The 72,089-nt window shown below is 37.5% G+C and overlaps 1 protein-coding gene across 1 annotated transcript; it reads right to left on the reverse strand.

The window, feature by feature from the left end:
* Positions 1-213: 213 nt before the first annotated feature.
* Positions 214-58,258, reverse strand: LOC100374319 (guanylate cyclase 32E-like). Its single transcript, XM_078010059.2, has 19 exons — positions 57,899-58,258; positions 14,533-14,842; positions 14,210-14,356; positions 13,584-13,756; positions 12,507-12,642; positions 11,416-11,558; positions 11,102-11,286; positions 10,055-10,157; positions 9,665-9,826; positions 9,165-9,269; positions 8,071-8,142; positions 7,320-7,491; positions 6,978-7,127; positions 6,367-6,556; positions 4,170-4,310; positions 3,393-3,516; positions 2,497-2,740; positions 2,287-2,385; positions 214-2,005 (listed from the first exon to the last, which is right to left on the reverse strand). Exons 1-19 carry the CDS (start codon positions 58,256-58,258, stop codon positions 1,227-1,229), a joined length of 3,795 nt encoding a protein of 1,264 aa, XP_077866185.2. The 3' UTR covers positions 214-1,226.
* Between the last annotated feature and the right edge of the window lie 13,831 nt (positions 58,259-72,089).

Here is a 72,089-nt window from a genome sequence, read left to right on the forward strand (position 1 = left end):
TCTCTAAATATATGTGCCTGGAGAACGGGTGGGAAGGTGATTGAAAGAAAATAAAATGTAGTATCTGAAGAAGATGAAAGGTACGGTAATTGAAAGTGGCTCATGCATTAGTATGTGAGGTAATTAAAACGAATCCGACATTATTTTCCAATAGCTTTTGCAATTTCTTTGAAGATAGGTGTTGAATTGCTTGAATAAACACAAACATTGATATGTGTTGGTACGTGTTTATTTATTAGAATATAAATCAGGTGAATGAAGCACACAAAACAAGGACTGCCTTATTTTTAACATCTAATTTATACGGAAAATATGCCATATGACTAAAAGCTTATATTTACATTGGTACTATCGGGTATTCCATGTTTATGTGACAAATTATTATATCTATATACCATTTTCTAATATGACAAATATTAATGAATGAACTTGCAGATGTGCACTGTAATATAAGTAAGTATGTTATACCACAGTTTACAACATTTTAGTTGAGCCATGATAGGCATATACCGATTTTCATTTTCGGAAAACCCCATAATCAGACTGCGATACTGACATTAGAGATTATGTTGGTGTCAACATTACCGATTTTTACTGTTAGACAACCAGTACTAGTTAAGCACCAAATTTGTGTGCCGCACAAAAAACATCACTATAGTGTAATTTTATCCAAGTTTCCTGGAAATCGGTCATTGCGGAAAGGAACAAGTGGCAGAAACAAACAAACAAAAATACAAAAACGAGGCAGGTATAAGGGCTAATTTTGTTTTGACCAATTAATTCAAATTACAACAGCAATATTTACATCTTGTTCGCATCTGCATGCAAAACACGTATCACAATTACGTCATAGATATATTGAAAGAACTGTAAAATGCGTATAATTAGCGCGAAATTTATATGTCTGGTCTCCCTAAGCGTGACAGTTAAAACTATGTGCGCCACATCGGAGTTTTAGAAAAATAAAAAAATAAATTAAAAAAGTGATTGACATACAAATATTTTAGCGTTGTGAAAATTAAAAAAAAACAATTTGTATATAATTCTAATAGTTGCTATGTGTCAGTATTGGTATAAATGATCACATAACAAGGCTTGCCTATATAAAACAGAAATAGTTAAATAATGATACATGTTCAATAAATAAATAACACTGTTCTGTGTTGGGTTTCCGCTCATGCGATCTATTACGATAATACATTGCAGAACCATATCATCTTCATCCGTTATGTGAAAAGGTGGCTTTCTCTGTTGTTTTCATATGAATTCGCGTCAAAACCTGAATCGGTCAAACTCTCGCGTTTCGGCGTGCTCCCCGTGCAAATGCTTTGTGTACTCCTCTTGCGTGATTTTTCGTTCTCTGCTAAAGGCTTTAACGTTTCCGACGTGGATGTGATGGACGGTGTGTGTGAGACATGTTCGTGCGGTACTGCCGTGACAGAATCTTTGATAAATGTCCGTAATGTAACGTCTTCCACGCTATCTACCATCAAAGGTGTGGTGCAGCCTGAACTTCCCGTTGATGTACTTCGCTGAATTTCAAAACGGTTCGATACGTTTTTCGGTGTATCTTTCATTTGCCGGTTAAATTTATCTGTCAATTCACAATCAGTACTTCCAACCGACAGGGATTCCTTGGTATCAGTCCATCCGATAGGAATACGGGTAAGGCGCTCGTTGGTGTTACTCGTACTACTTTGAACACTGCTGATATCAGGAGATGTGAGTGGCTTTGGTGGTAGAGGCGAATTCGTTCCTGTGGTCCAGCTCGTTCTCTTCCCCATTCCTGATCTTTCATCTTCCATGTGACCGTCTAGTGAGCGTTGGTCATTCGGTGAATCGCAATGACTTTTAAACATTCTGTAGTTTGGGTCTTGGTCTTCTAGCCAATACGTGAGGATCTCACCTTTCCCCTTCATTGAGATTAGTCCCCTTTCCACAGTTGTGTATCCACCAATCTTGTCGAGAATAGTTTTACAAGATGGACTGCAATGAATCTTTAACGCTGTAAATAAAAAAGAAAGCTCCTTAAACCCAATGCGCACATTTTGCACTCAACACAGTAGGTAGCGCGCCTGCCTGCCTAAGGTGTTACTCTGCGATTGCCGAGATCGTGAGTTCGAACCCTGGGCTCTGTGTTGTAATATGTCTGTATATTTGCATGTACAGTTTGCAATACACCAGTAATACAATGATCGACATCGCATTCAATAATTGATGTTATTATTATATCTGCAATAATTATTTTACTCTAGGAGTATGTGTGTTCATATTGCGACTACTTACGAAGACCGTTCGATTCCATTCTTGACGCCGTATTGACAGTGTCACCGAATAAACAGTACCTGGGCATTGTGAGGCCAACTACACCAGAACAAACAGGTCCTGTCAAAATAAATAAAACATGATTTTATGACCATCAAAGTTCACATAATTCAAAAAAGGATATCATTCACTTGAATCTGTATTTTGGATTGTCCTAACGTGTGGACCTACCTGAATGAATCCCAATCCGAAGTTTCAGTTGTTCCCCAGGCCTATGTCTGATTTGAAAGTGACCTATTTCATCCAGCAAATGGAGAGCGGAAGATGCAATTTCAGCAGCGTGTCTGTCACCATTACGAATTGGAAGACCCGACACCAGCATGTAGGCATCGCCGATCGTTTCCACTTTGTAAGCGTCGTAGTTCTTTATGGTAGAGTCGAACACCGTATACAGATCGTTGAGTAGATCGATCACCTACGGGGACAAAATATGATTGGTCGAAACGATCGTAATGGTCATTTTTAAAGTTTCAACTGTGTTCCCAGTACAAAAGAAATCAAATGTTTGTGTCGTGCAGGCATGGCTGAAAAACTGTGTATAATTTGATTACTTTCTAACAACAAAAGAGCACCATATCCCGTTTGGTGCAGTATTAGACACGAGGATGTATTTGCAATCCGATTTCAAAACAATCAGAAAAATTATCAATTCCCTTATTTTATATTTTTATAAAAATAGTTTTTAAAAACGTGCAATGCAAAACACGAAATGGCTCGATTCATCGAATATATGGTTCTCTGATCTATTCTCCATGAAGTAGTACATGAGATACGTGTGCGGGAGAGTTTATGTCAACTCAATTTAAAAAAAAATATTACCTCATGCTTTTCATTTGTGCACAAAAGATTGCAGCTTACGCTATTTCAAAATGCCTTTGCTGTATGGCGATATTTTATGCGATGCCGCTTAAAAATTTAATTGTGGAAAAGATGGATGTGTGTGAACAGAGAATGTTCATCAATTGTTAATTCTGCACAACGTATAACTACTCAATAGTAATTAATAAACAATAAGACAAGCGGTCTGCCTCAGTCTTTCTATTACGTTTCAGCTTATAACCTCGTACCTGATAAGGAGTACTTGCTGATGACAATGCTGTGAATCCAACGATATCACTGAAAAATATTGTCACACACTCGAATGATTCTGGTTCGACGGGTCGACCTTTCTTTAGCGAGTTTGCCACTGATCTGAAAAAAAGACCGTGTTTATATATATGTGTGTGTTTTCAGCATGATTCTGAGTAGTTTCCACATTATTGGGACACCCTAATACTCTGAAAAGCAGATGGCGATTTTTACTGGTGAATATTTAAAACTACATCGATTATTACACTGTAGTGAGAAATACATGCTCTGTGAGATTGTCAGTAGAGAAGTGCCAGACTTGTACTTTTTCACGCAGTAGTTCGTTGGTTATGTGTCGCGCTCGTCCTTGTCTGTGCGTCACGTAGCAGTATGTGCGAGTTTGAACTGTATTGAACTGTTTCTCATCACTGATTTCAAGTAGTAGTCATTATAGCCAATGTAACCGAATTCCGTATATTTCCGCCATTATGTCTTAATGGAAACAGTGCCATTATTGCTATCATTAAAACCAATTTCTCCATTGTTTGGGGTCGCATTTATCTTTAAAAACTATCAAGCACAATGTTCCGACACAAAAGATAATGTTAGCCATGCCAATGTTTTTTTTCTTGTCAACATTTACTACTCAAAACATGCGTTGATCTCCCCCACTAAACATTAACATTGTTGTTTGTGAAGTGTGCATTTCTCTAAACCTTTTAGACATTGCACTCGGTAAACAAGAGAGCAATGAAGCTCAATGCATCGCCACTTACTTTGGCAACATGCTGTGTAGCAAGTTGTCTGTTTTCTTCTTCTCTTCAATCAACTGCTGTGTTCTATCATCAACGATTGACTCTAAATTATTGGCGTATTTTTCCATGATGGCAATCATGTTGTCAAAGATGTTTGCTTTCCTGTGGAGAAATAACATACACTTGTTATTGTGAAAAACAAAACAGTTCTACAACACAGAACTAAAAAAAACCGTGACTTGTGTATTTGATGCTTTATAAACAATCATAGCAGCATCGGATCAGTGGTATTTTTAGGGATCAGTTTCAATGTCATAATACTTGATCATACAATCAAAGTAAAGTTGTATACATTTGGTGTTATCAGTGTCAACCTTTTCGCCTTTATTTGCATTTATTTCATTTAAGGGCTAGGTAGAGCTCTCCAAAAAAAGTTCACCAAAATAAAATCTCCAGAATTCTCTGTTTTATTAACCATTCTCATTTTAATTAACCAATAAAAATTGTAATAACATTGTTTGTAATGTTTTTTTGATATAAAAGTCGACACTGAAATTGACATATTTACGTAACCACGCAGTATGTTTGTTAACGCTTTTCTTGTGTTCAGAAATCATACATTCACATAGACCAATGTTGTTTTGCTGTACTACGTGAAATACTTATTTTTTACCAAACCTTTTCTTTGCAATCTTTTATTTTATTTATTTGTAGTTTGCATTACCGGTCAAATGAAGTACAATGTCACACACTAACGGGTGATATTTCTATTGGCGGTTGTTCGGTAGCTTGTAAGGAAAATAAGTCTTGGGAAAAAGTATGCGAATATTTGACGCAACCACAAGCCCGTACTTTAATAATAATGTAATAATAAATAGAGGCATATCCGCTGCTCCCATGGCGTATCTTACTAATATGTGAACACTAGAAGAAACATGCCCCCGCTTAAACAAAATGTGTTTTCAGTCTTTCATTCGAAGTTATAATTCCACGTGTTGAAATGCACCATGGGAATGGCACTGTGCGTTGAAAGAGTAGGGTTATTTTTAGATCTAGGTATAATACCCTTTCAGCTAGGACAGACTATTCAAGTATTCACTTCTTCCTCAGGTAATATATCATAATTGAGCAGCGACGATCTGTATAGTCATGAAGCTGACTAATTGTTGTCTCGATGACATCTCTAACAGATGTGATATAATGATTCCATTACAGTGGGTATCTACAATGCGTTGAGGATTTCCCCGAGATCGTTGCGATGAGTTTTGACAACGCTTTGACACGAAGTATGTATTGTGGTCATTGCTCAGTTATATTATTACAAAAATAACACAATTTATCGATATCTTCACTCGTATTTCACGGGTATACTTGACTTTAGTGTGATAGAGGTAGAGGAAATAGAAAAATTGTCATTGTAGTTTAGTTTATTGAGTTGCAGGCAGTGATCTTGTCTAGCAGAAGAGAGTAACCCCATTCCTACATTCACCGCACTTTATGTACACGTAATTTATTGAAATTCAAGATAATACCAAATCAGCGATATCGCTACCTGTGATTACTACCGTCGTGCTTGGTGCCTCTCGAAATGAATCACATTATCTATGCAAGATAGAATCACCAATCACCCCCTGGGACAGGCTTAAATCTATGCAATGATTGGAAATGTCTTTTTCGTGAGAGAATCATTTTTGATGCAATACATAAGAAATATAAATTCTCCCATTAAGGGAAAATTGTCTATTAAAACAACTCGGCAAGCTTAAACGACAAATGTTTGGGTGTTAAAAAACGGAATAACTAGATTCGCGAAAACCTTTTGGAAGCACGATCTCGTAACTAGAATTAATTATTCTGTCTACCGAAGGGAGTCGTGATTGATGGTTCCTCTACAGGGTCGGTGGCCCCATTACTCTGTAGTCATTTACCGAGGCTTAAATACTAATTCTATGCTGTACTCATAATATTCACCATTTCTGTAGCTCCTCCCCATCAGGTCCATTTCCACACACAAATGTGCTGAGAAGGACTGATAGTTGAAAGACAGTGAGTATCTATACAGATAGACTGATAGTTCAAAGACAGTATCTGTGCAGATAGACTGTTCATATACAGTATCTTTAAGATGACTTACTGTCAAAGACAGTAGCTGTCTAAGTAGGCTAGTGGGTCCAAGTTAGTCGATTATTAAAAATACATTACATAAATCATTACTTACATTCCCTTTTGAATAGGTTTTAATTTGATTCTTATAGTTTTCAGATCTGGTCTATTTTCTGGTATCTCGTGCCAACATTCTTGTATCGTATCTACGACGTAGTCTGGTGCGTCTATTTCAAGTAGATCCATAATATTTGGTCGAAATGGCCGAACGGGATCTAACGGTGTTTTCACACGTTCTATGATCTCTGTAATTTAAAAGATCGAAGTAAATTAAGAAACTTGGCTGAGATAGCTCTGCTGTTAGCAATGCACATTTCAGTTAGATGGGAATATCATCATGAAATGAACAAATCTGAAACTGCAGGTTTCATCCGAGTTACCTATATGTATACTATCAAAGCAATCGAACTTTTGCTTTTCAACAAGAAGACAAAAATATCACTTTTTACCAAACACGACAAAAATATTCTTCAAAATTAGAAATTTGAACAAATTAGAGAAAAGTATATCCAAGCTACATACACACTATCAAAAAGTATCAAAGTATCAAAACAATCAGACGAAGAAGTCAAAAAAGTAATGGTTGCCCGACGACGGACGACAGACAATCAGGATTATGATTAGCTACGCGCGACGAAGTTGACAGCAGAGCTGAAGAGTCCTTACCTTTAGGAGAAAGTTCAGAGTTTCCATAGGGACCAGCGCGTAGGAAAATTTCGTACATAATAATAGCAAAGGAGTAAATATCTCCTTTCTGGGAGCCCTCTCCTGGTGGGTTGGACATGCGCAAAAACTCGGGCGCCCTCCATAACAGATCTGAAACAAAATAAACACAATAAACTACGTCTCAAACAACGACATGAATATGTGATGTTCAACCAATAAAAACAAGACACGTCACCAAACGTTTCCGGTAGAGAATAAACCACAAGACAAAGTGCTGAGGAAATGCGCTGATTCCACGAAATATTTGCAACATCAATGTAATGCACAGACGAGAAAACTCACTTCTGTAAAGTGCGAATTCACCGGCTTCTTCCAAATCTCGATCGGCACCAGCCTTGAACTCATGGAGACCGAAGTCCGTGATCTTCACAACCCATCTTGAGTCCACTACGCAATTCGAAGATTTCAAGTTACCGTGCGATTTCAATTCGCTGTTGTGAATATATACCATTCCCTATAACGTAATGAGAAAAAGCATATTTAACTACAGTAACTATTTTATAATCGTTCACCAGATATATTACATCTCATGCAATTCATGTTACATGCCAGATATAGTATAGTATAGCTCCAATCATCATATGATCCGCAAATATTTGCAAATTATACAGACATTACTCATGTTTTCATCATTATTTTTTTTATTTTCCCTATTATAACATTTACTGTGTAATTATGCATATAGAGAAACTCCTTTTAGCGTCGTATGGGTCCCACATGATATCACTGATTGCATGGTATTCATCGCTTCGTTCATAAAAATGCATTGCAACAAATAGATAACTACCAAGAAAAGTTTGTTTAAAGCGGGGGATCGTCACCTGCGCACGCGCGGGAATTGAGTCCCAAGCGACGATAACAACACACGCTAAAAAGAGGCTCATGGGTAGACGCTTGTTTGTAAACAATGTCACCCCATCTGACGCATGCGCGGGTGACGACTCCCCCGCTTTAAATTGTATATCCAACTGCAAACGTGTTATTTAAATTAGATGTTCTTGTAAAATATAATTATAAATCAGATTATGATTACCTTGATAATATCACTAACCATGGATGCTACGATCATATTATCTAACTTAATCTCGTCGTTCTCCAAGATATCCTAATATACGATATACATAAATAATCAGATATTCATAGACGTGTTATGTACATGCATATAGCAGACAGTCCATAGAAGTCTCTAGCGACTAAGCATTTCGGGAACGTAAATGATAGACCACTTTTCCGGAAGTAGCAAGACTGAGGTGAGAAAGACACCTGATGTTGTCAAGGCGGCAAATACAAACATGTCAATATGTTGATATTCAGAAAAAGGGGATTTAATTTTCGCGACGTCGGTTGGTACATTCAAAAGCATAATATCACACGTGCATATTTACGTTACACCTTATTTGCGGTATGCGGCCATGCGAAACATAAAAGAACGCTAACAGCTAACGCTAAAAGAACACTGTTAATAGTGTCGACATTGTTTTATCTGGGGGTCGTCAGTAAGTTAAAAAGCCGTATATAGGCATTAATTTCAGGGACTACACAGATTGTCTATTTGAGCGACTTTTCTCAAAACTATTGACGCCATTGTTGTCGTCATGGCCGCTTGAGGGCGCGACTCAATAGAAAAGTGTATGACTGAGTATACTAGTATATGTTATTCTTACGATAGCGATTAGTGTGCACGTGTTGATGCATCGATGAAATAACATACTTAGTGCGTTCGAATTGTTAAGCCAAACACGTTTCGATTATTAGGCAGATCTTTACGCGTTAAAGCTTAAATAATTGACGCTCGATGGTCTTAAATCGGCATTGATGAAGTACGACATTATCGTAATTTGCTTTGTATTAACTTATTGGCGGGCTTAGTAGATTATGTTATGAAATCAGTGAGGCGGGAAACCAATATAAGTGAATTGTTTGATTCGGCAAGAAGAGAAACGAATGTAAGTGAATCATTTGATTCGGCGAGGGGGGGGGGGTTGAATGTTACTGAATCCTTTGAATCGGCGAGGACGGAAATGAATACTCGTGAATCAGTGGTCTAAATTATCCGTAGTACCCAGTGAAATACAGCATTCTGTACATAGCCGGCAAGAAAAGAACTTGTTAGGAATGTATAGCTACCTGTAAACTGCCTCTGGCACAATACTCGGTGATGATGCATATAAGTGAGTATTCTACGCATGCGCCGATGAAAGGATTGATGTGATCATTACGTAAATCCCGTACCTGTGAAAATAAACTAAATTCATGTTACTATGAGGCATGTTGCAAAAACTAAGCTTCATACAGGGCGCTCTCCAGTGACGAGGCGCGCTTCGTTGACAACTTTTCATGGGTGTAAGCGGTGTCATTCGAAGCATAGAATCTGGTCGTCCTTCAATAAAAAGATGTTTGTTTTTTTAGATATCTCTTATTTCAAAATAACGCACGATCTCACAACTGCCTGTTGCCTATATTGAACGATATTACTAATCCTCATCTACGTCATTTTGACGTCACTGACGCGCCTCGTTGCGAGAGGGCGTTTAGTCTAGTGTGTTCCCCCACACTTATGTAGCTATGAGGCACGCCAGTATTCAACGCAGTGACGTTGTTTGAATAATCCTGAAGTAAGCACTTACAACTTTGAGTTCCTTACGAACTTTTCTTGTGAGATCGATATTTTTCTTATTAATATGCTTGATTGCGACAACGTTTCCCTTGAACGTCCCTATTTTGGTGAATATTTGCTGGTTATGGGCATCAGTCGTTGACTGCAGGGACTCCATGCTACGGAGACTCATCTACGGAAACAGAAACAGACATGATGAACAATGAAGCAGTACATATATATGCCCAATATTAGGTAAATGACTAATTTTATTGAAATATCATCCACACATAATATATCATGTAAATGAACAAAAAATGCGAAGTAGAAACAATAAATCTCATATTCAGTCAATTTTCAGCACCACAATTATGATTTATTTAAAAAAAATGAAGGTTTGACAGGAACTCAAATATCACACCTTGCTACTGGAACGATACAAAGCATTATCACTTTTGATGCAAATATCTCGGTAGTCAATCTTCCACAGCAGACTTGCCAGAGCTTGCTCGTATTTCCAATTTCTATAGTAACAAGGGAAATATAAGATCATTGTCAATCCGACTGTTAAAGTTATTATATCTTAACTGCGTGTAAATTTGTAAAGTTTGTGTTTTATGTACAGTCAAAGTATTTTCGTACGTTTTCTTGAATACGTTATATTTTTAAATAACATCTTATTATAATACATCTTGCATCGAAAACAATATAATTTGCCGCTCGGGGAATCCTGTATGAGAACTCGTTCCAAAACGTATTAGCACGTTCGAATTCTCCCTTATTTTAGGTAAACTACGTTACCAGCATGCACCACTTTCCTGGAAGTAGCAAAACTGGGGTGCAAAAATATTCCTGCTTTGTCATGGCAGAAAATACAAACAAGTCAGTTTGCTGATAGTCGATGGAAGGAAATTTTATTTTGGTGATGTTGGTTGGTACACCCAGAAGCACAATATAACGCATGCAACTTTATGTTAAACCCCAAAATGACATGCGCGCGCATGCAAAACGCGGTATTTTCGACTTCTGGGAAAGTCGTCTCTAGACGCGTAATAGGTTATTGACGTCACATAAGTACACTTCCTACCATTGAAGAAACGCTATAGCGAATTATTAATACAAGCAGGAAAAATGTGCATAATAAAAAGGTTATCGCGAGAATACCGCAAAGTATGCACTCAGGCAGTAGGGGGACGCGTCGACCACCGCCACTCGCTGGTCGATATAATCAGCGTACCGCCTTTGTGCGGTATTCTTGTAAAAACCTCATGATATTGATGCTCGATTATTTCCTCTCAATAGTCATGATATTAAAATTTGGATCCACCATGCACGATAACGATGGAGTCGCCAAACACGGTACTAACAGTGAAATCGCCATGTCTACGCCTGAATGTGCCTGGCTGCTCTCATTACGATGTGCGTAACTAAAGCGCGTGTATGCGACATTGCGGCAATAGTGCCCTACCTGTACGCCACAGCAAGCACTATTACCAGTACCAATAGTATCCCACCGATAGTGCCACCGACTATCTCTGGTGTGTAATCCTGTATTACGGGACAGTATTCACCGTGGAATCCACACTGAGGCTCGTCTGAAGGTTTTATGCCAGATACCCAATCGATGGTGACTCCGGCTTTTGACACGTAAACCTATTATGCAAAATTAATATTAAATCTGTTGATAAGCAAAACGTGATCTCATATAATTGATGTAGAATTGTCCACGTGTAAGTACAATAATAATTATGTAACGTTTAGTATCGGCACATATCGACCTACCACTTCATTATTGATCATCTGAAACAATCCGACTGGTAACATCCCGTAGCCAGGAGTGATATTCATCGGTTGCCTAGCAATCACTGTAAAATTAGATTCAGCGTCACCATTATTGTCGATGAAGGCGAGCGTTCCGGTGATACCTTGGGGAAAGTCAGGAGTAATCATTGTTATAACAAACTGACATTAACCTATTTTACAAAATAACACCCGTGTCGTGGAACTGGGAGGGGGGGGGGTATATTATGCATCTTAATCGTGTATATGAAATCCGCGAAATAACATGTTTATATTCGAAATCAACATTGGCAAAAGATGATAAAATAATCATCGTTATTTTCAATCGATAAAATCATATTTATATGCATGTATGTATGTAGGCAAACTTGAGTCTGGTACTGAATTAACTATCAGTCAAATATGATATTGAATCAGGCTAATATGCTTATTATTGAAAATACCCATAATTCATTAGTGGAAATATAGTACAAAATACCTAAAAAAACATAATCACGTGATTTAAGATAAAATCTCAGCAATCACTTAATGGGTGGCACATTCTTCATTTATACAATGTTTCAACAAGTTTTTACCCAAGGGAAAGCGAGTAAATAGTACGAACCACAGCAACTATTAAAATTATGTATTCCCATGATGCGTTGCACGAAACTTTCAAGTTGGGATGTAGATCGTGATCACATCAGGTCAATCACAGTTATTTTGCAACGCATTCGCTTACGTCATCGTATTACCACGATAGCGCGATTTAATCAACTGTCCATTGCGGCGAATTGCGTGATTGCGCCACCTCATCCACGATCATACTTTATATTTTGCGTCATCTTATGACCTAGTTCCTCGTTTCATGAATTTATAGATGTTATGGCTGGGGACACCGGACTTGAAGTTATTCACGCAAAGCGTCGGGGTACACCTTTTTAAATCCTATAATGTAACGCGTTGTACATTCCGCGATAAAATGACGTCACATTATGCTAATGCTAATGTTCCAGTAGCCATATGCGCAACAAATATGACATACAATGTAATGTAATGTAATGTAATGTAATGTAACCAACGAATGCACTCACTTTCGTATGACCTGTTTTTAATTTTTTCTATAATAGCGGTCCCATTTTGAGGTTCGTCGCCATCTTGTATAACTTCTGTCATGGCCTTTGCAAACAACATTACGGCATCGTACAAGTATGCAGCTTCAATAGGAATCTGCAAGAACATAGTTATAGTAGAGAATCACTGGGTACAAATAAATATTATAACCGATATATGGCCTCTCTCTTTATTAACCTATACTCACATATCCTCGGGGGCGGAGCTACGTCACAGACGTTCCACGTTGCTAAGACGCGCACCACTGTACCATGCATTTCTATGGGCTCTGTGCGCGCTGCTGTGGAACGCCGGTCGAGCCGGTGAAAATTCGAGAAAACAACACAAACTCAACTTTGAAGTAATTCCGAACAACCAAATGTATATATGTTACACACGTAGGGCTAATCTTGTTGCACTGTTCAGAGGAGTCTCAACAATCATCCCAAAGTACCGTTTTCTGCGAGTTTTGGCCTTTGTTTTCACCGCCGCGGGTTGCCAGGCGGTGAAAATGCCCGGATGTCCGCCCCGAGGATACAAACATATGGCATTCATCAACCATATCTCTCAGAACAAAGATTAGGATCTTCAACACAATCATTAAAGTTAACCGGTACTTCTGTATGGGGTCGAAACATGGAGAACCACCGAAATCATCACCAGAAGAATCCCGACATTTATAAACTCTTGCTTACGAAGAATATTAAGAATATAGTATCCAGATGTGATCAACAACCAGGAGTTATGGAAAAGAACAATTCAGCATCCCATAGAACAGGAAATACTACAGAGACGCTGGCGATGGCTAGGACACACCCTTCGAAAAACAACCCAAAACATCACAAGGTCGGCACTCAGCTGGGACCCATAGGGCAAAAGGAAACTGGCCGTCCAAGAAATACCTGGCGACGGAACCTAGAGGCTGATGTCCGGAGGTTGGGCTATACCTGGAGGGAAGTGGAGCGTCTGGCACAGGACCGGCCTGGTTGAAGAAATCTTGTTGGTGGCCTATGTCCCAGGAGGGACGATAGGCATAAATCAAATAATAAAATACTCACATTTCTACGGCGATTTCCCATTGCCGGATAATTAAATGGTGGCAGCGACAGGTAATCATCAACAGTTATGGTAAAATGTTCGTATGTATCAGAGATCGGCGGTGTTGCTATAAGAATCAACAGAGACTGATAGGCGGACATCAACTCTGGTGTATACCAAATTTCATATGGATCTGCAAATCATTATAGAAAGGAGATAACTTTTGTCTGTAAATATATAACTCTGTTTAAAGCGGAGGAGTCGTCACCTGCGCATGCGTCATATGGCCAGAGCGTGTCATTGTTTACAAACAAGCGTCTATCCATGAGCCTTTGCGTTTTAGCGTGTGTTGACGGTTATCGACGCTTGGGACTCAATTCCCGCTTTAATTTCTAGGTTAATTTTTAGGGGGCTTCATTGAAATTTAACTAACTGGACGTTGGTCCTCGCACGGCGCCGTGCTCGATATCATGGGACCCACCATGAGACGTGCACAAAGCCGTATGAAATTCGTATAATGCGAACGGTCGCTGCTGGACATCCGTCTTTAAGTGACGTTATTTCAGCTTACGTCCTCGGTAACAACCATGTGTAAACCATATTTTAACGGAGAATATCTCCATGGTATCAATATTAGAATAATTACCTTGTAGATATCCAGCAGCGTTACCAGGATGGTATTGAGTTGTATCTATGGTGATTATTGTATATTCGCCGTTAGTCAAGAGGCCTTTCTTTTGAAGTACTCGCATGAATTCTGGTCTGATAAAATACTCCCCAAGGAAAATGTAAACTGAAACGGAAAAATAACATTTACACAAAACAGTTCCCTTATTCTGAAGCACAAACTTATAGACGCTGTTTGCGTGTTTTCATTTACAATAGGAAAAACAGCAAAGTTCGTTATAATACAGATCTGTAAAAGTTTGTTTTTTTTTTGTAAAATGAATCACACTTTAATCCACTTACTCCTAGTTTCCTGATAGGTTTCTTCAATAATCGGTGGGAAAGGATCGGGAAAACTATTAAATCCGGGAAAATATGGATGGGGATAATACTGAACACTCTGGATAGTGACGTTGGAAGCGGCAAGGTCGTTTTCCAGACTGTGGCTAACAGCCATCCATTGCGTATCTTCCGACGTGACAAGGGTAACATGGTCCCAGTCAAAGTATTTCAACAGCGCCACCACTGATTTGGAGATTTGAGAATCGGGGGGATACGTCCGGGCGAAAGTTGGATATATTTCCTTGTCACTCACTTCATACTCGGCACATCTCTGAAAAGGAGGACACGATATGAATGTCTAATTAGAGTATATTGATGATAGCTAAATGAGAGAAATCAGCTGACACACGATCCAGGCACACACTCCGCTGAACCGCATAACTGTGACTTGGAAAATTTGCGTGCGTCATACTAGCATATAATACACTGCGCATCTCACCAAAACGTATATTTCGACGCAAATATGTTTATATCATAATCGTAATTTCTATTTTGTTCCGATACCAATATAATGAACTCCACATTTAGTATTCACTTAGGTCTCTGAATTCACAGGCATCTTATATAAATCATGCACCAAACAACGTGAACAAGGGATATTATCTCACACGCGGCATTGTAAGCTACACATTGATACAGTATGTCCATTTCTCTCTCAATAGTTGTTTATCGACACAATGCGCCTAGAACCCACTTTCAGAAAAAAATACATTTATTTAACATCACTAGGTTGGAGCTACGAATGCAATCCCCATTAAACCACGCGTGATTGACACTGTCCATCTCAATTTCACACGATGGACGGCATCCATGTGAACCATACTTGATAAGTAATGGCCATATGAACCATACATATGTGTAACCGTTCAATAAGGAACCAGAAGCAAGCAATCTGAATTCCACATGACGGGTACCATCTATATTTCTATGCATCTATGTGTGGTTTCTATGGCTATTCCACATATGAACCACACATGAGATGAGCTCATAAGATTAGTACCATCCATACGAATCCCACATGGTGGGTATCATCCACCGGGTCTCGCCTGATATGTACCAGACCATGAAAATCCCCCACATGATGGGCACGGTGCATCTATACCAAGATATGAACACAATAAGACGAGTACCGCGCAAAAGAATCCCACACAATGGTTTCATACATCTCGTGTGATGGGTACCCAGTCAGGAGTAATGGGCGCCACTCATTTGAAGGGCGCAATCTTTCTCATTGTGGCACGTTAGATACCGTTCATTTGAACGTGGTGGGAACTAACCATCCGAAACTTACAAGACCATATTATTTTTGGATATTTACACAATGCGTATATCAGCTGGAGATGAAAACTAGGTCGTACTAATTCTAGACGTACACTCACGTCATTCCAGATGCACCTTACATATTCATACACACATTGACTGGAAATAAGAAAATCGATTTTCGCTCTCAGCATATGCCTGAAATTTGTACCGTTAATTACTCATTATGAGTGGTAGCGTGTATTGTGGGTCAAAATAGGCGCCGATGACGTGCTCCTTGGGACCTACAGCAACATGCAGATTATTAAGCTCAGGCTGCAGGCCGTTTAATTAATGCCAACAAACCGGTGGTCCATTCACGTTGATATGATTGAAGTGGTGTTCTTTTGTTGAATCCAACTAATACACGATTTTACTCTCGCGGCATCAATACCTTTTTTAATACATAGCGTATTTGCAGAGCGGCTGTGAACGAATACTTCAATTGAAAGTCGGACACTCTGTCAGAGCCACACACTATAAACGTACCATTCAAAAAAAGGAAAAGTATAGCCCTTGGTAATCGAGAGGAGATAAAATTCATATGAATACAACATTGAAAAAACAACGTTTCTTCAAAATGTGAAACCAACATCCCGTGGCGACACATGTCGGAAATTCTTTCCAGTAGGCCTTACCGTGAATACAGCAACATCACAGTACACGGCATCACGCTGTAGGGTATTTATTTGAACAGACATTACAACGGAAATACCACGTGGACACGACCCACGTGTCACACAAGACACCACAGATACCTTCAGACTATATTACAACTCGTAGTACAAATATTACAGCAACAATGGCTACCATTATTCTGCCGGAAGTTAATTAAACTGCATACGTATATACGCAACAAAGGACACTGGCTTCGACATTAATATTTCTAGAATTATCACACATTGTTGTCTATATGTCAGAGAATTCTTCCCAACTGTAACCATGACAACATACAAGGAAGGTAGAGAGAGTATCGCAATGTTTTAATATCAATGAAATATACATTTACTGATGATCTTACGCGTATCTTGGAAACGTGATTAAATCCATAAACATACAGATCACGATAAGTGAGACATGCTCAAGTCTTCGGTAGTTTCGTGCTCGCTGGTATTACTACAAACATTTAAAATAGCTTGTTTGTACATCACAGCAATCTATTCACTCCGAAGTAGCAAGTCTTTGATCAATTTACTGCTTTGATCAACAAGTATTTATTCAGTCTAATTGGAGATAGATTATGTCGGTTTGTTTGAAGCGGCATCTTCTTACGATACACGTGGATTTAGTGTACGAGGTCGTTTCGTGAAATATAGAATATGTTTTAAAGTGCTGCTTCTATTCAGACTGGGGACTCATCGCATGACGCGAACAATAAAATAATGTATGTGTCGTGTATGACTTATATGTTTGTAACTTCATTGTGCGCGTGAATTGTTTTTTTTTTTTATATTTAAAAAACAAACACAGAAGGACGTAAGGAGTATGTTAGGTGTTGCTAGTTGTTAAGACGAACACACACGCATTTCAACGAATTTCAAGGCAAAAGCAAAGTAGAGATGGTGTCATCTCACGGAAACGTGTTGAGTCGTGGATGTAACGCTAATAATGGGTGCACCAGTAACCGACTGCGCATGCGTTTAAACTAGTCGTTGGATTTGTTTCCAGTGAGGTGACACACTTTATAATATACTGAACGACCCCCTTCTCTTCGACGCCACCATCGAAGTTAATTCTGTTATTCTCGTCGTAAACCATTTTCTCGCGATTACAATATATCACAAAATACTTCCATATATTGGCAATTAGTGTAAAATGTTTGCCGTGTTCGTAGTTGATATGTCTCGCAGGTATGATTTTTAAAATATGGGCAAACACGTGCCTTTAAAATATTTACCATATTGACTACTGGGCACATTGAATATAATGACTCAGATTAATTCCCCCAGATGCTAGGCACGGAATGTTCCTGTGTGTTTTTTTCTATTTGTATCTAATTATCTTGCGGAGGTTCATTATTATTGTATTGTTATAAACATGTGAAAGCTTTCTTTAATTTGAAATTATTTCTATTTATATACTGCCAAAGTATGTTCGAAATTGATTTCTTGGATATACGTATACTCGTGATTGATTGTCCCTTCTGTTCCCTTCTTAATTTTTGATCAAAACCGACATTGTCTATATCGTCCAAAAAGCAGAATATGTACACCTCTCCAGGGTTGTTCATTTCATTACGGATTGAACGTTCAGAAGTGGCGCGTGAAATGTTCTCCATAGCATTAAGACTCAAAAACTATGGTGTGTCTACAGCACTGTGTGTGTGTGTTAAATTAATGTATCATTCTCTTCCGTCAACGAGCACGCTGTTCCCTCTGATCGATCTATCCTCGGGGGCGGAGCTACGTCACAAGACGTTCCACGTTGCTAAGACGCGCACTGGGCTTTGCGCGAGCTGCAGTGGCACACTGGCAGTCAGCTGGCGCACACGTGATAATAAATAATTACTATATGGGGGCCGCCATCTTGAATGCAGCGTAAAACTAAATAAGAGACAAGTTGTGAAACGCGTTTTTCAGATTCCTACAAATCTGGACAAAAATACCAATCTTTTACAAAAATACGATCCGTTGGGGTTGTATTAGGCCAACCGATAACAAAAATCGGCCGAATTCGGCGTTTGTGTGTGGACAAATCTTTTGCATACGAACACCTAATTACGCGAAGAACCTAGAACACTTTCCTGGGGTATTTGAAATCGAAATTGTCACCTGACTGTAAGGCCGTCGCTGATTGGCTGCTGAGCTGGAATGACAATTTTTGGTTTCAAATACCCCAGGAAAGTGTTCTAGAATAACTGTTACACAACAACTTCAAATATTAAAATTTAGGTTAAGGTAAAATTAACATTTGCATTTTCTGCACACATTGATTTAATATTTAATGAATACCATTACTCTATTTTAACTGCGTTTCGTAATTTAATGAGCAGTATTACCTCGTTATCTTAAATCATCACTATAAATGTTTTCATTTCAATTCTATATTGCGATGAGAATATATTATTTATTTTTATTATTGTGAAAGGTCATAATCGAAATACAATATTTTTGTTTCCTTTATCTCATCACCAGAGAAGAATCCATAAATTCTATGTAAGTGTAGGAATCACCATTGTACTAAGGGGTATTGTGAGGTTTCCTTTATTTCATCACCAAGGCAGCACTGTTAATTTCCAGAGAAGAATCCATAAATTCTATGTAAGTGTAGGAATCACCATTGTACTGAGGGGTATTGTGAGGTTTCCTTTATTTCATCACCAAGGCAGCACTGTTAATTTCCAGAGAAGAATCCATAAATTCTATGTAAGTGTAGGAATCACTACTGTACTGAGGGATATTGTGAGGTTTCCTTTATTTCATCACCAAGGCAGCACTGTTAATTTCCAGAGAAGAATCCATAAATTCTATGTAAGTGTAGGAATCACCACTGTACTGAGGGGTATTGTGAGGTTTCCTTTATTTCATCACCAAGGTAGCACTGTTAATTTCCAGAGAAGAATCCATAAATTCTATGTAAGAGTAGGAATCACCACTGTACTGAGGGGTATCGTGAGGTTTCCTTTATTTCATCACCAAGGTGGCACTTATAATTTCCAGAGAAGAAACCATAAATTCTATGTAAGTGTAGGAATCATCACTAGACTGAGAGGTACTGTGAGGGCGTAGCCCAAAATAACTCACCGATGTCCCCCTGGTACGGTGTTAGCTACTTACACATCGGCTACTTTAATTTAATATGAATTACTAGGCAACATAATATCTCCACCAACAAATCATTCTCTAATTTCCACTATCTGCTGACACTGACCACTCACTGAAGTCAGGACCACACTTGCTTTATGACTTCTCTGCCTAAAATACCCCAACAACACTGGCACACTGAATGTGTCAGGCCAGCTTTTTCATGGCCAATCACAGTTGGCGTGTTTCTCAAGAATGCATTAAATTATCAGCTGTAATGCTGTTGCTGATTGGCTACGCGCGCTGTCAATCAATTGGCCGGTATAATATATTGAAATTCTCGTTTCGGACAATTATTTTTCTGTGTTGAATGATATAAATCACAGTTTGATATCTCAATTACGTCACCATTCTCATATTTTATGGGACTGTTCATTCTTATTCAGTTATTGTACATAGTGGTATCTGTGCAGGGTATATATTCTGTATTGTAATGTTTATTTCGTACCAAGCAATTATGAAAGCATATTGTGAATTAATTTTCATTGTTGATCTGATGTCCGTGTATAAGCTGGTATAAAATTACGTGAGTAAACAAATAAACCATGTCTTGGAGTATGATATATGGATAATGCCTTCACTACAACTGACTAAATCGTTTGGCTTGACTGTCACAGATAAGGAAGTGTGCCAAACGGGATATGTATTCTGCATAACTTGCATAGGACTGCGAGTGCATTGAATGAGTAATAGCTTCTTCCCAATTAGCATGGGCCCGAGTGTGCCGAATGGGTTATGCCTTCAGCCCGACGGGACTACGTGATGGAGCGTACCGAATTTGTAAATCGTTCTGCTTGTCTGTCATAGATCTAGGAATGTACATACTGGGTACACCCTTCTCTCTGACTTATATAGGGTTGGGAATGTTACACAGAGGATTATGCCTCCAACCCAACTGGCATAGACCCTACATTTGGCATAGATCTGGCAGTGTACAGAATGAGTAATGTTTTCCATCTGGGTCGTATGTCTGTGAAGGCCAGGCTAAACATGGGTCAATATTTGGTTGTTTCTGTTTTATATATTTTAATATAACATGTAAACAGGAGACAAGTACATACTTAGTTTATTGTAAGTCGAATTAATGTATCAATCTGTAACATCGCAATAACCGCATTTGATTTTATTGAATAAACTCCGCTTTGGTTTTAAAGTCACAGTGCTGTACGCATACGTTGGAGGTATTACATTATGTGAGACCTCACCAGAACAATAATTAACCTTAATGGCACTTATGAATGTAAGCAGGTGATATCATGTTGAGATCGTTCAGTCAGTGTCACTCGTGCAACAACAGCGAAATGCTTTTAACAGCTCTGGGAAGTATTGCAGCTAGTAATCTTTCAAATCGGTCATTTTCTGTTCACTGCGAGATCTCGCGTAATGCGTGAAAAGCGCAGATCGAACGTCTGCCACATAAACCGAACGATTTGATTTTTAACGTGAACTTTATATATATATAGTTCAACTTGATCGTAATTGACCCACATCAAATGTGTGTAGTACATTATTGGGCGTGGAAATACCCAGAACATTTGTCGAATCCCCTCACTAGTAAGCCGTACCAAATTTCAAATCACTATCATTCTCCCAAAAACCTTTTACCATTTACCTGACTTGAGTATAGACAACTATTACGATGATTGCAGAACTGGTATATGTACGGGTCATCTTGACATAACTGTAACATGTAACTGATCACGCTATACAGTTGTGCTTACCGTGACTACATTGTTTGAGAGCAAATCAGTAAATACGAACCGAGAAGATTTGGTAATTCTAAACTACGTTTCATTAACAATTGAATCTCGAGCTTTAAGTTTGAAATAAATTGCAAATACTAAGTGCGAGAGATAATTAACCCCATTGCAAATTACCTTGAACTTGGGAATGGTGCAGATGGTGACACTCGTAAACACCCGAACATCCATGAAATACATTGTTTACTGGAAGTTAACCTTGTAAGAAACCTCGGGGGTCGTGTTGAAATGGACACCTCACAATGAAATCAATAACGCATATAATCCAAAAGTAATCTGAGTTGTTATATCTTAAAATAATCCTTCCTGGTCACTGGAGATGAGTGTAAGTCGATTAAACATTCGAAAAGAACAACATTTTGATATGGTTAGAGTGAAAGCTGTATTATTATTAATTATTTAATTTATTTTAATCAGCTAAATAGTTCATGGCCAAGTTCAGTTTTTCTGCAGTCTATGCTATTGCACGTAACGGTGGATGCATCAACCCAGATTCGGGGCGTGTTATAAGAGAAGTAATTGGAAAACAACATCGTTTATTAGGTCAACAGCTAGAAGCGAATAAGTAGCGTGATATTCGCTAGGTTCAAATCCGTAACCAAAATGTGGCAACTACGTACAGAACTAATCCTTTGTAATTTTCAAAGAGCTCATTAAAAGTTAGAACGAGTCGAATATGTACTGAGATGCGCTGCTATACAAGATTTGTCCAGTTTCCACCATGAAATATTCACAATAAGGTAGAAGCCTACTCATAATTTTGCGAAAGTTTGTCATGAATCACATGACAATATTCTTTGTTTTTTTGTATAAAATCGTGAAGCCATTGTCTCATGGCACCTTAAAATAACATTCTTGTGTGTGTTACAGTGAGAAATTTGTCCTGATATTCTTCAAAAATCGCTATTTATAGGGCAATTCCATAAAGCTCAATGTTTTGTTTGTTTTTTTTGGAAAAAGGGAATTCTAGGTATTTGAAATCATGAGAAGGCTTCTACCTTAATGCCACAGTGTTTTATTTTTGTTTATAGAAGTTCAGTTCCGTATTACCGGCTAACCCAGTCAATAAATTAATTCATGTACGGACACATTATTCTGCATTATAATTCACCGCAGATTCGTAGAATTGTCCGTTCGTATTTACAGTATTTATTTTGATAAATTGACGAGATATCGCACGTTTTTCCAATTACGGGTATATGATAACTGATAACGTTCAAGATTAATAATAAACGGTGTTCCATCTATCGACAACGTTTAGGCTTAGATATATCACAGATATGTGTATTGGTTAGTGTTCACTAGTATATACGTGACTGCATAACGCTCTGCCCGCAAAGGTACCATGATTTACATAGTGTGTACTATTGTCCCCGAGTAGGGATTTCTCGACCAATCACATACTAATGGTGACAATACAACTCGGGGTTAAGTCGTCAGTTTGTTGCATATGTTCGCCGCGTATATAACCATTGTTTAATCTAGGCAAATGCAATTCCATTTCACGAGACGCCGGCATTGAGACATGTCCGTTAGGCATAACGTCCGTGCACAGGATAAAAGCCGTGGGATTATATAATATTTGTGAAGTCGACAGTGAAATTCCTAATCGGCGTCGCAATTGTGAATGCCAGAACAGATTTAAATGCGCACCGTGTAAGCAATAATCAACCCACGTATCCGGTAATAATCGGATTTTTGAAATGATTTATTTCTAATATCTTGACAACAAAATTGGCATGAGATGCATATTGACATAGGACAGGATGTCATGTCTTATTGAAGCTGGATTAGTTCGTAATTTTTTGTGTCTGCGCTAGATATATTAACAAAGCAGAACAGTGTCATGTAGGTTTTGTATAAGATACCTTTCAAGGGGCCCTGTATCCATTCTGTAATGTATGCGTTTTTACTATCAAAACAGTCCCGGCGGTTGTTTATGATCCGTGAAAGCAGCGATGGATATTTCGTGCTGTGATGTTGTGATTATTCATCCAATGGAAAGAACTAGGTTTACATATTATTGAACGACTTCACTATATATATAACCACACTTAAAGCGAGAGGGTCGTCACCTGCGCACGCGCGGGAATTGAGTCCCATGCGACGATAACAACATACGCTAAAACACAAAGGCTCATGGGTAAATGCTTGTTTGTAAACATCTGACGCATGCGCAGGTGACGACTCCCCGCTTTAAATGATATACAATATAATTGTTTATATTAAATGATTGCCATTATTTTGTCTTTGAATGACATAGGAGTGCCTCGTGTCTGGTAACATGAATGGTTAAATGTTAAACCAATATTACCGAAGTGGTGGTCAATATTCAGTTTTAATGACCCGAAGAGGAAATTGCGCATTTCCTTTGAGGGCCATTAAAGCTGACAATTGACCCATACTATATGTTTTATTATACTGAATGAATTAATACAACATAAATCGAACGGTAGAGTTCAAGTCGATAATGAGTTGTATTGACCGCCACGTGACCGCGTGCTGACCAATCAACGTTACAATCTTGCACATGAGGTATAAGCGAATATATAAAATGGTAGTCGTAGCAATCGTAGTCGTTGGTAATTTTACGATACAAGCAAATATTTCGGGATATGTCACGGTGCTTTTCATGAGGAATTCACTTTAGCAGATACTTATTACAGCAACCAGTATATATTAGATGTGTTATGATAACTATTTACAGTCAAATAAAACATTAAATCATCCGCAGACATTTGTTATCCCATGCTCGACCCTTACTAAACCGCAACGTTACCATGACATTTATGTTTCACCATGGGCAGCTATTCAAATTTAGCGCTAACAGGAAATGATGGAGAAATACGTCTTCAGTCGGAGAAATACAGGAAATTAATTTCTTTCAATGTATTATTCTAATATTAAATATCGCGGGTTGTATATTACTTCCGATTGGCTTCGACGTTTTAACGCACTGCAGCACCGTTACTTATCGGAAACCAACTGCAACCGTGTGGTTTAAGCGCACAATACCCGATGAAACACGCTACTGACTTGATTGAGTTTGTACATGTTTTGTAATATAGATATCCGTGAGAAGAACACTACTTGTGTGAGACTATGCTGATTAAAGAGCGGATACGAATATATGGGTATATTTTATGATGTTATGGCATTTTATGTTGATGTACACAGGGGATTACGAATCAAATCCGTATTTTTTTCAATATGGAATTTATAAAAAGTATATAAAATTAATACTACTGCATATTGTTCTTTTAACTACTGTACGTAATACGCATGCGCATTTTCTGAAGCCATTATTTTACAGAAATTTTTTTATACTTCATGGCACAAAATGTGTTGTTTACGAATAAGTAGTGAAAATTACACCAAGCTATTCGTTTGTCAATCTCAACTGCCATTTCATATCGTGACGTCACTGCAACGTGTGATTAACGAGATTGTCTCCTAAGCGTAACCTCCAAGACAACCTTCGTAATGCATTACCATTATACAATAAAAAAAAACCGTTGTTACTACTACGAACCTAGTCTTACAATACTGTATGCCAAATACAGCTGTAGACTGCAAAAACTACTTCCACATAACCTCTGTACCGATACATTGAAAATGGGTCACGTAAACACGTGTTACATTATTGGCGCATAAAATTCTCATGATACATCTAGCAAATTAAACTGGTTTATTTCCGTTGTTTGAATTCGATGACTGAATTCCAATCGCACAGAGATGAGCGGAACACTAACTATTATTTGTAATGAATAACATTTCATGACCGTGCAAGTCAGCTGTTCACACGGGAAACGAAATATAGTGTAAAATAGATGGGCCAGGGTAAGGTTGTACTCATCATTGTATTGCATTAGAAGTTCCGATCACTCACGTCGCCTAGTTACATCGGATGGGTGATCTTAAAGTTAACTACCGATATGATCACACACAGCGTGTTTAAAATTAAATTCCATGGGATACACATTAAAAAAAACTCCGTCTCTAGATAAGTTTATGAACAAGGACAAAATCTTAAAGGTTGAATTTATAACACTTGTCAAGGAACGCAAGCAGAAACATTATGTCGTATATTGTCTATACTACATAATATAAATGAACAAATACACATATTGTTACCAATCGTACATATCCTAGTTATTTCAGTGAAAGTTTTTAATCTTAAACATTAAAAAAAGGGTTATGTGTAAAGTTTGATTCAAAAAAGAGTTATGTGTAGAGTTTGATTCAAAAAGGGGTTTATGTGTAGAGTTTGATTCAAAAAAGGGTTTATGTGTAGAGTTTGATTCAGAAAAGGGGTTATCTGTAGAGTTTGATTCAGGAAAAGGGTTATGTGTAGAGTTTGATTCAAAAAGGGGTTTATGTGTAGAGTTTGATTCAAAAAAGGTTTATGTGTAGAGTTTGATTCAAAAAAGAGTTATGTGTAGAGTTTGATTCAAAAAGGGGTTTATGTGTAGAGTTTGATTCAAAAAGGGGTTATGTGTAGAGTTTGATTCAAAAAGGGGTTATGTGTGGAGTTTGATTCAAAAAGGAGTTTATGTGTAGAGTTTGATTCAAAAAAGGTTTATGTGTAGAGTTTGATTCAAAAAGGGGTTATGTGTAGAGTTCGATTCAAAAAGGGGTTATGTGTAGAGTTTGATTCAAAAAGGAGTTTATGTGTAGAGTTTGATTCAAAAAAGGTTTATGTGTAGAGTTTGATTCAAAAAAGAGTTATGTGTAGAGTTTGATTCAAAAAGGGGTTTATGTGTAGAGTTTGATTCAAAAAGGGGTTATGTGTAGAGTTTGATTCAAAAAGGAGTTTATGTGTAGAGTTTGATTCAAAAAAGGTTTATGTGTAGAGTTTGATTCAAAAAAGAGTTATGTGTAGAGTTTGATTCAAAAAGGAGTTTATGTGTAGAGTTTGATTCAAAAAAGGTTTATGTGTAGAGTTTGATTCAAAAAAGAGTTATGTGTAGAGTTTGATTCAAAAAGGGGTTTATGTGTAGAGTTTGATTCAAAAAGGGGTTATGTGTAGAGTTTGATTCAAAAAGGAGTTATGCGTAAAGTTTGATTCAAAAAGGTTTATGTGTAGAGTTTGATTCAAAAAAGAGTTATGTGTAGAGTTTGATTCAGAAAAGGAGTTATGTGTAGAGTTTGATTCAGAAAAAGGGTTATGTGTAGAGTTTGATTCAAAAAGGAGTTTATGTGTAGAGTTTGATTCAAAAAAGGTTTATGTGTAGAGTTTGATTCAGAAAAGAGTTATGTGTAGAGTTTGATTCAAAAAGGAGTTTATGTGTAGAGTTTGATTCAAAAAAGGTTTATGTGTAGAGTTTGATTCAAAAAAGAGTTATGTGTAGAGTTTGATTCAAAAAGGGGTTTATGTGTAGAGTTTGATTCAAAAAGGGGTTATGTGTAGAGTTTGATTCAAAAAGGAGTTATGCGTAAAGTTTGATTCAAAACAGGTTTATATGTAGAGTTTGATTCAGGAAAAGGGTTATGTGTAGAGTTTGATTCAAAAAAGGGGTTATGTGTAGAGTTTAATTCAAAAAGGGGTTATATGTAGAGTTTGATTCAGGAAAAGGGTTATGTGTAGAGTTTGATTCAAAAAAGGGGTTATGTGTAGAGTTTGATTCAAAAAAGAGTTATGTGTAGAGTTTGATTCAAAAAAGGTTTATGTGTAGAGTTTGATTCAGAAAAGAGTTTATGTGTAGAGTTTGATTTAAAAAAGGTTTATGTGTAGAGTTTGATTCAGAAAAGGAGTTATGTGTAGAGTTTTATTCAGAAAAGGGTTATGTGTAGAGTTTGATTCAAAAAGGTTTATGTGTGGAGTTTGATTCAAAAAAGGTTTATGTGTAGAGTTTGATTCAGAAAAGGAGTTATGTGTAGAGTTTGATTCAGAAAAAGGGTTATGTGTAGAGTTTGATTCAAAAAGGTTTATGTGTGGAGTTTGATTCAGAAAAGGTTTATATGTAGAGTTTGATTCAGAAAAGGAGTTATGTGTAGAGTTTGATTCAGAAAAGGAGTTATGTGTAGAGTTTGATTCAAAAAAGGTTTATGTGTAGAGTTTGATTCAGAAAAGGAGTTATGTGTAGAGTTTGATTCAGAAAAAGGGTTATGTGTAGAGTTTGATTCAAAAAGGTTTATGTGTGGAGTTTGATTCAAAAAAGGTTTATGTGTAGAGTTTGATTCAGAAAAGGAGTTATGTGTAGAGTTTGATTCAGAAAAAGGGTTATGTGTAGAGTTTGATTCAAAAAGGTTTATGTGTGGAGTTTGATTCAAAAAAGGTTTATGTGTAGAGTTTGATTCAGAAAAGGAGTTATGTGTAGAGTTTGATTCAGAAAAGGGTTATGTGTAGAGTTTGATTCAAAAAGGTTTATGTGTGGAGTTTGATTCAAAAAGGTTTATGTGTGGAGTTTGATTCAAAAAAGGTTTATGTGTAGAGTTTGATTCAGAAAAGAGTTTATGTGTAGAGTTTGATTTAAAAAAGGTTTATGTGTAGAGTTTGATTCAGAAAAGGGGTTATGTGTAGAGTTTTATTCAGAAAAGGGTTATGTGTAGAGTTTGATTCAAAAAGGTTTATGTGTGGAGTTTGATTCAAAAAGGTTTATGTGTAGAGTTTGATTCAGAAAAGGGGTTATCTATATAGTTTGATTCAGGAAAAGGGTTATGTGTAGAGTTTGATTAAAAAAAGCGGTTATGTGTAGAGTTTGATTCAAAAAGGGGTTATGTGTAGAGTTTGATTCAAAAAAAGGTTTATGTGTAGAGTTTGATTCAGAAAAGAGTTTATGTGTAGAGTTTGATTCAAAAAAGGTTTATGTGTAGAGTTTGATTCAGAAAAAGGGTTATGTGTGGAATTTGATTCAAAAAAGGGTTTATGTGTAGAGTTTGATCAAGAGAAGGGGTTATGTGTAGAGTTTGATTTAAAACAGGTTTATATGTAGAGTTTGATTCAGAAAAGGGGTTATCTGTAGAGTTTGATTCAGGAAAAGGGTTATGTGTAGAGTTTGATTCAAAAAGGGGTTATGTGTAGAGTTTGATTCAAAAAAGGTTTATGTGTAGAGTTTGATTCAAAATTTCGGTAAGGAATGTTATTTGATGTATAAACATAGATTCAGAATTGTAGTTTTGTGTGGAATTTTATTCAAAATGTGGGATGTGTATAGAATGTGATTCAGAAAGTGGATTATGTAAACAATTTGATTCAGAGAGAAGGTTATGTGTGAGGCAACTTCAAATTCATATTCAATACGCAGGTAAACGTAAACGTGCAAACACAAAATTGTATACACGTGAACAGATGTTTTAGGGAATCCAATATAGTGTTTGGGCTAATGGTACATTACATATACCAATACGCATGTCGGTTTGTATTTAGTTATAAATCCTAATTTCACAATTAAATCACGTCATGGTCTGTCTATATTCAAAATATTTACCCGACATTCCACGCATCAACGTTCAGAAATGCCTGGTATTTCCACCACAAACAATTCAATATTTGATACTTCGATACATAAGTAAAATATGACAAGCCACACATATCGAGTTCTTTTCAACTGTAGATGACGATCAAACCCCGACGTCGTATGTCGATATTGCTGGATCAGGGTATCGAGCATATTGAAAAATACTTATTTTGTGACGTCTTTTCTGTAACCCTGTGTAGTCTGAATAAAACTGTCCGTGCCTGGTAGGCGTATAGTCTAGTCAATAGACCATTTTAATATACATAAAATACAATTTTGGAAATTCGTAACATGGAATTACCTCAGCTCTATCTCCGTCAAATGACCATTTTAAACTCGCGGAGAGATAACCACCCAATTTGAAAATAATAATTTGTTTTAGACAATTTTACCTTCAGGTTCCGTTTTTAAAGAAACTCAAATTATTGACTATTATAATCACTATGGCAACTAATTACGGCATTACGTCATTAAAAAGTCCCGTTATTTGCAAAATGAAGACAGAGCATTAGACATCACTTCGCAAACATTGACACCCTAGCTCACTTACAATAAGCTCGTTTAATAACTCGTTGATAAAAAAATGAGAACAGCAGGGTAATAAAACAACTAATAAATTATTTCTACTACCCATGGATAAGTATTATGGGATATATAATACAACAGGCTTTATTTCTGACACCGCCCTTAAGAAAAACACCACAGTTCTTGGCATTTAACAGTGTCAAGGTTCAGAAAATTCAATAAATAAAAGTAAATTAGTATGCACTATGTTTATAGTAGAATAGTAGGATACGTATAATCCCGCTTTGGAAGCCAGCTTGGGTCTTGTGGACCTTACCAGGGACATTTGCTTAGCGAGGGTTTAGTACAGTTGTAAGTCATTTGTAAAAACTTGTTCTGCAATGTACGTGGTGTTCTGAGAAATGTATTGAATCATGCTTTTATGAAAATAATTGCCTCCAGCCCCTACTTTGGGAAATTTTCTCGATATCAACAATTTGTTCAACTTTACAATTAAGTAGGCCATCAATATTCTCCACAAAGCCTATTTAGTCGATTTGATACATTGGTGTTTGTGTACTAATCATAAATATATTTCTTTGTAAAAGAAACATTAAAATACCATTGTCAGTCTTTGCTGGAGAAGACACTAAATCAACATTATCAAGAATCTCGTTCAAATTATGAGACATAAATATCCATATCGTGACTGGATAGCAAGCCTGCTGTATTCCATTAATTCCATCTTTTCATGTAATATAATAACACGATAACAACCTTGGCGTTATCAAGTGAATACACTTTTTACAACACTGTTACCAATAAACACCCTAAAGTGAACACGACTGTCTATGTAATGTAACACGATAACAACCTTGGCGTTGTCAAGTGAATACACTCTTTTCAACACTGTTACCAATAAACACTCTAAAGTGAACACGACTGTCTATGTAATGTAACACGATAACAACATTGGCGTTGTCAAGTGAATACAATCTTTACAACACTGTTACCAATAAACACTCTAAAGTGAACACGACTGTCTATGTAATGTAACACGATAACAACCTTGGCGTTGTCAAGTGAATACAATCTTTACAACACTGTTACCAATAAACACCCTAAAGTGAACACGACTGTCTATGTAATGTAACACGATAACAACCTTGGCGTTGTCAAGTGAATACAATCTTTTCAACACTGTTACCAATAAACACCCTAAAGTGAACACGACTGTCTATGTAATGTAACACGATAACAACCTTGGCGTTATCAAGTGAATACACTCTTTTCAACACTGTTACCAATAAACACCCTAAAGTGAACACGACTGTCTATGTAATGTAACACGATAACAACCTTGGCGTTATCAAGTGAATACACTCTTTTCAACACTGTTACCAATAAACACCCTAAAGTGAACACGACTGTCTATGTAATGTAACACGATAACAACCTTGGCGTTATCAAGTGAATACACTCTTTTCAACACTGTTACCGATAAACACCCTAAAGTGAACACGACTGTCTATGTAATGTAACACGATAACAACCTTGGCGTTATCAAGTGAATACACTCTTTTCAACACTGTTACCAATAAACACCCTAAAGTGAACACGACTATCTATGTGATGTAACACGATAACAACATTCCAGGGATACAATCTTTTCAACAATGTTCAGAATAAATTCGCATTTGAGACAAACTCTGCGCATTCAAAAATAAGAGTTCATTTAATATAACAGACAGAAATTAAAGTGCATTGTCGTTTCTGTAATCTCGTAATATTGTCTACACGCCGCGTAATCACGCGTCATTGAAATCTACCACTGCGTCTTCTCAAACGATTGCTTTGATAACTAAACATTGTAATCACATCATCTTGTATTTCCGGATCCCCCGGTGACACATCGGGGAATGTAACAAGCATTGCAAGTTCCGTATTTATTAAAAGAATCGACAAAACAATTAAGGAGATACCCATGAATCTGAATAAATACCTAATTTAAGCTGAAATCTCGAATGCACTGCACACCAATGTGTATTAGACACAGTGTTTGGGGAGTTACTACATGCATTGCGAGAAACAAGTAATTCCCAGATGGGTCGTAGCCGCAGATAGTTCTATGTAAGCTGATTACGGTGAACCCAATTACGGGGTACACTAGCATACCCACCTTTGGCTATTTGCATATAGCTTGTCTAAATTACGTGTACACTGTAGACATCAGGTAATTGATTACATCTGAGTAAGTATTCATCTGCACAGCATACTAGTAAACCGGTCTACATACATAGCTAAACGGGCGCTCTTAAATTAGATCACAAAGATCCACAATTATCAATTTATTGTGACATTAAACATGCGATAGGAGTGCGCAGTAGCGAAACATGACAAACGATTATTTTCATTTACAGCCTCATATTCGGCGTATACAAAATGTCAAATTTGTTTGAGTATCGAAAACTATATTTGCTAAGTTTGTATTGGCTTTCCGTCAGGTTAACACTCTTTCCAAATAAACACTGGAAAGAGCATGGATATATTTTTTCAAGTGCCTATGGTGAATGGAGGACACAACAATTTCACGTCAGCAACGACTTGGCATTATGCGCCCTCACGCGACAACCTTTCACAACAAGTTCCCAAGATCCCAATAGGTCTCATGGCACTAATCAACCAATGACCGTTTGTAGGGTTCAATTTAAATGCCTTGCAAGAACCAATTATATTTTTTTCTCAGGTGCCCCCTGAGGGCGTGATCATCCAGGTCGAAGGTGAGACTAACATGTGATCTTTTGTTTACTGCTTAGCGGCTGTGTGCCTGTTGTAATGTATGTATTCATGCTTGTACCGATGCTCATTTGTTAATCTATATTACGTCATTGATAAGTCTTGAATAAATAGGATCAGTCTTCAACATGGCGTCATAGTAGTCACGACCAGTCAATCTTACATGGTGTCAGAACCGGGATTTTGCAACAATGACCACGGGATTGAAAGCTCCAGGACCGCTCCAGCTAGAAGGCAACATTCACGAGAACTACAAGAACTACAAGAACTGGCTCAGAGCATACGACATCTACGCAATTGCTAGTGGTGTCACGACAAAAGACGAGAAGGTACAGTGCAACGTATTTCTTCATGTCGCCGGATATGCCGCACAGAAAGTACACGCTACTTGGTCATTCACCGATGAAGATATCGACAAAATAGCACCTCTCCGCGACAAATTTCTGAATTACTGCAAGGGCAAACGCAACATTACTGTCATAAGGTACGCATTTAATTCTACCATACAGAACCCAGGTGAAACATTCGATACATTTTTCACTGAATTGCGTCAGAAAGTCAAAGACTGTGAATACAACACGTTGGAAAATTCATTACTATGTGACCGTATCGTTTGTGGTATTCGTGATGAGAGTGTGCGTGAGAAACTGCTCCAGACTGAAGATCTAACTCTCGAGAAAGCTGTGAATATTTGTCGTTTGAGTGAAATCAGCGCGTTGCAGTTGAAAACGCCCGAAGCCAGTGTACACGCAGTAAAACAAAATGGCCGATTCTACCGACATCGCGCCCAGCGTCCCGCCAAAACCAGATTTCAAGAGAATGATGAAAAATCAATCGCTCGTGACAGCAAGAAGTGTGGAAATTGTGGTGGTCCTTTCCATGCAAATAGAGCCAATTGTCCAGCATATGGGAAAGAGTGTTTATACTGTCACAAATTAGGGCATTTTAGATCAGTTTGCAAATCTCGCTCTAGATTCAACAAACGCAAATCGTTTTCTCACAAAGTGAATGACATTGACACATCAAATCAAAGTGACAGTGATGATGACATAGCAGGTGATCAGTTATTTATGGGTGAGATCACAAGAGTAAGCGTCAATATCGACAAAATTGACCAATGCAAGCCATGGACTCAGATATTCAAAGTTGGTAACCAAGACATAAAGTTCAAGTTAGACACTGGCAGTGAAGCTGACATTTTGCTACTACAGTATTACGAGCGGATTCAAACTCCACTCAGACCAAGGCAATGCAAGCTTGTTTCGTACTCGGGTCATCATATTTTCCCGATAGGTGAAACTACAGTTGACATCAATGGCGAGAATGTAACATTCCAAGTGGTTGACAGCCGAGAACCGATTTTAGGCCGTGATACATGCCAAAGGCTTAATCTAATTCGCCGTGTAAATGCCGTCACAAGTAATCTGACAACAGAGCATAATCAGTTAGAGTATAAAGATGTATTCACTGGTCTTGGATGCATCAAAAACAACTATCACCTTCATGTAGACGAGTCTATACAACCCAGTAATGATCCACCTCGCCGTATCCCTTACGCTATTCGCAATCAAGTCAAAGCAGAGCTAGATCGCATGAAAGAGATAGGTGTGATAGTGCCAGAAACTGAACCAACTCCTTGGGTGAACAGTATGACCATAGTCAGGAAAGCCAACAACCAAATTCGCATCTGCATGGACCCTACAAAGCTGAACAAAGCAATTCGCCGAGCACATCATCCAACCAAAACCATTGAAGAAATAGCCGCAAGAATGCCAAATGCAAAGTTGTTCTCGAAACTTGATGCTCGATCAGGGTATTGGCAAATCGCTCTCGATGAACAAAGCTCCAAACTTTGCACTTTCAACACACCGTGGGGGCGTTATAGGTTCACCAGGCTACCCTTTGGCATCAACACAAGTGGTGACATATTCAACCAGGTCATGCAAGATATATTTGGTGACCTAGAAGGCGTAGAGATGGTAGTTGACGATATTTGTGTTCACGGCAGTGATAAGCGCAATCATGACCAGAATTTGGAGAATGTTTTGAAGCGTGCACGTGAAGTTGGCCTCAAGCTAAACCCGCAGAAAACAAAGATCGGTCTCAACCAAGTTGAATATTTAGGGCACATACTATCAGCAGAAGGTCTCAAGCCTAGCCCAGAGAGAATCAAAGCCATTGTTACCATGCCAACTCTTACTTGCAAGGAAGACATACGCAGATTCGTAGCCATGATAAGTTACCTACAGAAATTTGTGCCAAATCTATCAACGGTAACGCAGCCATTGCGAGAATTACTTGAAGACAAAGTTGAATGGCACTGGCAAGACCAACAAATCAATGCGTTCGACAAACTTAAATCGCTCGTTACACAAGCACCAATCCTCAAGTTCTATGACGTAAACAAACCTGTTACTATTCAGACAGACGCTAGCAAATATGGTCTCGGTGCAGCCTTACTACAGAATGGACATCCCATAGCGTTTGGATCTAAAGCACTCGATGACACTGAACGCATGTATGCCGTCATTGAGAAAGAGTTGCTTGCCATTTGTTTTGGCTGTGCTAAATTTCACAACTACATCTATGGCAAACAAGTTCAGATAGAAACCGACCATAAGCCATTATTAGCTTTTATGACAAAGCCTATTCACAAGCTATCTGCAAGATTGCAACGTATGAGAATGCGACTTCAGTGTTATGATCTTAGCCTCGTACATCGTCCAGGGAAAGAGATGTTCTTAGCAGACACGTTGTCTCGTGCTTTTATTAGAGACAATTCAACTGCAGATTTGTTTGATGACACAATAGAGGTAAACCTCGTACAGTTCAGTTCACATAAACTAGGTGAACTCTGAGATGCAACCGCAGCAGACCCAGCACTACAACTGGTGAAGGATGCTATACTTCAAGGATGGCCAGACACGAAGAACGGAACATATCAAGCATCGCAGTTAAAACCTTTTGTGACATATCAAGATGAGTTAACATATAGGGATGGTCTGATACTCAAGGGCGGATGCATTGTCATCCCAGAAAGTCATAAAGCCGAAATGCTCAAACGCATACATGAGCCACATATGGGTATTGTCAAATCAAAGCAATTAGCCCGTGATATCATATTTTGGCCAGGTATGAGTAGCCAAATAGAAGATATGGTGTCGCGTTGTGCCACATGTCAGAGTTCTCGCAAATTGCCACCAGCTGAACCAATGATACCGCATGACATTCCAAGCATTCCATGGGCCAAAGTTGCATCTGACTTATTCGTATACAAGGGAAGAAATTATTTGTTATCTGTTGATTATTATTCAAAGTTTCCAGACATGTATTTGCTCCCCAATACATGTAGTCAATCGGTAATCTCTGCAACAAAGTCAATGTTTGCACGTTTTGGAATACCGAAAGAAGTTGTTACTGACAACGGTCCTCAATTCTCATCGCACGAGTATGCAGATTTTGCAAAACAATGGGGATTTTGTCACACAACCTCAAGTCCAGGTTACGCGCAAGCTAATGGACAAATAGAACGCACAGTTCAGACCGTGAAAGAGATGATAAAGAAATGTGAGGAAACAGGGCATGATCCATATATTGCTCTACTCAACTTTCGAAACACACCAGTAGACACAGTAATTAAATCGCCAGCACAACTACTGCAAAGTCGTAGACTAGCATCAAAACTGCCTGTCACTGAAGAGTTGCTCAAACCAGAAGTCGTTGAAAATGCAAGTGCAAAGCTCAGACAATGCCAGATGACTCAGAAGTATTATTACGATATGCATGCAAGTACAACTAAACATGCATTCCAGCCAATGTGAGATTCCGTACATTGAAGGGAGAATGGAAGTACGGTACAATCCAGAATAAATGTCAAAATGTACCACGCAGTTACATAATAGAAACTCCTGAGGGCAAATTATTCAGACGTAACCGTCGTCATGCATTCGACACCCGCGAAGCTACACCAACTACTCCACGTGATCAGAATATGCGCATTGATATTAACTCTAGTGACAATCATATGAGTGATCAAAGCAAACCTTATATTCATGTTGAGAATTCTTTTAGCACAAATAAGAATGACAATTTACATGACACAAAACAGCCTGATAACTATGATAATTCAGAGTTGAAACCTACCGCTAACACAATGGAAACTAAACAAGTTTTCACTAGATTGGGTAGACTCAGCAAACCACCTCGTAAGCTAGATTTGTAGAAATGATACCAGTTGATTTGAATTGTGTTGTTCGATATTTGATGCCGTAAAGATTTTGGATATAACAGTTTTGTATGTTGTTACCTAAATAGTGTTTATAGTTTTCGTTACTTAATGTTTTGTGAAACGATTTGATAACTATGTTGACATTAATGTGAGAACAGTACGCACTAAGAACTGAATGGAAATCATTTTTTCTAAACATGTACTACTACTGTAATGAGAAAAAAAAAAACAAGCTCAGAAGGGAAGGTGTAATGTATGTATTCATGCTTGTACCGATGCTCATTTGTTAATCTATATTACGTCATTGATAAGTCTTGAATAAATAGGATCAGTCTTCAACATGGCGTCATCGTAGTCACGACCAGTCAATCTTACACCTGTGAGTTTATTCTGTGTGTATTTGGATGTTCTAATCTTGGTGTTTTTCTACTGATTTCTCTAGGTGCAATCCAAATACAGTAGATGTGTCTTGTTTACATGAGATTTAGTTTTTTTTCATCTGGTTTATTACTGGCATGTTGATTTCCCATTTTTGAGCCATGTTGAGCTTTGTTTATTATTTTCATCACAGTCCCTCCACACCAGGGACTGTGTTTTCATATAGCAATCTCGTCATATGTTAACATTGTGGTATGAGCCCAGTAAAACCTCATACCTGAGTTTTGTGGTCGGGGTCAGAACGACATAAGTCAACTGGGGTCGTTAACGGCTACATGTACTGTAAAGCATTGAAGTGCATATGACGTTCACGCTATGTAACCGTGGCAAAGGTTTGTGTACACGAAATTCGAGGGCGTGATTCGTGACGAGTGTAGCCATTTGAATTTACATAAATACTAACGTCATATCAAAGAACAAGTCACGTGATATCACAGCGCTATTACAAATATATTTGCCTCCGGACATGGAGGTAACTATTCGTTGTGCACTTCTAGATTTCGCGTAAAATGTATTTCACATGCGTTGTGCACGTCGCGCCGCGTGGGACCCATATAGAACAAGAAGCGCCGAAACTGCCCTTTAAAAAAAACAAAGCGGGATTGCATTTGCACATACTCACACAACAATGCGCCCATCTGATAAACAATTGCAGAAGTAGACAGAAGAGATGCCTATCGCACGACTTGATTATGTATTCAAAGAGAGATAAGGAATTTCATATAAATGCGATGTTCGGGGCTAGAGTCTAAGTTAGATAATATTTAATTTCCTGTGTCGCATTTTGTGTTAGGTTTGATCCAGGTTGTGGGGTGACGAGCTACATTCTCCCAATTACAGCCTAATATCACAAACGTGAACTGCAGAGACATCACAGTTATCTCTCTATGATTATGAAGCAACAAAAGTAGTGATAACAGCTGTTTTATATTATAAGTTATTTTCACGAGTGGTTCGTGCCTTGTATCCATGATGTATTGTGCTAGGATTCATAACTATGGCATCACTAATAAAAAATAACCTTCGCACCATACCCTACACACGTCAATGCGGGACTATGGAGTACGGTCATAGAATGACAGTCAAAGGCTTTAAATAGAAAATTGATATACATCGCTACTTGATTTAATCCCATGGTGATGATGCGACTAGATTAGGTGGTAAATTGCTTAAAACGTTAAGTAATCTCAAACGCGTGCTACGCCAACAGCTATCACTTCCCGCAAATATTCTTAGTCAACGGTGTGAATGCACTCACTTCACGCACTTAACAGTTGTTAAAATATTAACTATTAGCTTCCATGTCCGTTTCTGTCTGACGCTCCAGTGAAGTGCCGAGTACAATTGTGAGATACAACACACAACGTTATTATAACAGTGTGTATTTATTCCTATTAGGAAGTAGACAAAATCAAAATGCGTAGGTCTAGTAGTTTACCTTGCTAGTTTGGTTAAAATGAAGAAGTGTGGACAGAGGATAGCTTGGTTTACTGAGCATCAAGATACTGTGAATATTACATCACAGATAAGGGAATTCATCATAATCGCACCATGGCTGAAGATAAGTAATCCTATTATCTACAGCAATAATTGTATCAGACAGACACGTGTCACTCATTTCGTATACTAGTATATGCCTGCAGCTGTATCGACATTGCACACACGTGTGTAGATACCAATTACGTTATAAATGTGTGCATTTTAAGTTACAGATATAATCTCGCCAGTGAAAGGAATGGATTTTTTTCTTTATTTAAAATACTGATCTCTGTACGTAGGTTCTTATGATACAATTGTATGTGAAACACGTATTCGATCACAAATCGTGTAAGCGTCAATTGCTTAATCGTAGAGACAGACAATTGGAACTGTCACAGTTTTCTTTCTGTTGTTACGCACTCAAAGTGATCAGGTCACATGTCTAGTATACACGGTGACAAAAAATAACTTTTTCTTTGTTGAATTGGTTGCACAAATGTACATCTCGCACAGATGGCGTTTCGACAGATACACATTAACTTTTATCGTGTACGTTTATTGCACCCTATACAAGCGTATATAAATAAATCTCGGGTATGCAAGCTTATATAAATAAATCTTGACTGCAAATAACATCCTATACGCATTAAAACGTGTTTTATTACATATTCGTTATGTTCAGTCCATGTTTCAATCCGCAGGTCTCCTTTTAAAGTATCAAACCCACGAGAACTGTGAGGATTATTGTTTTACTAAAACAAATTACTGACGCACGATTATTAATGTTTACATGTATTACTTTTACTGTGTTGTAATACGCCCACTGTCGAGATGCGATTCGCTGTGATCCATAATAGCTTGTTGTGAGTCATTATAGTGCATATGTCGAATTGAAGCTTGTTGTAAGTCATTATGGTGCTTATGTCTAATTGCAGCTTGTTGTAAGTCATTATAGTGCTTATGTCTAATTGCAGCTTGTTTTGAGTCATTATAGTGCATATGTCTAATTGCAGCTTGTTGTGAGTCATTATAGTGCTTATGTTGAATTGCAGCTTGTTGTGAGTCATTATAGTACATATGTCGAATTGCAGCTTGTTTTGAGTAATTATAGTGCATATGTCTAATTGCAGCTTGTTGTGAGTCATTATAGTGCTTATGTCTAATTGCAGCTTGTTGTAAGTCATTATAGTGCTTATGTCTAATTGCAGCTTGTTTTGAGTCATTATAGTGCATATGTCTAATTGCAGCTTGTTGTGAGTCATTATAGTGCATATGTCTAATTGCAGCTTGTTGTGAGTCATTATAGTGCTTATGTCGAATTACAGCTTGTTGTGAGTCATTATAGTGCATATGTCGAATTACAGCTTGTTGTGAGTCATTATAGTGCATATGTCGAATTACAGCTTGTTGTGAGTCATTATAGTGCATATGTCTAATTACAGCTTGTTGTGAGTCATTATAGTGCTTATGTCTAATTACAGCTTGTTGTGAGTCATTATAGTGCATATGTCGAATTGCAGCTTGTTGTAAGTCATTATAGTGCTTATGTCTAATTGCAGCTTGTTGTGAGTCATTATAGTGCTTATGTCTAATTGCAGCTTGTTGTAAGTCATTATAGTGCTTATGTCTAATTGCAGCTTGTTTTGAGTCATTATAGTGCATATGTCTAATTGCAGCTTGTTGTGAGTCATTATAGTGCTTATGTTGAATTGCAGCTTGTTGTGAGTCATTATAGTGCTTATGTCGAATTACAGCTTGTTGTAAGTCATTATAGTACATATGTCGAATTACAGCTTGTTGTGAGCCATTATAGTGCATATGTCGAATTGCAGCTTGTTGTGAGTCATTATAGTGCATATGTCGAATTACAGCTTGTTGTGAGTCATTATAGTGCATATGTCGAATTGCAGCTTGTTGTAAGTCATTATAGTACATATGTCGAATTACAGCTTGTTTTGAGTCATTATAGTGCATATGTCGAATTACAGCTTGTTGTGAGTCATTATAGTGCATATGTCTAATTGCAGCTTGTTGTAAGTCATTATAGTGCTTATGTCTAATTGCAGCTTGTTTTGAGTCATTATAGTGCATATGTCTAATTGCAGCTTGTTGTGAGTCATTATAGTGCTTATGTCGAATTACAGCTTGTTGTGAGTCATAGTGCTTATGTCGAATTACAGCTTGCTTTGAGTCATTATAGTGCATATGTCGAATTACAGCTTGTTGTGAGTCATTATAGTGCATATGTCTAATTGCAGCTTGTTGTAAGTCATTATAGTGCTTATGTCTAATTGCAGCTTGTTTTGAGTCATTATAGTGCATATGTCTAATTGCAGCTTGTTGTGAGTCATTATAGTGCTTATGTTGAATTGCAGCTTGTTGTGAGTCATTATAGTGCTTATGTCGAATTACAGCTTGTTGTAAGTCATTATAGTACATATGTCGAATTACAGCTTGTTGTGAGCCATTATAGTGCATATGTCGAATTGCAGCTTGTTGTGAGTCATTATAGTGCATATGTCGAATTACAGCTTGTTGTGAGTCATTATAGTGCATATGTCGAATTGCAGCTTGTTGTAAGTCATTATAGTACATATGTCGAATTACAGCTTGTTTTGAGTCATTATAGTGCATATGTCGAATTACAGCTTGTTGTGAGTCATTATAGTGCATATGTCTAATTGCAGCTTGTTGTAAGTCATTATAGTGCTTATGTCGAATTACAGCTTGTTGTGAGTCATTATAGTGCTTATGTCGAATTACAGCTTGTTGTGAGTCATTATAGTGCTTATGTCGAAATGCAGCTTGTTGTGAGTCATTATAGTGCTTATGTCGAATTGCAGCTTGTTGTGAGTCACTATGGTGCTTATGTCTAATTGTAGCTTTTTGTAAATCATTATAGTCCATATGTCGAATTGCAGCTTGTTGTGAGTCATTACAGTGCATATGTCGAATTGCAGCTTGTTATGGGCCATTGTAGCGCATATGTCGAAGTCGTAGTGTTGTGTTTTGTTTTTTTGACGTGGATCAGAACGCCATGTGAACAGTATTGCAGTTTAGACGAGAAAGAGATAAGAACCATGATAAGAATGGGAATACTTTTTAGTAAATACTTTTCTTCTCCAATTATACGACAAAACAAATTTTCATGCCAATTCGGTGAACGGAAAGCAAGGATGCTTTTTAAAATAACATACCATTAAGGAACATACAAGTTACAGTTGTCTTCGTAAATTGCATTACTGTTAAACACGCGGTACTGATAGAATAATATATCATACCAGCACAGGCCACTACATCGGTCAACTTTCATCACGATGGGCAAATTCAATAAGAAACTGACACAGTGGATTGGTATGTAAACTAATTGATTTACGAAGGTCGGCAAAACATTGCCCTCAAAGAGAGAATTAAATGCTTTTTACTGTAGTAAAAACGAACATTCACTAAACGAATGAAATGTGACATCCGATGTCATTGTAACAACCGGGGAAATGGAAACCTGATTACGTGTTTCGTTTCCTTGTGAATATCAAATGACAGCACTTATAAGGTTTCGTTTTATTACAAAAACAAGCTTATTTGGATAACATAGGTATACATTATTCAAATTTGACATTTATTTCATTAAAAAATTTATAATGTTTTCGTGCAGTTGATCAATTTATGCAACACATTCTTTAAAGGTTGCAGTTTATATTTTTTTAAAAAGGTAACACGTGTCATCATGCCCCGTGGTCATCACTAGTGGAATGTAAAATCAGAGACAAGTCTAATAACAAAGTAAGTTTGACAACATTATAATTAGTATAATCACTTTTTAGTGCAACTCTCGAACTGGATAGTTGAGTCCAAAGTGACATTGTCAAAACAAACGTAAACGTTTATTTGTAAACAACTAGCCACTATGATCGTCTTTTGCTTACCCACGTGACGACCCCCCCTGCTTCAATGGCGCTTGTACCTTAACGATATGGATTTTTCCAACACTGAATACATTCGCCTAATTTGTGTGCATTGAAAGTGATCCTGGTGATTAATATCTGCAATAAAATATCTTGAGAATGATCCTCCGTTACAACTTAATTAAATACTATAGGTAAAGTCTATATTTGCTCTTAATCGCGATCACCGCCTCTAACACCGTATACGTAAGTCGATGTGTACCGGTGGCCGTATATTATAAGCGACAAGAGTCTTCACCTTTGTCTAACTTTAATAAGATTGGTCCTGCTTGACATATTAACGAAATGAGATTCTATGAGAAATGTCACAAAAGTTTCCGTACTAAAGAAACACACACGATTATACTTTTATGTATGATATATATGAGCAAACACGCGTCTTTTATATTACTGTACTGGTCAATTCACAGAAAAACCCATCGCGTATGTTTGAGACACAACTACGATGTGTGTCCTCGTGATGCGTAACACGAATGGGATACAAAAATACATATATATATGAATTTGAGTATGAATTTTGTTTTTTTTAAATGTGTTGTCATCCTGACCGTCACAAGTTACAAGAGGTTTTATTGGGTTAATTAAAATATGCAATTAACATGCGCCTTGGATCATAGGATGACGTCACTGCCAACAGCATTTTCAATTTTTCGTCATTTTTATCATAATTTGATGCTCACATTTGCATTTCATTTTATCACCGGAGCATTAAAAGATTATATTTCCGCTCTCGTTAAGCGCTACTTACCTGCCATTTTTCTTGATTATATCAGTTGCAATTATGCTATCAATCTATTATGAAACAGAAACAGAGTCGTCGTCCAAATGTAAGACCAACGCTGATTGGCTCTCAGGGCTAGATGACACTTTCGCTTACAAATGTTCTAAATTTACTGTGCATAAAATTTTATTTTTGTTAGTGGACGGGATAAACTTAACTCACCGGATTGTTCGGTGGTGCAAGTTTCGAACTTTGTATTTCTTTTTCAAAAAAATGACAAACTTGTTTTTGATTAAGTCCATTATATCGGTGAATCCATTGCATGTATTTTATAATATACCACTTGTACATCAGTTGGCGACGTAGGACTGATTTAAAATGGCGGACACTTGTTTACAAAATGCTTCTGGTTCGTGATAGAAATATGTTCGACAATTGACATCCATATTTTACGTGCATGTACAATATCCTTATCACGGTCGAATGTGAAAGAGTACTAATAGCTTGTTGTAACAACACATTTTAAATGTTAAATGTTACTGAAATGCAATATTTTACAAACAACTTAAACAACCACCAATGTTACATTAAAGGGCGGTGGTCGTCGCGCCGCGTTCTGTTCGATGTGGGACTCATAGCGACGTACACAACGCGTGTAAAATACATTGTTTATTTACATGAAATTCGAACACGCGCTGCGCGACGACCACTACACTTTAACCAGCAAGCCAATGACAGTGTGGTAGCATATTGAAATATTTTTCCATTTATCTTGTTGAGCCAGCTATGGCAATTATTACGTCATATGAGGTTGAATGGATGCATATATCACACACAGCATGATATTATTCATAATCCAAAAGTGTTTTGATATCATCTTAGTTCATCTCACATGGCACGCCACGGTAAATTATTATTGCATTATTAATTTTTGGCAGGTCATTTATTTGTAATTTTAAAAATGAGAAAAGGTAATGGAGAAAATGCTTATATTATTTATACTGACTCATTACGCTTTCCGTTCCTATCATTATATATTCGTACATCTACGTCATTTAAACGTGTTATGCGCATGCGCTACCCAGATTCGCACCAAATATGGGTTTCTGCAATATAGTTTATGGAATGATTCGAATAGTTATAGGTTCTTGCCAAACTTAATCACGCATTATTACTGATTTAGATATTTTGGTTTGTTCTTTTATAAAAAGTTAACATACAAGCCGTACTGCATAACATTTGTCTAATCACATACAATGCAGTATCTTCCGAGGTTGATACCCAAAAACAATGTTTTCGTGAACATATTTGCCTATAAGCCTCGCAAGACAGATGAGTCAAATCACATGTACTGAGAGCAATCTAATACATTGACAAAAACTGTCAACATGCAAGCTCCTCTCAGACTGTTAGACATCAGGGTTCAGGCTCGTGAGCTCCTAGACTAGTACGAGTGGGTGGATTGGAGTTCTGACACCTGGATATTATTTTCAGAGCATTATTCATCTCATGCTTGGACTGAATTACAAATGAATATAGTTTAAATAGAATTAGTACATTTCATTGTATATTACATTGATTTGTATTATGTTTCAACTATTTGGATGAACACGTAACAATTGGTCGAATTGGGGGGTTACGTTATACTGATATTTCCATGAAAAGCAGCTCTTTTGTCATGTATTCCTTTGTTGTCATGTACTCTACTAACGCTACAGCGCGGAAGCGATTTTCGGTACAACGTGATCGACAGATTATACTCAATATCATGAAAGATATCGATTCAAAATAATCACATAAAACCGCTCCATCAAATTGACATAATGGCTGTTGACTGGTAGCAATGATTGATGTGAACTGTACGTCCCACTATTGCTCCTTGGATTAGGGCTTGTCAATTTCATGTACAGTTACATAGATCTTGTTTCTGAGTGCACGTGAAGGTAGGATTTAATGGCGATTAAAATCAATCCTTCGGTTCTGTCTTCTTTCTCTCTTAACTAAAAATAATACAAGTAGAACACGCCGTATCGCCATATCGGGAAATCCATCACAGAGATCGTGGACAGCTGAAACATGGATATCTTTGTTCTCGCTGGGTTAAACTCTCGATCGGTAAGAACTAAAGAACAAAGCGATCAATTGGCAAACGAGTAGATAAATAAAGTCCAACCGCTGCGTCGTCTTATTTATGTAGTAGAATCCAATTTCAATCGATCTTCTGTTTTTATTCTTTTAGAAGCGTTTGATAAATTGACAAGTACTTGTTTTCGAAATCCTTGTTGACCGCTTTGGTGGCTAGTCTTTCTGTCAATAAATAATGTAATATGTGCAAATACGTTGCCATAGTGATGTCTGGATTGTGTGGGTTTTAGAAACACTTTGTATAGGGGTGTGACTGTCTTCACACTTCGTTGGCAGTATCAATAGAATAATACATCACTACACGTCGACGACGACGTCTTACAGCGTGGTTATTACTGAGGAAAGTGAATTTCATAGATTTTTCAGAAAGAATATCACCAGCCGATTGGAAGCACGACTATGGAAATAATGTTTCACGCACAGTCAAAATTGACATCAATTAAAATGAATTCAAATTTACTTTTAAAATGTGCAGTTGCGAGAGATAATAGTGAATCGGGGACATGGAAGTCAATATCCGACACAAAACCACCTCACTCGTAAACTGAACATTTAGCGCCCACAAAAGCCGCATTGCATGTTTAATACTCCCAGTAAGCATATGGAGTTGGTGCCCTGTAGCTGTGCATTGAATATATAATGATCCCAGTAAGCATGTAGAGTTGGTGCCCTGTGACTGTGCATTGAATATTCAATGATCCCAGTAAGCATGTAGAGTTGGTGCCCTGTGACAGTGCATTGAATATTTTAATGCTCCCAGTAAGCATGTGGAATTGGTTCCCTGTGACTGTGCATTGAATATTCAATGATCCCAGTAAGCATGTGGAGTTGGTGAACTGTGGCTTGCATTGAATATTTAATGCTCCCAGTAAGCATGTGGAGTTGGTGCCTTGTGGCTGTGCATTGGATATTTAATGCTCCCGGTAAGCATGTGGAATTGGTTCCCTGTGACTGTGCATTGAATATTCAATGATCCCAGTAAGCATGTGGAGTTGGTGCCCTGTGGATGTGCATTGAATATTTAATGCTCCCAGTAAGCATGTGGAGTTGGTGCTCTGTGGCAGTGCGTTGAATATTTAATGCTCCCAGTAAGCATGTGGAATTGGTTCCCTGTGACTGTGCATTGAATATTCAATGATCCCAGTAAGCATGTGGAGTTGGTGCCCTGTGGATGTGCATTGAATATTTAATGCTCCCAGTAAGCATGTGGAATTGGTTCCCTGTGACTGTGCATTGAATATTCAATGATCCCAGTAAGCATGTGGAGTTGGTGCCCTGTGGATGTGCATTGAATATTTAATGCTCCCAGTAAGCATGTGGAGTTTGCACCATGTGGTCATGCACTGAATATTTAACTACTCCAATAATAACGTAGAGTCGCCTCCTGTGGCAGTTCACTGAATACTTCACTATTCCAGTAATCACGTAGAGTTGGCACCCTGTCTTTCACTGAATATTTAACTATTCCAGTTATCACGTGGAATTTGCGTCATGTGGTCGTGCACTGAATATTTGATTATTACAGTAATCACGTTGAATCGGCGCTATGTGCGCATGCACTAAGTATTTAACTATTCCCGTAATCACATGGAGTCGTCGCTCTGTTGTCGTGCACTGAATATTTAACCAATTAAGTAATCAAGCAATCGGCGCACCATGACCGTACATTGAATATTAAATAACACAGTAATAATATTGAGTTTAGAAAAATCATAAATGTGACCAGTTAAGAAATGTAAATAAGAAAAATCATGTCAACATGCTATAAACAATAATTCTTCTCTTGGACATTGGATACTTTGACATGGAAACACAAAACAATACATTGTGACACATGATGATATATATTAATCACATAACGATGTATTTGAATCACATAATGATGTATCTGAATCACATAATGATGTATCTGAATCACATAATGATGTATCTGAACAACATAATGATATATTTGAATCACACACTTGTGTATTTGTATCACATGACATATCTGAACCACACAATGATGTATCCGTATCACCTAATGGCATATCTGAACCACATAATGATGTATCCGTATCATCTGACATATCTGAACCACATAATGATGTATCTGTATCACCTAATGACATATCTGAACCACATAATAGTGTATCTGTATCACCTAATGATATATCTGAACCACATAATGATGTATCTGTATCACCTAATGACATATCTGAACCACATAATGATGTATCCGTATCATCTGACATATCTGAAGCACATAATGATGTATCTGTATCACCTAATGGCATATCTGAACCACATAATGATGTATCCGTATCATCTGACATATCTGAACCACATAATGATGTATCTGTATCACCTAATGACATATCTGAACCACATAATGGTGTATCTGTATCACCTAATGACATATCTGAACCACATAATGATGTATCTGTATCACCTAATGACATATCTGAATCACATAATGATGTATCCGTATCACCTAATGACATATCTGAACAACACAATGATGTATCTAAGCCGCATAAAGATATATCTGAATCACATAATGACGCATCTAAATTACACAATAATGTGTCAGATTCGTGTAATGATGTATCAAAATCATATAATGACATATATGATATATGTGAGATGCTCTGAAGGACACAATTTCACACAACGAGTGGGTATAGATGCTCTGAAGGACATAATTGCATGACTGAGTGACCAAAAAATAAAGGTCCGAAAATCCATGACTGTTGCAATATTGGGTGACTGGGAAGAGACGCTCTGAAGAACACAATTACACGACTGAGTGACTTGGAGGAGATGCACTGGAGAACACAATTGCATGGCCAAGTGACTGGGAAAAGACGCTCTGAAGAACACAATTGCATGACTGAGCGACCAAGAAATAAAGATCCGAAAAATCCATGACAAGATTGGATGACTGGGAAGAGACGTTTTACAGAACACAATTACACAACTGAGTGATATGGAAGAAACACACTGGAGAACACAATTGCATGGCCAAGTGACTGGGGAAACACTTTGAAGAACACAATTACATGACTGAGTGACCAAAAAACCAGGACTGCCAAGATTGGGTGACTTGGAAGAGACACTCTAGATAACACTATTCAAGATTGGGTTACTGTGCCGAGGTGCTCTGAAAAACACTGTTGAAAGACTTGGCCACTAAGGAGATATATTCTAAAAAATACTGTTGCACAAATCGATCATTGGATAGAGACTCTCTGAAATACACTTGCATGACTGAGTCGCTGGAAAGAAACGCTCCACATGTTGCATGATTGGGAGTGATTGGAACAAGGTGTTCTGCAAAACACTGTTACATAATATGGTCATAGAGAGAACTTGATTGGAATGGGACAATCTGTTGCAGGAACAGTTCACTGAGAAATGCTCTGAAAAGGTTTTTAAGTTTCACTGGAAGGATCTGAAGAACACTGTTGCAAGATTAGGTTTGATTGGGATGAGACGACCTGAAGAACACTGTTGCAAGATTGGTTTGATTGAGATGAGACGCTCTGAAGAACTCTGTTGCAAGATTAGGTTTGATTGAGATGAGATGATCTAAAGAACACTGTAGCAAGATTAGGTTTGATTGAGATGAGACGATCTAAAGAACACTGTTGCAAGATTAGGTTTGATTGGGATGAGATGATCTGACAAACACTGTTGCAAGATTAGGTTTGATTGAGATGAGACGATCTGAAGAACACTGTTGCAAGATTAGGTTTCATTGAGATGAGACGCTCTGAAGAACACTGTTGCAAGATTAGGTTTGATTGAGATGAGACGATCTGAAGAACACTGTTGCAAGACTAGGTTTGATTGAGATGAGACCATCTGAAGAACACTGTTGCAAGATTGGGTTTGATTGAGATGAGACGATCTGAAGAACACTGTTGCAAGATTAGGTTTGATTGGGATGAGACGATTTGAAGAACACTGTAGCAAGATTAGGTTTGATTTAGATGAGACGATCTGAAGAACACTGTTGCAAGTTTAGTTTTGATTGGGATGAGACGATCTGAAGAACACTGTTGCAAGATTAGGTTTGATTGAGATGAGACGCTCTGAAGAACACTGTTGCAAGATTGGGTTTGATTGAGATGAGACGCTCCGAAGAACACTGTTGCAAGATTAGGTTTGATTGAGATGAGACGCTCTGAAGAACACTGTTGCAAGATTAGGTTTGATTGGGATGAGACGATCTGAAGAACACTGTTGCAAGTTTAGTTTTGATTGGGATGAGACGATCTGAAGAACACTGTTGCAAGATTAGGTTTGATTGGGATGAGACGATCTGAAGAACACTGTTGCAAGATTAGGCTTGATTGAGATGAGACGATCTGAAGAACACTTTTGCAAGATTAGGTTTGATTGAGATGAGACGCTCTGAAGAACACTGTTGCAAGATTGGGTTTGATTGGGATGAGACGATCTGAAGAACACTGTTGCAAGATTAGGTTTGATTTAGATGAGACGATCTGAAGAACACTGTTGCAAGATTAGGTTTGATTTAGATGAGACGATCTGAAGAACACTGTTGCAAGATTAGGTTTGATTGGGATGAGATGATCTGAAGAACACTGTTGCAAGATTAGGTTTGATTGGGATGAGACGATCTGAAGAACACTGTTGCAAGATTAGGTTTGATTGGGATGAGACGATCTGAAGAACACTGTTGCAAGGTTAGGTTTGATTGGGATGAGACGATTTGAAGAACACTGTTGCAAGATTAGGTTTGATTGAGATGCGACGATTTGAAGAACACTGTTGCAAGATTAGGTTTGATTGGGATGAGACGATCTGAGGAACACTGTTGCAAGATTAGGTTCGATTGGGGTGAGACGATCTGAAGTACACTGTTGCAAGATTAGGTTTGATTGGGATGAGAGGATCTGAAGAACACTGTTGCTAGATTAGGTTTGATTGGGATGAGAGGATCTGAAGAACACTGTTGCAAGATTAGGTTTGATTGGGATGAGACGATCTGAAGAACACTGTTGCAAAATTAGGTTTGATTGGAATGAGAGGATCTGAAGAACACTGTTGCAAGATTAGGTTTGATTGGGATGAGACGATCTGAAGAACACTGTTGCAAGATTAGGTTTGATTTAGATGAGACGATCTGAAGAACACTGTTGCAAGATTAGGTTTGATTTAGATGAGACGATCTGAAGAACACTGTTGCAAGATTAGGTTTGATTGGGATGAGACGATCTGAAGAACACTGTTGCAAGATTAGGTTTGATTGGGATGAGACGATCTGAAGAACACTGTTGCAAGATTAGGTTTGATTGAGATGAGACGATCTGAAGAACACTGTTGCAAGATTAGGTTTGATTGGGATGAGACGATTTGAAGAACACTGTTGCAAGATTAGGTTTGATTGGGATGAGACGATCTGAAGAACACTGTTGCAAGATTAGGTTTGATTGGGATGAGACGATCTGAAGAACACTGTTGCAAGATTAAGTTTGATTGGGGTGAGACCATCTGAAGAACACTGTTGCAAGATTAGGTTTGATTGAGATGAGACGATCTGAAGAACACTGTTGCAAGATTAGGTTTGATTTAGATGAGACGATCTGAAGAACACTGTTGCAAGATTAGGTTTGATTGGGATGAGATGATCTGAAGAACACTGTTGCAAAATTAGGTTTGATTGGGATGAGACGATCTGAAGAACACTGTTGCAAGATTAGGTTTGATTTAGATGAGACGATCTGAAGAACACTGTTGCAAGATTAGGTTTGATTGGGATGAGATGATCTGAAGAACACTGTTGCAAAATTAGGTTTGATTGGGATGAGACGATCTGAAGAACACTGTTGCAAGATTAGGTTTGATTGGGATGAGACGATCTGAAGAACACTGTTGCAAGGTTAGGTTTGATTTAGATGAGACGATCTGAAGAACACTGTTGCAAGATTAGGTTTGATTTAGATGAGACGATCTGAAGAACACTGTTGCAAGATTAGGTTTGATTTAGATGAGACGATCTGAAGAACACTGTTGCAAGGTTAGGTTTGATTTAGGTGAGACGATCTGAAGAACACTGTTGCAAGATTAGGTTTGATTTAGATGAGACGATCTGAAGAACACTGTTGCAAGATTAGGTTTGATTGGGATGAGATGATCTGAAGAACACTGTTGCAAAATTAGGTTTGATTGGGATGAGACGATCTGAAGAACACTGTTGCAAGATTAGGTTTGATTGGGATGAGACGATCTGAAGAACACTGTTGCAAGGTTAGGTTTGATTGGGATGAGACGATTTGAAGAACACTGTTGCAAGATTAGGTTTGATTGAGATGCGACGATTTGAAGAACACTGTTGCAAGATTAGGTTTGATTGGGATGAGACGATCTGAGGAACACTGTTGCAAGATTAGGTTCGATTGGGATGAGACGATCTGAAGTACACTGTTGCAAGATTAGGTTTGATTGGGATGAGAGGATCTGAAGAACACTGTTGCTAGATTAGGTTTGATTGGGATGAGAGGATCTGAAGAACACTGTTGCAAGATTAGGTTTGATTGGGATGAGAGGATCTGAAGAACACTGTTGCAAGATTAGGTTTGATTGGGATGTGACGATTTGAAGAACACTGTTGCAAGATTAGGTTTGATTGGGATGAGACGATCTGAAGAACACTGTTGCAAGATTAGGTTCGATTGGGGTGAGACGATCTGAAGTACACTGTTGCAAGATTAGGTTTGATTGGGATGAGAGGATCTGAAGAATACTGTTGCTAGATTAGGTTTGATTGGGATGAGAGGATCTGAAGAACACTGTTGCAAGATTAGGTTAGATTGGGATGAGACGATCTGAAGAATACTGTTGCAAGATTATGTCTGATTGAGATGATACGATCTGAAGAACACTTTTGCAAGGTTAGGTCTGATTGGGATGAGACAATATTTAGTTACTGAAGCGAAACGCCCTGAAAAACACTTTCACAAGGTTAGATTACTGAAAAGATATTATCTGAAGAACACTATTTCTGAACTTGGTCACTAAAAAGATACGCTTTGAAAAAACAATGTTGCGAGTTTGGGTCACTAATAAGAAACGCTCTAAAGAACACTGACAAGGTTAGGTCTCTAACTTCAAAGTCTCTGTGTTTGAATTATCAATGCTCATTTATATATTAGTCTCTACTCGTTATGTGTAATGTTTAATGTGTTTGTGTAGATGAACAAAGCAATTGTGAGTAAATCAAAAAGACCTGGATGGACATACCATGGCACGCCTGATTCACACATGTATTTATCATGGGTCACTAGTTGTATCCTCCATCAATCACAAGCTTTATAATTAGTATTACTATTATAAATCAATTGTGACATTCGCAGCAACTATGATTTATCAGTATGATATTTATTTTAGCAAGACTGTAATATTAGGCATACATATGTATCTTTTCACAGCTTTAGTTTTCAAAAGTGTTGAAAGTAGATGAATAATGTAAACATATGCGACATTGTCGCAAGAAAATTCTCGTTCATTAAAATTGTAGCGAATGGGGCATTTGTCATATGCGTCTTAATGGGGGTGTAGAAATGGAACATGATTCGGACGAATCTAAGATTGTCAATTCCATTTAATACTACGCTATCCTGTGAGTAAAGTCCCTTGATGACGTAAATGGGTGAAAGGAAATCTGTTCATATTGTCGACATTATTTGGATATGTAGCCATGCCTAGTCAAATTGTCGTGGTTAGGACTATACTCATTGTTAGTATACTAAAAACTGATTATAACCTTATCCCAAAATATAAGAAGATTGAATCCGCTTCGGTTTGTGATATTAATGTAAAAATGGGGTAGTTGATTTATATAAAAGCGTGGGTGAGACTGACAATTTCGTAGACAGAGCACATTTCAATCACTTGTAAATACATACATACGTCATCAATAACGTATATATTCAGTAATTATTGCCACTCACTAATTTAAGAATGTGTGCTCACACATAAAAGATATATGAATTGAGTACTAATCTGTTTTTTGTTAAATAAGTAGTGCTTATTCAACTGGTTTCTCCTATTTACAGCAACGAGAATAAATAACACATATTGCCAATTACGAGCAATCTACCAATTGTTAACGTGTCACACTACGGGGACAGGTTTTCTATTGATATGAATTGAGTGGTATCCTGATTTTCGTCATCGTGCTATAAGTCTATTGGACCATGAGAATTTTGAATTATCGCAAAAACAGAATATAACGAACTAATACGAAATGGAAATTTTCAATCCCAAGTATTGTTGTTTGCGATCGCTAGTTCCGGTTAGCAAAGCCGATGAGGCAGTTGTTTACATCACGCCTCCCTGAGTATGTGAGATTAAAACGCCAAGTTGAATAAATTGGCTTTAAATTCCAGTTCCACCAACAACAAAAACAAGACTGAACCAACTCAGTTGAGACAGTTCTACATAATGCATGACAAGAATGTTAGGATAATTCTGATTATCGATTTTACTGAGAAGCCAACCAGATTAACGCTCAGACCTACGGTGTTTATCAATAATTTATGGCCTAACAGTTTTCGGTTGCGAGTGCATGATGATCGTAATAATGTGACGTCACTTGCTAGCATATGATGACTAGCATGTGTGAGATATTTTGCGATCGTATGGTGGCCATGGCTATGTGACGTCACTTACAATTGCTATAATCGCCAGGATTATGTGACGTCACTTGCGATTTTATAATGGCCCTGGCTACTAGTACTGTACGTCACTTGTAAGCGAATAATGGCTGAGACTATGTGGCGTCGATGTATCATGACCGGGATTATGTGACGTCCGTGTGAGCATTGGTCATAATTAATACCAGAAGAAATGTAATAATATATTTGACATATGTGGCCCAGATTTCGGTCTTCAAAATATAGACGTGAAAGATGATATCAAAATGCCGGCAAAATAAGAAAGTGTAGAAGCATCGGAAAACCCGCTACATAAAATGCGATATCGACAACTTTGAACTTTTGTTGATATTTTTCTGTGTGAAAGCAGTGAAGGCTACATATGTAAGTCACGGTGGCCGAAATGAATTGTGTAACGCAGTGAGGTTTCGCCCAGTGAATTCATGTCTGCACGGTAATATAAATGTTGTTGATTTCTTTAATTTTGAACATGCTTACATTAGTGAAGAAAAGAAAAGACGGTCTAAAAATGTCTCTGTAATATCAAAGTAGAGTCAATGCGAAGATTGTGCCTGATTGGCTACCTACCCCTAACACCTAAAATTCAGACCAATCATAGAGGAGCTTGTTTGTTGACAGGTCTTTTTCGACCTATCAAATTCTGCCTTATGTATATGCTTCGACTTAACTGTCAAAGAGCCAGTACTACCTGTCAATTGATATATTATATCTCTGTCAAATGCGTTTGCGTTCGCAAGGTCATCATCCTATAAAAATAGGTTTACAGTGTCCAATGTGTCCTGCTTGATAAGCATAAATATTTTGTTGGTGATTAATGAAGTGTACTAGACATATAGTTATTGTTATACATGGGGGCTTATAAATTGACTCCTATAATAGGCAGTATTAGGCTGATGTTTTACTAGTTGTTGAGACTCTTCTGAACAGTGCAACAAGACTACCCCCGAAATGTACAACACATACAGTGCTGTTCGTCTTAACGACATAACACGTTCTGTGATGTAGCTCCGCCCCGAGATTACTGGCTTCGGATTTGTTTCGAACATGTTTCAGTCTGTGTTATAGTCATCCGAATTATCTTTTAAATTTTACAAGCCTTTTTCATAAAAGGTGTTTTAGATTTCATATACACACAATGCGGTTGAACAAATATAATTAACATAGTATTGGTATCATTGCGTACCTTTGTAGGATATTTCTGGGAAAACACATACAAGCATGTATATTGTGAAAAACTGAGTCAAACAGGTTCCTGAACTACTGGTTGAAAATCGACCTCCTTTTTGTCGCAAGCGTGTTTAGTAACTTGGCAACCATGAAACACGCCCTATTGGCCAATTTGTCGCTCTAAAATGGCATGGTTACAGTCCGTCGCACTTTTTACATTCTCTTTGGTCATGCGCGATTGCGCGGTGACTGGTTGGCAAACAGGTTGTTTGTACTTGAAGATACAAGTCAGACTACGTGATGGTTATTGCGCTGCGTGTCGACTGTGGCGCTGCGTGGCGACTGTGGCGCTGCGTAACGATTGTGGCGCTGCGTAACGATTGTGGCGCTGCGTGACGATTGTGGCGCTGCGAAACGACTGTTACTCTGCGCGGCGACTGTTGCGCTACACGACGACTGTGTCGCTTTGAATTAATGTTTGTTGAACAGCTTAGCGATGACATGGTGAGTTACCACCTTTCAAAACGCTACCACGCGTCAATTCTGAATTGCAAACAAATGACCGTAAATGTCCTTAAATGCGATAATACGAGGTCTCGTTATGAGAAATCACGTTAATGTAGCATAACATGTAATGGCAACTATGGATTACATGAGACGTGCAAGTAGAGAGAAATGAACAGACTGCAAATTGTAGCACACGAGAAATGGCGATATATAGACAAAGCAACTCAGACATAACACGTGAATTAATCGGTCGTGATAATACTGAATCTACGTGCAATACAATGCACGTAATTACGACATAAAAATCGACATTTATAAACCATTTTTTTTTATCCATAAATATCATATGATATTTTATAGATATAATACCTCAAAGCAATGGCGTTCTAAAATATGACAATCATGATCACGTGAATATTACGGTGGATTTACGATTAATTAAGTATTAGCGACAAATTTTTGCTTCTCTTATGTAACTGTTGATCTGATTATACGCTGAAGACAGGAGCGTCAATATTCAGTTTCGTTGCCAGGGGTGGGTATTTTCGTTATCTTCTTAGACGTATGATAAATAGTAGTGCGACACGCGGATCTAATTTGTAGGTTCACCGCCTGCCTTATAGATTGCAAAGCGACGCGTTTACAAGACCATAACGACTTTCTTGGGAGTTTCATATAACGACCGTGCATTATTTTCACTCAAGGCAATTATTTAAAAAAATACGCCACGACATTCCAATCTCATGAGATATGGCCTTTCTGCAAAACGCACACCGTGTTAATACAAATAATAGAAGAGCTCCTGTTTTAGTCGGCGGGGAAGATCATCGCAAGTTCCGGATGCTTCAGATCTCGTGAAATTGAATACGTAAATACGTCCAAAGGTTATTTTGCTCGGCGTATCAATGCATTGCTAATATTAATTTTTCAAATGTACTTTTTTATCCGCATTTGAATATTAAAATAACATTTAAAATGATATGAGTTGACAAATAAAAAAACAAATAAACGTGGAACGGGTCCTAGAATAATGACTCGGTTGAATATTACTCGCAGGCTGTACGCCTTTCTAATTAACACGTGTTGCCAACGGAATGGGATTATGATGGCGTCCCTGGTGGGTTGTCATGACAGCGTAATTTCCGAGAGAGTCTTGCATTGCTCTGATTGAAATGGGCGTACACCGTAATTGGGCTGCGAACAAATTAAAAAACGATCAAGTATCAATCGAAAATGCCAAACAACTAAACCCATCACTGGACGAAATACACCACTTCCTGCCCAACACAGTGCTTGATAATCACCTTAATGAACCAAATCAAAACGTATCAAAATGCAATAAGAAATGCCGCCTTCATTCAGGCACCCCGGGAGAAAACTTTTGCATAGCAACAACAACCGTCGTTGCAGATACAATCATACCGCGACAGTGCCGTGGTTAATCGAGAATGCCGGTTTCGTGCAAGGTGTGTAGCATGATTTGATGAGGAACTGGTCGGCTATTTATTCCACTTTATTTAGTCAGACTTTTATTACTTGTATTGTAGTCTACGATGCAGGTAATGAAAGTGAACGTCATTAAAATAAACAACCACCTGCTTTTGTCACCTGATATATTGCGTACGTCATACACTGAACATAACCTTGATCTTAATCACTTTGAGACTTGCTATTCAATAAAGTAATGAAAAAAAAATGACAGTTTCGAAATATTTTCATTAGTGTTGCCTTGTATATACTGTGAGATTCCCTGATTAGAAAAGTATACACAAGAATGCGTGTTCGACGTTTTATGCGGGGACTTTTTCATTGTGTCTCTGAATTATGAGTGTCATTGTAATGAAATCACATGAAATCCTCTCATTGGTTAGTCGGACGAAAAACGCAGCTCTAACCAATAAATTTGCTTTACACGTTGTACAAACTGTGAAATCACCGAATCTCTTTAAACTGGTATATTCATTACACAAACATTCTCGGTGGATTATTTTTGTTGGGAACGTTTATTTAAAATAGAATGGAATGTTGCTGAGGAGTATTATGGGATCCGCAGACAATCGACACGGCAGTGTGTCATATCTTATACTAGTAACAATTAGATATACACAAACGAAACAGTAATTAAAGCCGCAACTGTTATATACTTCATTCAGATGCAGTGATGACCGGCGCGGATCGTAAATATTGTCAAGCGGCTTTGAGCTGTGATAGAGACATCAGCTGCGACAAGGCGATGCGATTCTTATATATATGAAATGAGCAAACGTAGGTATGAACATGGAGATGCGGCTTATGATAACAAATAGTCACGCTTTCATTAGATTATATTGGCATTGAATGTAAATAGTATACGATATAGTGTACTCACGTATGAAATCATACATAGGTTCCAAGCAGCAGTGAGACGGGCTTCAGTTTTGCATGTATCCGCGGGACCGATAAATCCAACCACGTTCTCAGTCCAGAGGTAGCTCATGGCACGTAAAGCGCCAGGTTCATTCCCTGTTGTATCGTGCGGATTGAATGTCAGGTTGTTTCCTGGCAGAATATTCGGATCTTTGGCGATGTCCTCCATGGCAAGTATTACGGCTCCCGATACTAGGTTACTCCATCGTTGGTAGTCATCGCTGGTCTCCGTCATAAGGTATCCCAACGTGTACTCGGTCCCAACCACCTGTCTCGCTCGCATTAACGCTATCATAGTTAGCATTGGCCGCAGCCACGACATCGTCAACGTTGTTTTTCTGAGAGACAACATCATGGTACGTGTCATCGGCGACCATTCGTTTCTTCCGTTTTCCTCAAATTAACGAGGCTATATATACCAAGTTCGTAACGGTACAGTTCAGAGGTCATGCGCTCTAAGAGTAAAAAAGGATTATATGAACCATAAATACATATATACGAGGTATTAGCGCACGCAGCTCACGTTCTCTTTCGCCGAAAAGCTTCTAACCATTTCAAGGAGCACAGTCAGAAATTATAGCAGTAATAACGTTGGGTGAACGCTCAAATACATATTACCTCATCGTCCACCGACTCACGCGCAATCACAACAGTGTGTATCACCATGTATATAGCCAATTTGCTCAATATATGCTGCTGCATACAGTAACACAGTCGATTAAAATCTTCAAGTCTGCAGTAGTATCAAGAATTACATCGATCATTAATAAAGAGAGTTATAGTCAACGCTGAACAAAGATTGGTAATTAGGGGTTATCCATATGAAATCTGGAGGGGCAGCAAGATTTTCAGATGTTGCAATCATAGTATCTACTATCTATTATTCACATTTCCCCCGTTATTTTCTCTCATCACTTTCGACAATTTTGTCATTTACAAAATTCTTCAACCCCATTTTCAGAATGGAGACTCCTAAGCCACCCACTGTGACTCCTTCGCACATTGTTCGACTGTTCCGTGACGCACAATCAGCCATGAATAAAATTTAAAATATAGCGTATTTTCAGAATGTTATTTCCCATACAAGACGGGTTAACTGTTTGGACATGTTCACTTCAAAAATCCTATTATGCTAGCGATTTTAATTGTACGATATAATGCATTAATGCATCGTTTTTAGATATCAACATAGAACTGGGAGGTCACGGTTGCGTAGTGTATTTGTCTGCCAATCAACAGTGGAAAGGTAATCGAGAGTACTTGTCAAGTAATCAGCAGTGGGGCGGAAACGGAGTGTACTTTCCAGGCAATCAACAACGATGAAGGTAACTAGATGTATTTGCCAAGTAATCAACAGTGGGGAAAGTAACTGAATGTATGTGTCAAGTACCACCAGCGGGGAAGGTAACTGAATGTATTTGTAAAGTAATCAACAGTGAGAAAGTTAAATGAATGTATTTGTCACGTCATCATCTGTAAGGACGGTGACTGAATGCACTTGTCGCGTAATCACCAGTGATAAAGATAACTGAGTGTAATTGTCAATTGATAAACAGTTGGTAATGTGACTGAGTGTATTTGTCAAGTAATCAACAGTTGGTAAGGTAACTGAGTGTATTTGTCAAGCAATCGCCGGCGGGGGAAAGTAGTTCTTGTATTTGTTAACTCTTCAACAGTGAGAAAGTTAACTAAATATATTTGTCAAGTAATCAACCGTAGGAAAGGTAACTGAGCGTATTTGTGATGTAATAAGCACTGAGAAAAGTAACTGAATAAATTTGTCAAGAAATCAACAGTGGAATGAAACGGATTGTATTTGTCAGGTAGGAAGGTAAATTCCTGTATCTGTCAATAAATCAACACCAGGAAAATGTAACTGAACGTATTTGTGATGTAATAGGCACTGAGGAAAGTAACTGAATTTATTTGTCAAGTAATCAACATTTGGTAAGGTGACTGAATGTATTTGCGAAGTATTAAGCACTGAAGAAACTAATTAAATGTATTTGACAATTAATTAAAAGCGGGGAAAGCAACTGAATGTATTTGTCAGGTAATTAACAGTTGGTAAAGTAACCAACAGTAAGAACGGTGACTGAATGTATTTGTCAAGTAACCAACAGTTGGTAAGGTGACTGAATGTATCTGTCAACTAATCAACAGTGAGAAAGTTAACTAAATATATTTGTCAAGTAATCAACATTTGGTAAGGTGACTGAATGTATCTGTCAACTAATCAACAGTGAAAAAGTTAACTAAATATATTTGTCAAGTAATCAACACCGAAGTTAACTGAACGTATTTTCAAGTACTCATCCGTGGGAAAGGTAACTGGACGTATTTGTGAAGTAATAAGCACTTAGGAAAATAATTGAATGTATTTGTCAAGTAATCAACAATGGGGAAGGTAACTAAATGTATTTGCCAAGTAAACAGTAGTGCACATGCAACGGATTGTATTTGTCAGGTAATCATCGGTGGGAAGATAAATTCTTCTTTCCGCCAAGAAATCAACATCAGGAAATGCAAGTGTGTATTTGTGAACCAATCAACAGTTGGTCAGGTAATTGAATAAATTCGTCAAGTGATCAACAGTAAGAAAGATAACTACAAATATTTGTCAACTAATCAACAGTTGGTAAGGTGACTGAATAAATTTGTCAAGTGATCAACAGTGAGAAAGATAAGTACAAATATTTGTCAACTAATCAACAGTTGGTAAGCTGACTGAATAAATTTGTCAAGTGATCAACAGTGAGAAAGATAACTACAAATATTTGTCAACTAATCAACAGTTGGTAAGGTGACTGAATAAATTTGTCAAGTGATCAACAGTAAGAAAGATAACTACAAATATTTGTCAACTAATCAATAGTTGGTAAGCTGACTGAATAAATTTGTCAAGTGATCAACAGTAAGAAAGATAACTACAAATATTTGTCAACTAATCAACAGTTGGTAAGCTGACTGAATAAATTTGTCAAGTGATCAACAGTGAGAAAGATAACTACAAATATTTGTCAACTAATCAACAGTTGGTAAGGTGACTGAATAAATTTGTCAAGTGATCAACAGTGAGAAAGATAAGTACAAATATTTGTCAACTAATCAACAGTTGGTAAGCTGACTGAATAAATTTGTCAAGTGATCAACAGTAAGAAAGATAACTACAAATATTTGTCAACTAATCAACAGTTGGTAAGGTGACTGAATAAATTTGTCAAGTGATCAACAGTAAGAAAGATAACTACAAATATTTGTCAACTAATCAATAGTTGGTAAGCTGACTGAATAAATTTGTCAAGTGATCAACAGTGAGAAAGATAACTACAAATATTTGTCAACTAATCAACAGTTGGTAAGGTGACTGAATAAATTTGTCAAGTGATCAACAGTGAGAAAGATAAGTACAAATATTTGTCAACTAATCAACAGTTGGTAAGCTGACTGAATAAATTTGTCAAGTGATCAACAGTAAGAAAGATAACTACAAATATTTGTCAACTAATCAACAGTTGGTAAGGTGACTGAATAAATTTGTCAAGTGATCAACAGTGAGAAAGATAAGTACAGATACTTGTGAAGTAATCAATGCCGCGAAATGTAATTGAGTGTATTCGTAAAGTAATCAACCGTAAGAAAGTTAATTGAATGTATTTGTCAAATACTCCACAGCTGGGAGGGTAACTGAATTATTTATCAAATAACCAAGTGTTGATAAGATACTCAATGTAATCAGCAATAACAAAAATGTAACTGAATACTTTTGTCTAGTAATCACCAGTGAGGAAGGTAACTGAGTGTATTTGTGAAGTAATCAACACTGAGAAAAAGTAACTGAATGTATCTGTCAAGTAATCACCAGTGAAGAAGGTAACTTAATACTTTTGTGAAGTAATCACCAGTGTGGAAGGTAACTTAGTGTATTTGTGAAGTAATCAACACTGAGAAATGTCTCTGAATGAATGTCTTCCACGATTTTTTAATGAACGGCGAAAAGTTATAATAAAAGGAGTTTTTTCTACTTATCATAATTGTGAACATTATGGAGTGTAAAAAACCCCGACATGGTTCATATGTTATTGGCCGCTATAGAGTGTTTTCTCCCCGATGCAGAATTGAAACTCTTCTCTGTCACACTCACATCACATGACAAGTGCAGTGTGTGAGAATACGTAGCATATTAATCGTCATCTAAGCTTTTCAAGTTATAAATCCTAGCTGTACATAGGGTTCACAAAAAAAAGAATGAAATCATTTGTTGCTGAAAAGAGATATGTTCGTCGTGCAGCGCTTTCGAAACAATGTATATACATTTTATAAGCGTTGTTGTGTACATAGCGTGAGACGACACATCGCGACGACTAGCGTTTATTTGTTTTGTAGAAACACAGTTACTGTATAGAAAAAATGTCCCAAGTTCCTAATAAAATAAAATAAAATAAAATAAATAAAATAAAATAAAACTGTCATCAGTTACCGTAAAAACGTCACCTGTTGTCGTAACAAGTTCTACAATCTGGACGATGGAGGGCGGTAGATAATAAGATCGTGTAAACGAGTATTTGAAATAAATACGAACAAGAGTTGAGTGCAACTCTATTCTGAATGCGCAATCTCTAGCTAAATATGCACATTTACAATTGGAGCGCACCGTTAATTACTTACCTAGATATTGCCGTATCACAATTGGTAAAACAATAACCGCTGTCTGAATCTAAACTGACGTTTCCAATAAGCTTCGCCAAATGGATGTATCTTATAAGGCTTTACCAATCACGAATTTAAAATGAGCAACAAATTAAAGGTTGAGGAGAGTGCGGTGATTCTCATACTCAAACACGATCTACGTAAAGGCATTAACGCACACTCGACCAATGACAATCCTTGAACGGTTCACCTCAAGAGCACATGAAATCGATGTGGCATAACTTGAAATAGATCACAGCTGAAGCATTATGGGAAACGTGAAAGCTGTGGATTCTCGAAAGAGACATTTTAGCCCTGAAATGCGGTGAATAAAGACCCTTTTAGTTCTGAATACCGTTACTACGGTTGTTAGACAAACCGTAACACTCAACATTAGGACTAAGCAGGACATCGTGTTTACGTTGTTTTTAAGTTCCATGCAATAAATTCACAGTAGGCGATAATGTTAAAACATGGAAAGCTATCCAGTCGAACGCACAACGTTTTTTCGTAAAAGATTGATTGGTCAGGATTTTAAAATAAAACTGTAAACAGTAACATTATGGGAGTTTAAACCCCCCAAAATCACAGGTCGCCGTTTGGAAACAGAATGATTTTCGCTAAAATTCCACTTGTAAATCCCTTTATAATTTTTTTTTCAAAATTTCGTACCTGAGTGACCCGACAGCTTAATAGAAATTAGAATTGTACTGTGAAAATTATACAAACACGTGACAGACAAATTATGGTATTTCATTCCGCTCATGTCTTTGTTAGTGGGAATCGTCAAACATGTCTCTCGTTTTTGTTTTGTTTTTTTTTTATTTCTCAAAATATCATTCTATCGCATACTAAATTCATTCTTATTCTGAACAATACGATCTAGGTTAATTGGAATGCGCATTCCTGACAACCTTGTATCTGACCAACTTTATTTATTCAACGATCGCCAAGGTATGATAGCCAAAATAAACATCATTATAGGACTGTGGTATGCACTGGCCCGGCTTGTCTTCTATCAGAATCCTCTCGGGGAAAATACGCCTGGATACCATATTTATAATATAAACATGGTGTTTAGTTGCGTGTGATTCCAAAACACGCAGAGAATCCTCATACTTCAAACTTACAGCTTACGTATGGCAGTTCACCGCTTTTATCACGCCTTATCAAGTCCGCGTGTTTGTCGGTGTACCATGACCATGGGTTGAGTGCCTGTAATCTGAATACTCTCCCGGTTGCCACGTTAAAGATGTGCCGGATAAAATATTCAATTAAAATATCCGCGGATAATGATGGAAACAGGCTGTTAAACATACTTGGTACAACACATTGTACACTGATGTCAACAACTTGTCATCTGGTTTAAGTTCATAGCATTGATACCAGTCATCAGAAAAGACAAGAGGTTGCAATACGGCGACAGGCATGTTTTTTTGAAAATGCTAACGCTTGGACGGTGAGAGCGGAAATAAATTTTAAGACATTACAGAAATATTACAACCTTGCGTGGTATAAATACGATAGTAAAATGTAAATATTACTTCAATAAATCACATCTACAAATCCACCACTGTGGTAGGATGATACACTGGTGTATTTTAAATATTTATCTTATTGTACAACTTCGCTCTCATCACAATATACTGTAACTGGGATTGTGATATCGAATCTTAACTCACAAATTCCGACAGATAAATCATCCAAGTGACATTTATATTGCACTGGTGTAATGGTATAATGCGTAATTTTACTAGAAAGGAATGCGGTAAGATACCTTTTAACTGCAGTGTACTTGTAGTGAGAACAACGTTGTGTAAACATTTATAAAATATGTAAAAATCTAACTAAAGTATGAGACTACCTCAAAAACAAGTTCTCACATATGATACACACATTAAATGTGTGGCGAATGTTAGTGACTTTTTGCGTCTTACCAAATTGTATCCACTGTGCACATTTACTACCTAGGTCAAGGTTCAATGTAAACGATTTCTTAGTTAATTGCAAATAAATCTCCCGACTAAACAAATTTGACCTGATATATATATATATATATACACGATGGTACACGATATTACAAAGTTACGGAGTATTTACTCTGCAATTGTTACATAGTATTACAGCACTACATAATTTAAATTATTAGTACACGTATTGTACATTACGTAGTATATACGGTGCAAATCGTACACAGTATTACAAGGTTCCGTAGTATATACGTTACAATTAGTACGCAATATTACAACGTTGCCTAGTACATACGGTGCAAATCGTACACAGTATTACAAGGTCCCTTAGTATATACGTTACAATTACTACGCAATATTACAACATTACGTAGTATATACGGTGCAAATCGTACACAGTATTACAAGGTCCCTTAGTATATACGTTACAATTAGTACGCAATATTACAACGTTACGTAGTATATACGGTGCAAATCGTAAACAGTATTACAAGGTCCCTTAGTATATACGTTACAATTACTACGCAATATTACAACATTACGTAGTATATAGGTGCAAATCGTACACAGTATTACAAGGTTCCGTAGTATATACGTTACAATTAGTACGCAATATTACAACGTTGCCTAGTACATACGGTACAAATCGTACACAGTATTACAAGGTCCCTTAGTATATACGTTACAATTACTACGCAATATTACAACATTACGTAGTATATACGGTGCAAATCGTACACAGTATTACAAGGTCCAGTAGTATATACGATACAATTAGTACGCAATATTACAACGTTACGTAGTATATACGGTGCAAATCGTACACAGTATTACACAGTTTCGTACTATACACGTTACAATTAGTACGCAATATTACAACGTTACGTAGTATATACGGTGCAAATCGTACACAGTATTACAAAGTTTCGTAGTATATACGATACAATTAGTACGCAATATTACAACGTTGCCTAGTATATACGGTGCAAATCGTACACAGTATTACAGTTTCGTACTATATACGTTACAATTAGTATGCAATATTACAACGTTACGTAGTATATACGGTGCAAATCGTACACAGTATTACAAGGTCCCGTAGTATATACGTTACAATTAGTACGCAATATTACAACGTTGCCTAGTACATACGGTGCAAATCGTACACAGTATTTACAAGGTCCCTTAGTATATACGTTACAATTAGTACGCAATATTACAACGTTACGTAGTATATACAGTGCAAATCGTACACAGTATTACAAAGTTTCGTACTATATACGTTACAATTAGTACGCAATATTACAACGTTACGTAGTATATAGGTGCAAATCGTACACAGTATTACAAAGTTTCGTAGTATATACGATACAATTAGTACGCAATATTACAACATTACGTAGTATATACGGTGCAAATCGTACACAGTATTACAAGGTTCCGTAGTATATACGTTACAATTAGTACGCAATATTACAACGTTACGTAGTATATAGGTGCAAATCGTACACAGTATTACAAGGTTCCGTAGTATATACGTTACAATTACTACGCAATATTACAACATTACTTAGTACATACTATATTACGCTGTATTTACGGTAATAATGGTAAACATTATTGCAACATTAGATCGCATATATACCGTAGTACTGGTACACGATATGTACGGTACCAGCATACTACTATGGAACACACTACATTTGTTTCTGATAGCATTTTTTGTTGTTGCAGTTGAATATGTGTGAATACCAATTTCAGGGTATATTGTAGGTTACCATGGTAGCAATGCGCCACCGTAAGCAGTGTTTGTTTTGTCTTCAAAAGTACACTTTTTTTCTATCTTCTATCTATAATTGAGTACGTACATCGACAGTTAGTCCGTGTTCTCAGGGAAAAAGAACGGATTCTTGCTTATGGGAGGACATAATGACTCCCTCTGCGTCTACACCTCACAGGGGTAATTAAAATGGCGTGTCATTGATTGTACGTACGAAGTTCAAATAATCAAAACCCAGGGCAAGACGAGAACCGGGAGTTAATTGATAGCAGTAGTGGCATAGTTGGTCGTGTCACGTGACGCAAGTGTCGTTTACCAAGACATCGGTGTTATACTTGAGAGAAACTTAATTTCTTCTAGAAGCAAAAAAGTATGATTTACATTTAAATGAGAATAACTTGTGTGACTGTGATCTATTAATCTAAATAAACATGAAATGTATCTGGTACAATAGATGTATAGATTAGGGATAAACCATTTAACCAAATATATCAATTTTAGAAATCTATACTTTAAAGAGGATGCGTGAAAGGTCTGTGAGGTCTACTTATCAAAAGCCAACCTCCGCTTAGGTCGGCGTTTCCAGTGTTTTTTAAGCCACTTTTATAGCACAACTATAGTTATTACAATGTTATAGTGTTTTGATGCGACAGTTCTGATAATAAAAACTGCACATATACCTGGAAACACATACTACGCAAGTCATACTGGAATGGATGTGAATCTACGAAATTCATAACGGAATTGGTGTCGTACCACGCAAGTCATTCTGGAAAAATTCATCGTATTTTATGATATAAACCTGTGTTCGTTTTCCTATCTCCACAGTTGCCATTCGTCATAGTACCAGCCGTTGAAGAAACAGATGATAACGAAAACGGGCAAACCAAAATGAAATTATGGTTTTAAATGAACTTCAGAATAATCAGTATCTCTTTTTAATACTGAAAATATTAGCGATTGGCTTGAAACAAAGTGAATTGACAGGATAATTGCGGTAAATTGCGAGTCTCTACACGCGTTGATGATCACGACCTTATTCCCATGCCACACGCTGTCCCACCCTGGTGCCACACACACAATCAACTGTGCCGCTGTATATCCTGGCAATTAGTCAATTCCACGGGTCTACACGTGTTCTGATTCGGATTCTGAAAACTCGACCACACTACTACGATAATGGCTAGTTTGTGACTAATGTAGAATTTGTATATGACTTCGTGTTTATAAAGGCGCCAATGCTTTGAAGTAAAATATTATGTCCACTTTCTGACACAAAACTTTCATATTCTATTAGATTAGATCGGTTTGTATTGTTTGCATTACTCATTCTAACGATGCATGCAACAGTATTCACATGGGAAAATATAGCGTGAATATGAACCGCAATTCAAGTCACTAATGGTGAAAAAATACTTCGCAGGAATACGATTCCCAGTGCACTTTGAATCGTAAAGTTTGGACAAAGATGTTTACATCGTTTATACACATCTATATGGGTCAGTACGCAGGGAAGTCGTATTGGTTATAATGTTATCAACAATTTGACTTGTATACGGTGATATGAATCTAGTGGTCACGTGACATGCCATGACATGACATTGACACGTGGTTAACATTGGTGGCAAATTTTGACCCGCCGGTACGGTATTACGCCTCGGATATCAATCAATAAAGATAAGATGTGCACTGAAATTTCGAACTTCATTCGACTGTCGATTGACAAATATAACACGTCTGTCGTTTTAAAGTGCGGCTGAAACATTGGTATGTAGTGAACTTAACTTTTACTCGTGCGTGTTTTGTATGTACGTACGCTACCCACCCTGGTTGATTGGAATATACGCATCGCTCTTTTTCGAATGGTGTTAAGAATGAATGAGTCAATCGTTTCTGTGGCCGTGACTGCACTGATTCACCCAACATTACTTTGAAATGAGAGATGATAAATTTTTATGCCGAAGAGAATTACCATTTCACGGCCAAAAAAACACGAATTTACAGAATGGATAAAAACTGTGAAGCAACAATTAGTAAGGATTTCTCCCGAAAACGAATGCTTTAGAAATGACTTACCGGTTTTAAATACCAATAATTTTTCGAACACAGATCACGTAGAGTTGATTAGCTCAGATATAATAGTTGGGATCAACCTGGTCGTTGGCTGTAATTGTTTTAAATATGAGGAGCGGCTTCGAATGTTGGTGCCTACGTGAGCGGCGTCACCGCTCTGAAGTGAATACATCCAATCAGGGCGGGAGTTGCTGTACTGCGCGACTGTGCTATGCATAGTCAGTCCATGCGGGATTCAGACTGCATTATAGTAGAAAGTCATTGTAAGATTACGCGTTATTCTAGACGGGCAATGTAGTCGGGCAATGTGAGATTCAACCTGCACCGTACTATATATCAATAATATTGACAGTTCCCAGGAGATTTAAAAGGAATGACGTACAAGACAGTGAATCGATCCAGAATTGAAATAGCAATGGTAACATATAGCACTTCGATTTTTTCATTAAGTACAATTTCAAGTACCTTTTTTTTATTCTCGGTCGATAAACAGAGAAAAGAATTAACTACACATATGCATGAATTGTGAATGAATAAATATATAAATTACAGGGTTCAGATGATATATAGTTTACCAGGAAGAGTGACAATTTGGAAGAATTCTAGTTAAATAAAGGTTTTTTTGAGGATGTGATTTCTTACATCATTCCCGAATGCGATCAGATCATTCTGGTCATACTTGCGACATCGCCAATTATAAATCAAATAACTCCTGAGATTTCACAGGCGGTAATTAACAACTTTGATTCACTTTTATGAGCTGTGAACTACAGTTTGTTCTCATTCAGGACATGACGTACGTTTTTCTGGCACCCAATCCCACGTCCTTGGCGCGACCCGGCCAGTATTGTTATTAAGGTTTGTCTCAATGATGTTCTTCACACGGAATGTAACATTCTTTAATTTTTGGATCGCCGTGGTAATAGTGAAAGATTTAGAGTTTCGGAGATCAAAAAGGCACATTGCTTGCATCCGATGTGATGTTATCCAATCCGTAAACAAATTATCGTCTGGGACAGCTCGGATCAGTCGAGGTTACACCAGCAGTCATCGTGACGAGAGAGTGTATTATGGAACGACATTAACATTTATGAAACCCAATCCAAATATCATTAAAAATAGTACATTCCACACAATAATATAATTTACGTCACATACGAAGTTTTTTTCGCAGTTTTCCCGGGATATTCATCTTACCATTCCCCCTGGATTGATTTACTCCGAACCGCGGGATGTTTCGTTAGTGGTATGAGGTACACGTATATCTTATGCGGACTCTGACGTTCTCCGCTGAACCACCAATACCAAATTTTGGTTTTATTTTTGTAGTAATAAAATAATTTTCAGGGAAATGTACGTAACTTTGTAAGTAAGTGCATTACATAGCAATAACAAATCAAATCATTTGGGGCATGTTATTTTTGTGAAGTTATTACACTAGCTTTCCCCAAGGATTCAACATCTGGGAATGAGAACATTAGAACACCCGTATCAGCCACCAACATGAGAAGTAAAGCAAGTAAACAACACGAATACACGACAGGGTAAATACTATATTCAATCAAAGTAAATTTCTACTGCGTGAGTGAGTGCTCGTCGGTGCGAGTCACACACATAGTTCATGATTACTTTGCTTTGTTATTTACACTGCCGTGTATTCGGTGTTTTTTTTTTACTAGAAAACGTCGTTTTGAAAGCCGACCGTAACAGTCGTACCCCGTCTTTACAAACAATATCAACTCGGTGCTTAGAAAACAGAACACGCGTAGCAATAACAACACTCAGTAAACCACTGTTTGTTTGTACCGTGATTGTATTGTAGATAGTGAAAAAGGTGTATCTTCGATGATGTTATCTTCGTCGCTATTTCTCTTGTGATATATACTTGAAAGTGAAATAATATTAAAAGAGTTCTCGTTAAATCAAATTGTATATAGTCATCATGTTTCTCCAGGATGTACTTTATTACATCATTTCCGATTGCGAACAGATGGTGTCATTCTGGTCATACTAGGCAATTATAAATCAGTCGTCAAAATGCAGATGCGGTAATTAACAGCTTTGGATCCCATTTATGAGCAATAAACTTCAGTTCAGTTCTCATTCATGTCACATGACTCACGTTTGCCAGACTCTATATTGACCACGTTCCACGTCCTCTGTGTGACCCGGTCAGCATTGTTATTATGGTTGGTCTCTATGATATTTTCCACATGGAATGCAACATTCTCTATTTTGTACTTTGCCATGCTGTTAATAATGACAGATTTCTAGAGCGTTGTTGGATCTAATGACATAGCAAGCTTGTAGTATTGTTACCCCTTGATGTGGTGTTATCCAATCCATAAACAAATCATCGTCTGGCCGGCGTCTGAGACGCGGAGAGAGCTTGGCCACTCGAAGTTACAGCAGTAGTGGTCGTTGGGAGAGAACGCTCTAATGTACGAAAATGGGCATCTACAAATGCCACGCAAACAAATCCAAATATCAATGAGAATTGTAGAATTCACACAATAATCCAACATACGAAAATTCTCTGCAGTTTTCACCAGGATAATTATCGGGCCGTCCACCCTTAGTTTATTTACCGTGAACTACGGGATGTTTCAGTTGTATGGGAAATGCTGGCGTTCTCCGCTGAACTGCCTGTACTCGTACCAGATTGTGTGTGTGGATATTTTTGCAGTAATGAAAACACATTCGCAATGAAATTTCGTGATTTTGACGTAATTGGGATATATAGTCCAATCATTTGGAGCATAGCAGTATTTGTGTAGAAGATTTGTGTATTGTAAAATTAATATACTAGAACCATAATGAGTTGGCATTTGATCTTTTCAAATCATTCACATTGGAAAGCCGCATTGATTCCCTCCCCCAAACTAAACAATCTTGCAAGAAAACGTGGTGGACGTTTACTTAATAAAATAGGATATTAAGAATATTCGTCAGTCACGAATTCGTGTAAATAGTTCGTCTGACACTTACTCTACAGTTAGTCGGAAATTCAATTTCTTGACTTACACTGGGTTTCGGAAAAAAGTATCTACAGGGAAAAATAGAAAAATTATTTATTAAAATAAATCCTACACACAATTGATAGAGAGAAGCAAACCCCAATTCCAGTACAGTACATTACAAGGAAGCTCAAAGCCAAGCGAATGGAAAAACAATTTTGCACAGTACTTCAACCCCTTTAAATTATAACACATGACGTTGAATTTTGACATGTAACTGATATCATATGCCTGGAGCTCTGCAAAGTTGAACTGGGTTTTGGTACGGACTGAACCATGTGTATCCTTGAAATGAAACATTAGCTCAAAACATACGACGGTGTAATTACCAGAGAAGATGCAACCCATGCATATGTTATCAGAAAGTGAAGAACCTGAAGATTTATTCTCGAGAGATGTTTTGTTTTTTGCTTTTTCAAAAGCTTTTGGTCGGTGGCCTGTGCACACTCAAAATGTGCTACCCCATGTGCCAATGGTTTAACCTAACAAAATTCTGAATATCGTTGCGGACCATCTTATCTCGAAAGTGAATATTCAGGCGACGAGGGCAGTTATTTAAGCAAAAAAGAAAGGTCAGAAAAGAAATTTCAACAATCACGATAATCATCAAAGTTGGCTATTGTA

This window comes from Saccoglossus kowalevskii, chromosome 8 (genome assembly GCF_978046115.1).
Source record: "Saccoglossus kowalevskii chromosome 8, keSacKowa6.1, whole genome shotgun sequence".
Classification (NCBI taxonomy): domain Eukaryota; kingdom Metazoa; phylum Hemichordata; class Enteropneusta; family Harrimaniidae; genus Saccoglossus; species Saccoglossus kowalevskii.

Bases quoted from the DNA above. Each gene is read 5' to 3' on its own strand.
- LOC100374319 (XM_078010059.2), bottom strand. From the start codon at position 58,258: ATGTCGTGGCTGCGGCCAATGCTAACTATGATAGCGTTAATGCGAGCG. The intron at 9,270-9,664 runs GTAAGTGCTTAC...TTATTTTCACAG, and splicing joins TTCGTAAGGAACTCAAAGTT to GTACGGGATTTACGTAATGA. The intron at 2,006-2,286 runs GTAAGTAGTCGC...TTTTATTTACAG, and splicing joins AATGGAATCGAACGGTCTTC to CGTTAAAGATTCATTGCAGT.